The 72,089-nt window shown below is 35.0% G+C and overlaps 5 protein-coding genes and 1 non-coding gene across 7 annotated transcripts in view; 3 read left to right on the top strand and 3 right to left on the bottom strand.

The window, feature by feature from the left end:
* LOC145616651 (eukaryotic translation initiation factor 2 subunit gamma-like) overlaps positions 1–1,818 on the bottom strand; it is a 4,068-nt gene extending 2,250 nt beyond the window's left edge. The window contains exons 1-5 of one of the 2 annotated variants that reach the window (XM_081671412.1): positions 1,713–1,818; positions 1,542–1,603; positions 1,167–1,279; positions 741–843; positions 1–144 (exon numbers count right to left, since the gene is read on the bottom strand). The exon at positions 1–144 is cut by the window's left edge and continues 84 nt beyond it. In XM_081671412.1, the coding sequence (XP_081527538.1) occupies positions 1–144; positions 741–843; positions 1,167–1,279; positions 1,542–1,603; positions 1,713–1,818 (528 nt within the window). Of the gene's footprint in view, positions 145–740; positions 844–972; positions 1,138–1,166; positions 1,280–1,541; positions 1,604–1,712 lie in introns of those variants that run through there. The other variant, XM_081671411.1, reaches the window with a different exon arrangement.
* Positions 1,819–18,924: 17,106 nt separating this feature from the next.
* On the top strand, positions 18,925–19,031 carry LOC145618750 (small nucleolar RNA R71). Its single transcript, XR_014108005.1, has one exon. It is a non-coding gene; the product is annotated as a small nucleolar RNA R71 (small nucleolar RNA).
* A 5,485-nt stretch (positions 19,032–24,516) lies between these two features.
* On the bottom strand, positions 24,517–25,752 carry LOC145617058 (uncharacterized). The gene is made up of 2 exons (XM_081671758.1): positions 25,543–25,752; positions 24,517–25,446 (listed from the first exon to the last, which is right to left on the bottom strand). Exons 1-2 carry the CDS (start codon positions 25,750–25,752, stop codon positions 24,517–24,519), a joined length of 1,140 nt encoding a protein of 379 aa, XP_081527884.1.
* Positions 25,753–27,316: 1,564 nt separating this feature from the next.
* On the top strand, positions 27,317–46,277 carry LOC145617223 (uncharacterized). Its single transcript, XM_081671915.1, has 15 exons — positions 27,317–27,846; positions 28,511–28,649; positions 28,738–28,778; positions 29,693–29,786; positions 30,643–31,802; positions 33,971–34,111; positions 34,935–35,007; positions 35,293–35,332; positions 35,532–35,604; positions 35,952–36,017; positions 36,288–36,365; positions 40,118–40,290; positions 43,618–43,664; positions 45,301–45,556; positions 45,638–46,277. Exons 1-15 carry the CDS (start codon positions 27,482–27,484, stop codon positions 45,979–45,981), a joined length of 3,090 nt encoding a protein of 1,029 aa, XP_081528041.1. The 5' UTR covers positions 27,317–27,481; the 3' UTR covers positions 45,982–46,277.
* Positions 46,278–47,322: 1,045 nt separating this feature from the next.
* On the top strand, positions 47,323–52,341 carry LOC145617057 (subtilisin-like protease SBT4.15). The gene is made up of 11 exons (XM_081671757.1): positions 47,323–47,406; positions 48,522–48,616; positions 48,728–48,825; positions 48,945–49,091; positions 49,266–49,371; positions 49,509–50,013; positions 50,304–50,368; positions 50,527–50,778; positions 51,004–51,115; positions 51,414–51,627; positions 51,743–52,341. Exons 1-11 carry the CDS (start codon positions 47,323–47,325, stop codon positions 52,339–52,341), a joined length of 2,277 nt encoding a protein of 758 aa, XP_081527883.1.
* Positions 52,342–62,490: 10,149 nt separating this feature from the next.
* On the bottom strand, positions 62,491–69,078 carry LOC145616258 (IQ domain-containing protein IQM3-like). Its single transcript, XM_081670954.1, has 9 exons — positions 68,745–69,078; positions 68,541–68,649; positions 68,267–68,332; positions 68,083–68,171; positions 67,417–67,504; positions 67,168–67,317; positions 66,966–67,058; positions 63,516–63,617; positions 62,491–63,304 (listed from the first exon to the last, which is right to left on the bottom strand). Exons 1-9 carry the CDS (start codon positions 68,975–68,977, stop codon positions 62,852–62,854), a joined length of 1,383 nt encoding a protein of 460 aa, XP_081527080.1. The 5' UTR covers positions 68,978–69,078; the 3' UTR covers positions 62,491–62,851.
* Positions 69,079–72,089: the final 3,011 nt, after the last annotated feature.

Raw genomic sequence — 72,089 nt, 5'->3', positions numbered from 1 at the left:
ATGCTTAAGTCGCATGATCTCAATTGCAGCAAGATGCTCAGAAGTCTGGGGTTGGGGGCAGCTCTCATTAGCAGCAATAAGAAGTAAGGCCCCATCCATAATAGCAGCTCCATTTAGCATAGTAGCCATCAGAATGTCATGACCCTGTCATATAGAATATCACATACATAAATCACACAGAACTGGTGTAAAGGTGGAGATGCTCAAGGTCTAAAGCTAGAGATAATCCGCCTTATAACATGGGACACCTCTCTTAATAAATTAGTTGATGTAGCTCCATCTCCTTAAACAAAATTCAGACTAACAATTACCTAGTCTACATATACTAGCCTAAATGAGGCTAGAGGAGGGTAGGACCCATACTAGGATAGGATATGAGAATTGAATTCATAACTTCAAGGTTGGGAAGTTAGAGATTTACCATTGAGCTCCCACATGACTCAATAATATAGGATATTTTTATTTAAATTTTCTACCCAAACATGGCAACAAAATATAAAGTTTGATTACCCCAACAACTACACTATAAATGTAAACTAAAAATGCCCAAAATGTCCTACACTCCTACATAAACATGAATAATCAAATTATCCCAAGCTAAATTGTTGCTAGTCCCAAGCAACACCAGGCTCAAAACTAAGAAACAAAACCAATAGGAATTCATAAGATTGACACAACTCTCGAGCAAACAATCAACCAAAGTTATGATACACAAAATCCTAGTAGCAGCAATAAATTACCGGGCAATCGACAAAGGACACATGTCTCAGAAGCTTCATCCTAGCATTCTCAAATCCAGGTACATCACACATAGGGGAATCTTCCTTCCCACTTCCATATGCCCTGCAAAAACAGTTTGGCCAGTATGTCACCAGCAAATCCAAAATTGCAACACACGAAATAAACTTTTTTTTTTTTAAAGAGACACATGAAATAAACTTTAGGATAAATCATTCATCTTCAACAAACAACCGCAAGAGAATAGGTGATCTCCATAGGGTGCATCCGTCTCTACTAGTCATACAACAAGAATCCATCAATTTATGATTGTTGAGCTAATATGCTACAAATACGAGAGAGGATAATAGATGTCAAAGGAAAAGAAACGAAAGGCATCATCACAGTCATCACACCAGTGGATTATTAAGGTAAAACAGATAGCATACTTGTAGCACATGGGTCGAGGGCATCTTTCGTCAACACATTTATAAATTTTGGCATTAGCATAGCCAAGTTTGATAGTGATATTTCGCTCGAGCTCATTCTTGAATCGTACAGTCTGCATAATAGGAACACAAAACAAAACAAACAACATCCAGTTAACAACAAGAATAACCTTCACTGTTCAAATTACATTAATATCTAGAGTAAAGACAAATACAAATGATCAGCTCATACATGCTTCGTCTATTTTTGGCTAAAATGCAATGTGTTAGTGACTAGAATATATTTTACTTATGTTAAACCATCATCATCAGGCTATAAAATTCAGTATTAAGTCAACACCCATCAAAACCATGTATAAAGTAGCAGAGATGTACCTGAACACCAGATAGAGCCTTCACAACTGTCGACTTTCCATGAGCCACATGACCAATAGTTCCTACAAATATACAGAGTAACAATGAATATTATGACGAGAATATTTCAAATTTACAAGATAAACAATGCAATTCTCAAACAAAGTACATTTGTGATCAAATGTAAATTACCAATATTAATGGTGGCCTGACGAGATATGACCTCAGGTGAGAGAGGATGTAGTTTTGTTACATCCAACTTGCTCAAGTCTTGTTCCATCAGTCCTTTTCGTGCCATACTCGACAACCTGAACAATCTTCACCTCGTTACTAAGGGTACGGTTAAGTTAAAAAAACACGGCTACATCCATATGAAACCTCCCTTCAAAATGGGTTCCTCCGGCTTAAGCCCTTTTACCAATTTCCAGATTACACTCATTACACTATTACAGTATGAATAATATGTTAATAAGAATTAATGCAAACTTCAATAATACAACAGAATGCTAACTTAATCCCAATTTAAGATAGAGGGAGCCTCATTGATCTTTTTGATAACCGGTTTAAGTTTATCTAGCGGGTAAAATTGTAATATCATAGGCAAAATCGCTACGTAAAATCGTAAATATCATATTGTCACTAGATAAACTATTAATCAATTGTTGTTAATTAAGATTTAAGATGAACCTTTAAGATGTGATATTTATCAAGTATATAAACACCGAAAATCCAAGACTTAAGTAAAATATTTGAATCAACAAAAAAAAAATTATTTCGATGAACAAAGCCTTTAATTCTTCCACACTATCTCTCTGATTATTAGACAATTTCAATAAAAAAAAAAAAAAAAAAAAAAAAAAAAAAAAAAAAAAACTAAATCATAAATTAGCAAATCGTTTATGTACAACAATATTACAAAATTCGTATAAATTCAAGATTAAATAAATAATAGTATTCAGCACAAAAAAGTTCGATAATGTAAACAATCTATATGAACTGAAAGTCTGAAACATTAAACAATCATCAAAAAAAATTGAAACTTTAATGAAACAATTTAAAATTTGAACAAAAAAACGAAAATTAATCTATACAAACATGCCAGGAAAATAAAAAATAAAAAATAAAAAACATACTTCGTATTTTTGTTTCTCTGTATGAAATAAAAGTGACTAGGGGAATTAGAGAGAATCATATATATATATAGGGTACGGAGTATAAGAATAAGTAGACGTATTACGGTATTAGGTTTTGCTTGGAAAATAATAAACCCAAATTAGAATATTATTTATAAATAAAAAATTACTATTGTAGTAGATTACCCATTTACCCCCATAATGTTTCATAGAACCACGGTAAGATGCCCAGATAATGTCTTTTTTTTTTTTTGAGGCAATGTCTCGTTTACTTAATAACTTAATAAGTGCTACAAATTCTCAGTTGTTTTCTTGGAAGCCAAAGAGTTCAAAGGTATGAATATTCTAAATATTTAAATAAGCTGCAATAGACGATCAAAGGTTTATTTAGTTTGACTGAACGAATAGTAAGTGAATAGAACGGAAAATAATTGAGGTAGTAATTAGAATAAAAACAATTTTAAAAATCAATCCATTAATCGACAAAGAAAATAAAAGAAAGACTAATTAATTAACAATGTAAATATTTACCGTTTGTTTAAATTATAACTTTATCTTTATTATGTGTGATATTGTTTGAATTGTTTCAATGTTTAGTAATTAAGTATAATATTTTCATGAAATAAAGTTATAATTGATCAAACATGTGTGTTGGAGGCAGGTTTCAAAGAAAAACAAATTATGTTGGAAACAGCACAAATGCAAGTGAGTAGAGCGTAAAAAATGAAGGAAGCATAAAAGAAAGGGGTGTTGTGGCCTTTTTAGGTGGACACCACTGTAATACCCTGTATTTTTATACGTATTTTATTTAAAATATGTATTTTATAAAATATTTAAATAGTTATAATTATTTTAATTAAAGCATTTTAATTAATATTATTATAAAAGGAAAGTTTATTTAATTATTTTATTTAAAAGTTGGGGTTTTATTTTAAGAAAGTTTAATTTTTAACAAGTTTTATTTGGGAAGGGATTAGGAAAACTAAAAGAGGAAAGTTTAGGGTAAAAGGGTTGGTAGAGAAGGGGTATAAATATCCTACTTATGAGGCAAATCAACTTTGCCCAGAGTGGAGAAAACCCAAGGTAAGTTTCTCCCCTTTTCTCCTTACTTTTCTTTCTTTTTTTCTTCCTCTTCCCCTTCCCCTATTCACGGCCGGCCACCACCACCACCGCACACGTGGCCGGACAACCACCGCGCGCCACCAGCACACGGCCAGCAGCCGTGGCGGCAGGCGGCGGCAGCCCAGCCACGCCGTGGTGGCTGCTGCCGTGGGTGGTTCTCGAAAAAAAAAAACTTAATCTTTCTTCTTCTAATTTAATCCATGCTTAGATCTAATTATAAATTATGAGTTTTGGGATTAATTTTGATGTTTAAATGTTGTAATTATATTAATAAATTTTCAGATTTAGTTTTTAATTAAAAAGCCCCAATTTTTGAAACCCTAGGTTCTTGATTTATGAAATTATGAAAGTATATGATGTATTAATGTTTAGATCTTCAATTTAAGTGCTTTATGACCAAATTACAGCAAGTTTTAATTAGAAATAAAGTGCAGGAATTTATGTAGAACCCTAAATATTATGTTTTTGAAGGAAATTTAAATTACCCATTAAGGGGGACTTAATTATGGTGTTTTAAATATAATTTCAGCTTATTCTAATTAATTTATGAGGGGTTTTAAAATAGTATATATTGCTGGAAATTTGTTTAGAGTGGGTTTTAATACTCTATTATAATTTTAATGTGTAGGAGACTTTGAAGTGAGCAATTTTTACTAGTCGTGGCGATTTTAAGATCATATTCAAGGTACGTTCGCGTACTTAGCATATTTTGATGATGTAGAATCATGCTAGGTTTGGTTTCAATCAATTACAAGTAGTATCATGCTAAGGTTTATGTATTAAATTGTGAATTATTGGAGTTGGTGATTGAATTGTGAAGCATGAATTATTTGTGATGATTTATCGATTGAAAAATTATATTTTGGCATGAGTATATGGACTACATATTTATTTATGGCATGATAGAGAGCATGTTTAATTAAACTAATTGTTTAATTATGGTTGGAATATTGAAAAAGAATTTTATTATGGTCCATATAATTTTTATTGATGTTTTAAGCATGAGGAAGGAGCTATATAAGTGTCTATGTACACAAGGAATAAATAGTATGTTTGTGCCTTTGTGCACTTAAGGTGTTTTTAACACTGAGGGATAGGATTTTTGGCGCTTTATGCGTTTAAGGTGTCTTTGACACTGAGGTAGAATTAAAAAGGGTTCAACATCAAATATTATGTAGTCACTAAATATTCAAGAATTAAATTGGTATGTTTGAGTGATTGAATTATTATTGATGATTGAATTGTTATGCTTTGAGAGTCATCACCAACTCTAATAATATGTAAATAACGTAAAGTGAAAGAGATTACGCACCAAAACTCTTGGAACGTATATACCTTGAGTATGAACATATGGGGGGGAGTTATGTGACTTTATATTTGATCATAACTTCTAATGGAGTACAGGACGCTGTATATTCCTTTTTATTATAATTATGCGCTGGAATTCCGCCACCTATGTGTGGCACAGGTTTGTTGCTGGCACGGTTAGCTCCCGTGTCAGTTTACCTCAATTTATTGAGGGAGGTATAGGAGGAAACCCGTTCGATGCGTAATCAACGCTAAATGAATTATTTAGTGACTAGTTAAAGTGTCTCGTTGATTGTTGTGTGTGCTTGTAAACAGGTGCAATGAGGTAAGTATGTGTGATGATAGGAAATTGCATGTTAGTGTGTTTAATTACGCTTATGTACTCAGCTTTGCTGATTGTGTGTGTTGTTTGTGTCTGGCTATGTCTTTATCTTGGCCCTACGATGATCCATTTTAATGGAGAGTAGTGGGGGCAAGTAGAGATACTATTTTCAGGTATTGAGGCATGTTCATGATGGGGCATGAGTGAAGAGAGAATCATGCTAGTTTCCATTAGGATGTGTAGTATTTTATGCATTGGATGTTTTATTTTATTTCTTGTTGGACTAACACAATTGTTTGGTTGTTCGGTTTTGAATAAGGGCCCTAAGTGGTTCCAAGTTGTAGTGGATTTTATTTAACTTTGGTTTTGTTGATTTTCAACTTTACTTACGTTAGTTTGGTTTTTAAATTGTGTTATTTAAATAGTTTTGGCTTTCAAGTCTTCCGCTGTGTATCTTTGATTGTTGCCTTAGCCGTTTTCACGGTGGCGGTAATGTCTTAGATATTCCTAAAACGTATTTTTTTAAAAGGGAAAGTGTATTTTAAAGGAAAGGAATTTCTAGGGTGTTACAACCACAACCTCTCTCCATTCACTTATATAATAGAGATTTGCATAATTGCACTGTAAGAAACTTTCTACCAATTGGTTGTTGGTGCAGTGGTGATATGGGTTGCACTTGCACATGATTGGTAGGAAGTATCACATGTTCAATCTTTTGCAACAGCAATTGGGAGGGGAGTGGTGGAACCTAATCACCCATAATTGAGCCTGAATCTAGATTAATCCAAAAGGTGAACCCGGTGGAACACCCAATGATTGTAAGAATTATCCTAATGAAACGAAGTGTAAAGTAAATTTTTTTTATAAAGATAATTCAAATTTCTAAGATTAACTAGCCATTCCAAATTAAGTGAACTCAGGAATTTGGCCTTATTCTTTTCACCTTAAAATAATACGGAAAAATATTCATTGAAAATAATTTCAACTATTTGCTACGGTTTAGAACCGCAACCTTTTATTTTTTGTTTTTTTTTTGCAATAGTTAATTTAAAAAATCATAGCGTTTTCGTATTTTATGCTACGGTACCCTTTTGTTATGTTAGGTTACGGTTTTTCAATTGAACCGTAGCATTTTACATTTTCTTTTAAAGTAAAATTGAAACAAAGCCTGCCAACCCTATATATGTCCTTGTATATATCCTACATTTTTTTTCCTTACATTAAACCGTGGGTTGTTAAATTAATTATTAAAAAAGGGCTACAATTTGGGACATTACAAAATAAAAGATTATAGCTGGTAGTGGATAAGTTGCATTGGGTACTATAAATAAAGTGGGGACTGTTTTGTGAAGGAGTAAGTCTTGTATGTGGCTAAGCACACGATTTGACTACATTGATTTATAAAAATAATTCTTATTTACATATGTGAGTAACCCTATTTATTCATAAGAGTAATCTCATCTTGTCCATTAAAGTAACTCCAATTCATTATATAAGTAACATTAATTAATTATTTTAATATTAAGTAACCCCATTTGTTCATTTGAGTAACCCCTATATTTTTTTGATTTAAAAATTGAAAGAATAATTCCACTTATGTAAGAGAGTAACCCCTTTTTCATTGAAATAACCCCACATACGTCAAGGTAACCTTATTAGCTCATCAATGTACCCCTATTACTTAATTAATATTGATTGCCTTATATGTGAAATGATCATACCATGTGGCTAACCAAATATAAGAATTTGGCCACCTTCTAGGAAAGGTTCCAGAAGCAAGGACCAGACAAAATCCTAAAAAACAACGTTATCAGGTCATTTATAGTCACTAAGAGAATCTCAAAAGTCAAAATCCTTTTATCATTCCTCCTTCATCTTTTGAGTTCTTCGTATAACTGGTATTCACATAGTTTAATACTTTGTTTAATTCCAAGATAAAAAAAAAATAATAATAAAAAGTCATATAACCTTCTATGCCCATCATCTTCCAATTTTAAAGAGGTGTTAGCAAGCTATGAGAATTTATCATCTTCAGATTGTAAATTCTCATTACAATTGACGATTTTGTTGATTTGTTTATGAGGTGCATTGCTGGTAATTTAAAGAGTCGATTTTATGATGCTTTATTATTGTCTTATATTTGTTGTTAATGATGTATGTAGGTATATCGCTGAACTAAGGGAGTGTTGTTGTGAAAAAATTGGTTAACCCAATTCAAGTGCTTTCTCATGTGTTATCCTCAATAGATTGGACTATAATATACTGTGATAGGTCTTTTGTGAATGGTAAATCAGTTTAAGGTGGAGGATTAGCATTTTATATAAGTAGTTTCAAATTAAATAAAAATTAAATAAATTAACAAATTACATGAAACTAGGTATATAATTTATATAAATTGTGTATTGCATTTATTCAACCAATGTTCTATGTTGAATAGTGGTATGTAATTTAAAATAATTTTTTTAATGTAGTTGTCTAATTTAATCTTTAATAATAATTTTACATATGTATTAATTTAGTAAATTCATATGTAATATAATGTTTAACTTTTTTTTATGTAGTAAATTGTTGAATCTGTTGAGTTATTTTGAAGAATGGAGGAAGGTTGACCATATACCTCGTGGAGCTACTAATGTGGCAGATGCAATTACAAATAATGCATGACAAACCTCGATTGTATATGGTATTGTACAGAAGTCCAGTACTTATCTTCTACCATGATTGAAGAGAAGATGAAATTAAAAGAGGAAATTCCAACTTTTAGGTGGTTGTAAAAACCCAAATCATACTAAGAGGTAAACCTGAATTATTTATTACTATTATTAAATTTAATAATTAAATAATATTTGGTTTTTATCAATTTTGAAGGTATGCTCCAAAGATTATTCCAGCATCTACTATTTAGATGTTTCTTTTGGAAGTACATGTTGATGTGTAGTATCATTTGTCTACATATTGGAGCTTGAATTACTTATACGAAACAAAAGAAAATATTGTTTTTAGGTGTCAAACTATGTAAGTTTTGCAATCTTCAACTTTGAATTATGCTTTTTCTTCTCTAATTGATCAGTTTGTGATCATATGTATAATTATGAGTTATGTAAGTTGTGAAACATGGCAAAGTGTTTACAAAAGAGTATAATATGGATAGTTGTTTGGACAAGACACTGATGATATATCTCTTAAACATATGCTTGTGTTGGAATAGATATGACTCATACGAGGGTTAGTCCAAGAGTTAAATCTTGGTCCTCATTTTCCTTGTGCTCATGCCTCATATTTTATATTGTTCCACAAGGTCATATTTCTTCCTTTAGCGCTTAGCTATTTGACAGGGTAAAGTCGTATCCCCTAATCAAAAGTATTACCTAAATCCTCTAACTAAAGTAGATAGGGAAGTAGGGTCGAATCAACAGGGAAACTGGTCTTTTTACTCCTAATTAATTAATATAATCTAAATTATAAAGGTAACCAATTTTGTTGTTTTTAATATGAATCTATACTACGAAGATTAAGTTTAGGGAGAAAGTCGATAATAAGAAGGCCTAGGGTATAGGTTCACCAATAATTAATATTCCGGGATAAAACATAACAATCAATTAATCAACATTGCACAGATAACATGATTAACAGGCTCTCGCAATTTATTAACCAACATAGATCTAACAGGCTCTCGCAATTTACTAGATCTAAGTTCCTATTGAAAATAGCCTTTAATATCAAATTAACATCTGCTCGATTCATCAATTCAATATTGCTAAACATTCACAATCAAATTACATCTGCTCGATTCATAATCCAATTGTAAAGAATTAAAACAATTCAATAAGAAATTATCATGCAATATCAATAATCAATAATAACAAATTATCCCTTCATATTAATTATGGATCCCCATAAACCCTAGAATTAAACTACTCACACATAATTAAATCTAAAACATGCAAAATAATAAAGTAAGCCATAAGGAATTGAAAGGAAGAAATTACTGAAATTAAATGAAATAGAAATCGTACCAAGACGGCGAAATTACAAAGTAGTCAAGATCAAGAGTAAGGTAGAGAGAAAAGTCTAGAGAGAGAAAATATTAAGTAGAGAGAGAAAGTGAAAAGAAAAGTGTAAGTAATAAATTACAAGCCTAAACGTACTTAAAACGAAAATAATTAACGATCCTAATTAGAACTAAATGCCTCGCCAACTTCAGCTCCTCCAGAAACACGCGCCCGATCGGGCTAAGGGCCGCCCGATCGGGCGCGCCTTTACTCGCATTCCCTCTTGCTGCGCACCTCGCCCGATCGTGCTAGGCCTCGCACGATCGGGCGCGCCTAGCACTCGAGGCTTGGTGCTTCCTTGCCTTGCCCGATCGTGCTATGCTTGCCCGATCGGGCCCTTGTGGCTCCTCGAGGTCTTGGACTTGCGATTGGGCTCGACTCCTCGGCCCAATCCGGATCTCCTCTTCGGGTCTTGAATACTCGGTCCAAACCTCGGTATTCCAAATACCGAGCCCTTAATCACCGGCTCGATGGCTCTAGCCGGCCTTGGGCTTCAACGACGGTCATGCTCCTCCAATGCTCGTAGTAGCTTCATAAAATCCCGGGAAAGTGATCTAAAGGTGCAATTCCCTACAAAACTCAACCAAAACTACGAAAACACTAGAAAATGCATATTAGTAACAAAAGTGGCTCTAAAGAGCCAAAAACACTACTAATTATGACCAAGGGACGGGGGTAAAATACTATATAAAATGGACATATAGTCAACCAATCTTATTCATCTAATCACCCTTCCTCCCCAACAATTGTCAAGTAGAGCAAACCACAAGAGCATATAGAATTCAAGACTAGTGCTCACACACTCAACTCTCATATATGTGGCGAGTAAAAGATGTACTCGATCGCTCTCCGTCCCAACCCCTTTAATGTGAACAATGCCCTCCCAAACTCACACACTCGTGTGTTTAAAAAGACATACACTCAACCTAATAGTCGACTCGGAATATGTCAAGTCATAACTTGCATTGATAAACAACACTTTCACATTTACACAACTCTATGGACAAGGTCAAAAGGTCTTTTAAAGCTTGTAATGTAAGGCTAGGGTGAAAAAGGTAGGATAAATTTGGGAATATGTGAGAGAAAAGCTTTGCAAAAAGGGAGCCATATCCTAATAAACCCATGATCAAATATAATGATCATACACATCTCCAACAAAACTAACTCCAACACAAATCCACCAAATATACTTCAATCATAAAACCAAACCCAATACTTACAAAATTCACTCATAAAAATATGATAATACAAGCTAGAGTGAAAAACAAACCTTAAACTCATAACTTGAAATATTTACATTGAAACTCAATTTTTTTTCTTTCTTTTCTTTTGATCAACCTTCACTTAGATAATTTGAACATCAAACTTTTTTTTTTTCTTTTGCTCTTTTTTTTCATTTTTTTTTTCTAGAAGTTCACTTTCTTTTTTTTTTTATTTTATTTTCTCACTTTTTTCTTGAACTTCTCTTTTTTTTTTTCATCACACTTTTTTTTTTCAAATATATACACAATAAAACTCATCAAAACAAAAATATGATCAAGAACAAATAACTTCTCAAACCCACCCAAATTGTGCAAATAATGTGCACACTACAAACTCCCTCACCTCACTTACTAATAGCTCCCCCAAGCCAAGCTTGGGACTAGTAACCAATGGGGCAAAATAGGCTTGTAATGTGGCTAAAAACAACAAAAAGTCAAGGCAACAACATGGGTAGCAAGAAGGGAACAAATGTATCTAAATAAATCTGAAGGCTACCTAAAAGAACAAATGCCTTCGTCCTCCACATGTGCATAATATTGAGTCCTGAAACACTACTCATAGTTGCAAACCAATACTCAAATTCATTGACATACCAGGAACTAAACACACATTCCTAACCAAATCAACTAGTCAAGCACTATATTCACAAGTAGTTGGACAAAATTGACGCAAGTTTAGAAGTCCAAGTAATTAAACTTCAAATCATGATCAACAAATCCACAATGCTCAAAATCAAAAACCAAGAATCAAAACAATTTTTCTCAAGTATGGGGCACAGGGAAGCATGATTTACAATTCATTGGTTCGTATTTTTTGATTTTTTTGATTTTTTAATTTTTTTGTGTTTTTCATATGAGGAAAGCAATAAAACTAATCTAGAAAGCAAATAAAAACTACACTAGAAAGCAAGTAAATAGAGAGAAAGGAAAGAGAGTTACCAAGCGAAAGAACACCCCCCCAAGCCAAATCAAGCAATGCCCTCATTGACTTGGGAGTGTAACCTACTCCTCATCCTCGTCCATCCTCGAATAGCCTCTACCACCATGGCTAGGGCCGGCCCCTCCATGGCTCGAACCACCACCATAACCCGAACCACCTGCAAAATAGTTAGCGTCCACATTCCCCCCAAGCCCACCAAAAGGAGCATCGGTCCCATATCCATGGACCGATGAATAGTCCACATAGATACCGTAGGCACTTGGGTCCGTGTACCCCCCTTGGGGAGGTTGGAACCAATCAGGAACTAGTGATTCGGGGGGAATAGCCCCCCGACGGGCATAATCATCATACATGGGGTATAAACCCCGCCCTAGGTTCCTCTTCACCACCCCAACTCTAGCATCTAGGGATCTTACCCTAGTGTCCAAGTTCCTAACCATACCCTCCATCCTTCCTTGCCCACTCTTTATCCGGTCTAATTGGCTTCTAAAAGCCGAGAAGTCATATGGGGCGTTAGGGTCAATGTTGTAGTTGGTTGAGGAAGTGGGAATGTTATGTGTGTAGTGTTGGGGTGATGGTTGGTGGAAATGTTGTGGTGGTGAAGGAGGTGCTTGGTGGTGTGGTTGGGCCTCTCCTTGGTCTCCTAGTTCGAAGGTGTAGGAGGGAAGACCCTTCTGAAATTTGGTTATGGTCGGGTTAGGCAAAGTGAAAGCATTCTCCCTTCTACCCGACTCCCTATGAATAACCCACCAAGGCTCACCCCCTATCACATTTATCCAATTGAGCCCTCCTAAATAGGGTCCGTCCATAAGGGTTGGGCCGGCTACCTTACCATCGCCGCTAGGGGTCCAACCTAGGTGTTTGACCGCTATGTGGGTAACTAACCCACTAAAATAAATTGGGACCCTAGACCTACCCGACTCGGCCGCATTGGCCACCCGTTGGAAATGTTGGGCCATCCTATGAACTATGTTTAACTTGTCACTCCTAGGGATCATGTAAGACCCTAATAATTCTAGTTCATCCCTCCTCACATTCGCGGGTTCATGCCTCCCAAAGATGGTGAGGCCAACAAACCGTTGCCAAAGTTTTGGCACGGGATGTTGAATCCAAGTGCCCTTGGCATGTTGGAGGTTCAAATTAGGATTCCCCGTTAAAGCATGGTAGACAAAGGTGATGTTGTCTTGGGGTGGTTCAATCGGTCTATCCGATTTCAAATCAAACAATTTCCCAAATTCTTTCAAAGACAATCTAATATCATTATTAAACAAACGAAATTGAACATGAGAGATTAAAGCATTTGATTTTATGACATTAAAACTAGAAATAAATTTTAAGGTCAAATAATCATATGTATCATAATGTAATTTGAACAAACCACTCATGCCTATTCCCTTAAACAATTTTTCAACATGCTTATCAATTCCTAGTCTAGATAATGTGGGGTGATGAATGAAACGGGTAGGAATTACCTGCCGCGAGATGAGGTTGAGCATCCTTAGTTGTTGTTCTTGGGTGGTGATGACCACCCTTTCCCACCCCGGAATTTGAAGCTCCGGGTCAACACTTGGTGCTTGCTGCCTCGATCCTTCACCCCTTTGCATTCTAGACCTTTTTGATGCCATTTTTTTTTGTAGAAATAGTTGGAATTGGAGCTTTCTCTCTCTTAGGGTTTGAGTGGAAATTGAGAGAAAGTGTTGAAAACTTAGTGTAGATTGTAGAGGAAGATGAGAGGAGTTGGAAAATGCAAGAATTTTTGAGTTTGGATGGAAGAATTGGAGAAGATCTAAGGTTGAAGTAAGAGTTGAAGGTTTAAAAATGGAGGTTTTAGAGAGAGAAAGTAAGATGAAGAAGATGAAATAAGGAGAAAGTGAGGAAAGAAAGAAAAGAAAAGAAGTTAAGGGGGATCGTGGCTGATGGCGCGCCCGATCGGGCGAAAACTTCAATTTCCAGATATCCACTTGCGCGCCCGATCGGGCAAGCTTCGCCCGATCGGGCGCGAACACGAAGCTCAATTTCGCAAAATTGCTCGCTCGATATTTCTTTTCCTTCACTCGATTTTCCACAAAAATGCGCCCGATCGGGCGAAATTATCCCCGAAATCAGCTCTTCTTGCGCGTCCGATCGGGCGAATTTTTCCTCGATTTTTGCCTCACTTGCGCGCCCGATCGGGCGAGCCTCGCCCGATCGGGCCCGTACCTAGCCCTGGAGTTCTCCGAATTCTTTTCTTCTTCAAATTTTTCTAAGTCTTTTTACCTGTCAAATTCATACCTGTACAACAACACTTGTAAATGGTAAAATTATCACTCTTCTCACCTCTCTAAAATAAAAATAAAAAAAAAAGAGAAAAGGAAACTAGTCTAGAAAGCAAGAAATACGGGTTGCCTCCCGCAAAGCGCTGGTTTATCTAGGTCCCGCACGACCCTCTTACCACCTTTGAGCTCATTTTGGGAGTGGAGTTAGGAGAGTCTCCTCCACATCTCTAATAGTAGCACCTTCATGATACACTTTCAACCTTTGGTCGTTGACCTTGAACTCTTCGCCTTTATCATTCACCAGCTCTACCGAACCAAACTTGTTCACCTTTGTGACAGTGAAGGGACCGGACCATCTAGACTTCAACTTTCCTGGAAAAATCTTTAATCTAGAGTTGAAGAGAAGAACCTTATCACCCGGTGCAAACTCTTTTGGTAGGATCCTCTTGTCATGCCACTTCTTGGTCTTCTCCTTGTAGATGCGTGCACTGTCATATGCCGACTATCTAAACTCATCTAACTCATTGAGTTGGAGAAGTCTCTTCTTACCCGCGGCCTTAGAATCCATATTAAGCTCTTTGATTGCCCAAAAAGCTTTGTACTCCAACTCTACGGGAAGATGACATGCCTTACCATAAACTAGTCTATAAGGTGAAGTACCAATCGGTGTCTTAAATGCTGTTCGGTATGCCCAAAGTGTGTCATCAAGCTTCATACTCCAATCCTTCCTAGACTTGGCTACTACCTTCTCTAAGATCGCCTTGATTTCCCTATTAGAGACCTCAACTTGACCACTAGTTTGGGGATGGTAACTAAGCCCGGTTCTATGATACACACCATACTTCCTAAGTAAGTTGCCCAATTGTCTCTCGTGGAAGTGGGTACCCCCATCACTAATAATAGCTCGTGGAACACCAAACCTGGGAAATATGATCTTCTTAAATAACTTGATGACTACCTTAGAATCATTTGTTGGTGAGGCTATGACTTCTACCCACTTGGACACATAATCTACGGCTATAAGTATGTAGCAATTCCCATTGGAAAATGGGAACGGCCCCATATAATCAATACCCCAAACATCAAATATTTCAACTTCAAGAATCCCAGTTTGGGGCATCTCATGCCTCCGTGAAATGTTGCCAGTCCTCTGGCAAGAGTCACAAGCCTGCACAAAAGTGTTAGCATCTTTAAACATGGTAGGCCAAAAGAAGCCTGACTCGTTAATCTTAGCCACCGTTTTAGTAGGGCCATGATGTCCACCATAGGGTGAAGTGTGGCAACTTGTAAGAACGCCGTGAACCTCCCATTCGGGAACACACCTGCGAAATAATCCATCTGCACACTCACGAAACAAAAAAGGATCGTCCCAAAAATAATGTTTAACATCAGAAAGGAATTTCTTTTTCTGTTGGTAGGACAAGTCAGGAGGTAAAGTACCACCCACTAAATAATTAGCAAAATCCGCATACCAAGGGTGATGCTCTACTACTGCATACAAGTTGTCATCAGGGAACGAATCATCTATAGGAAGAGAATCCTTACCCTCATCATACCTGATACGTGACAAGTGGTCTGCCACTACGTTCTCTGCTCCCTTTTTATCCTTTATCTCGATGTTGAAATTTTGGAGCAAAAGAACCCACCGGAGTAGCCTTGGCTTGGATTCCGCCTTAGCTATTAGATATTTCAAAGCTGCATGGTCAGTAAAAACAATGATTTTAGAACCAACAAGATATGATCTAAATTTTTCTAAAGCATATAGAACAGCGAGAAACTCCTTTTCCGTGGTGGCATAGTTGACTTGGGCCTCATCTAAAGTTTTGCTTGCATAATAAATAGCATGCAAAACTTTATCCTTCCTTTGTCCAAGCACGGCTCCTAGAGCAAAGTCACTTGCATCACACATGATCTCGAATGGAAGGTTCCAATCGGGTGCACATATGATGGGTGCCGATATCAAAGCCTGCTTAATCCTGTCAAAAGCCTCAAGACACTCGTCAGTAAAAACAAAAGGAGCATCCTTAAGCAAAAGCTGAGTTAGTGGTTTAGCAATTTTAGAAAAATCTTTGATAAAACGGCGATAAAACCCCGCATGACCCAAGAAACTCCTAACTCCCTTAACATTAACTGGGGGAGGTAATTGCTCAATCACTGAAATCTTAGCTTTGTCTACCTGTATGCCCTTATCAGATACAATGTGACCAAGGACTACTCCCTATGTCACCATAAAGTGACACTTCTCACAATTTAAAACCAAATTGCATTTTTCACATCTTTTCAAGATTTTAGCAAGGTTAGTTAAGCATGCATCAAATGAAGAACCATAAACACTAAAATCATCCATAAAGACTTCCATGATAGACTCTATGAACTCAGAAAAAATACTCATCATGCAACGTTGAAAGGTAGCAGGTGCATTACATAAACCAAAAGGCATTCTACGATATGCAAAAGTGCCATAAGGGCATGTAAATGTAGTCTTTTCCTGATCGTCAGGGTGGATCGGGATTTGGAAAAATCCCGAATACCCATCCAAATAGCAAAAGAACTTATGATTTGCTAACCTCTCAAGCATTTGATCAATAAAGGGGAGAGGGAAGTGGTCCTTTTTAGTGGCGATATTTAATCTACGATAATCAATGCACATACGCTACCCTGTAACAGTTCTAGTGGGAATTAATTCGTTTTTATCATTTTTAACAACAGTCATCCCACCCTTCTTAGGAACCACATGTACAGGACTTACCCATTTAGAGTCAGAAATAGGATATATAATACCTGCATCAAGTAATTTCATAACCTCTTTCTTAACTACCTCTTGCATATTAGGATTCAACCTCCTCTGGGGTTGAATACAGGGTTTGTAGTTGTCCTCTAAGTGTATCCTGTGCATACAAAAATCAGGGCTTATACCCTTGAGATCATCAATACTGTACCCTATTGCCCTTTTGTGGGTTCTTAGAACCTCTAGAAGTTGGGAAGTTTGTGGGTCATCCAGTGCAGTACTAATGATCACAGGGTACAATTCCTGCTCATCAAGGAAAACATATTTTAAATGAGAAGGGAGAGGTTTTAGTTCAGGTTTCTTCACCTCTACAGGTTTTGATTCCTGAACCAAATTTACTACCTTCACACAATCATTAGCATCAAATTCCTTGGTGGCAAGAGCTCTTTCTATGTCATCCACCTCCTTGTTCCATATGCTCATGTCACGTGCAGACAAATTTCCACAAAGAATTTCCTCCAAGGGGTCCCTCGCAAGAACCTGTGGTAAGCTCTCCTCACAAATGTCATCCATTACATCAAGCACATCAATTAAATAACAATTTTCTTCAAGCATAGGACCTTTTAAAACTTTCCCTAAGTTAAAAGTGATATTATCGTCGCCAACAGAAAGGGTTAGTTTACCATTTTTGACATCAATAATGGCTCCTGCAGTATGGAGAAAAGGTCTACCTAATATAATGGGAATTTGCGTGTCCTCAGCCATGTCTAAAACAACAAAATCAACAGGGATAAAAAATTTACCAACTCTAACAGGTACATCCTCTAAAATACCTAAGGGGTATTTAACAGAACGATCTGCCATTTGTAAAGTTATATTAGTAACTTTTAAATCACCCATATTTAATTTAGCACATACAGACGATGGCATCACACTAACAGAAGCACCTAGATCACATAATGCTTTATCAATGAAAACATTTCCAATATGACAAGGGATAGAAAAACTACCGGGGTCCTTTAAATTTAGGAGAGGATTTATTTTGTAAAAGTGCACTACATTCCTCAGTGAATGCTACAGTTTCTACTTCATTAAAGGCCCTTTTCCTAGTCAAAATATCTTTCATGAATTTAGCATATGCAGGAACCTGAGTAATAAGTTCTGTGAAAGGAACTGTTACCTGCAAATTTTTTACTACCTCCAAAAACTTACCAAACTGCTTATCCAACTTAGTCTTCAAGTGACGGTTGGGGAAAGGTAGCTTGATAACTGGTGGTGCTTCCCTACTCTTCTCTTGGGGTGCATCCTTCCCTGAGGTTGTACCCTGCAATGAATCATCAGAAATATTAGTATTAACAATTTTACCCTGGAGCCCTGCAGGGGCATTTGGTACAACGGAATCAGGATTAGCAATATTAATTAAATCAGGTTCATCCTCTTTGGGCATTTGGGGCCCATCGTAGTGTAAACCACTCCTTAGGGTAATTGCATTCGCATGTTCCGTAGGTTGAATTCCCTGCGCTGGTAGGGCTCCCTGCTGACGAGATTGAAGGGTAGAGGACAGTTGGGCAATTTGGGTGTCCATGACTTTATTTTGGGCTATAATAGAGTCAATTTGTTGGTCTCTACTCTCCATATGCTTTTGCGTACTGGTCAGCATTGCTCTAATTTCTGACAAAGCAGGGTCAGAAGATGTAGTAGGGGTTTGTGCTGGGGCTTTCTGGTTAGCATGAGGGTGGTAATATTTCTGATGTGGAGGGGGTGCTTGTTGTGGTTGTTGTGGAGGTGGAGGATTTTGAACATTGGTGCTACGGTAAGATAGGTAGGGATGGTTCCGGTAGCCAGGATTGTAGGAATTGGAGTATGGGTTATTTTGCTTGTAAGTTTGGAAAGCATTAACTTGCTCCATTGAACTCCTGCAATCTTGTTCATAATGACCTACACTTCCACAATTTTCACAGAAAGCATCATTAGCATTATTAGAAACAGCAGAAACATTAGCAACAGAATTAGAATTGTTAGTAGTAAGGCTATCTAATTTCTGGCAAATAGAAGTAAGCTGAGCTTGCATAAGGGTTACTGAATCAACATGATGCTTGCCCTTATTAGCATAACCTCTAGTATTCCCATATTGGGAATTATGGATCGCCATATCTTCAATAACCAGACCTGCATCATCAACATTTAAATTCATAAATCTACCGCTAGCTGCGGAGTCTAAAATTGTCCTTGATGCATTCCCTAATCCATTGTAAAAAGCTTGATTTAGCTGCCACTTTGCCAAATTATGGTGGGGACACTCCCTTTGCAGATCCTTGAATCTTTCCCAAGCCTCATATAGTGCTTCATCTGGCTCCTGGGCAAAATTCTGAATGACACTTCTCAATAAAGCTGTTTTCTCTGCAGGGTAATATTTATTATAAAAATTTAAAGCAAGAGTCTCCCAGTTAGTAATACCAAGTGCAGCTCTATTCAAACCATTAAACCACAATTTAGCTTTTCCACATAAAGAAAAGGGAAAAAGAATCTCCCTGATTTGGTCCTGCGTTACCCCATTCTGCCTAATAGTATTGCAATATTGACAGAAATCTGCAATGTGAAGATTAGGATCTTCACCCTTAGCTCCACTAAACTGCTTTCTTTCTATCATCGTTATAAATTGGGGCTTGATCTCAAACTGGACTCCCTCGAGATCAGGTGTAGGAGATAGATGTGGAAAATCTGTCAGGGACGGCTGCGAATAATCATTGAGCTTGCGCGGTGGAGGTGGTGGTGGTGTACTCATCTCTAGTTCTGAATCAGAAGAGTGCTCCGAATCACTAGAATTAGGTAATGGATTTCTAGGAATATCGTTACTCCCAGAACCTGCCAGGATCTGCCTATAAAGATTCTGTTGTCTATGAAACGAGCGCTCGATCTCAGGATCAAATGGAGTGTAACCTGATCTGGAACACCTGGGCATAAACAAAGAACTAAAGAGACAGATATTAGAACTACCTCAAAGAACTAAAGTCCTTTGAGGCAAAAGAAAAATAATCTAGACTACAAAAACAATTAGAAATAAAAATAAAACCGTTTCCCCGGCAACGGCGCCAAATTTTGACAGGGTAAAGTCGTATCCCCTAATCAAAAGTATTACCTAAATCCTCTAACTAAAGTAGATAGGGAAGTAGGGTCGAATCCACAGGGAAACTGGTCTTTCTACTCCTAATTAATTAATATAATCTAAATTATAAAGGTAACCAATTTTGTTGTTTTTAATATGAATCTATACTACGAAGATTAAGTTTAGGGAGAAAGTCGATAATAAGAAGGCTTAGGGTATAGGTTCACCAATAATTAATATTCCGGGATAAAACATAACAATCAATTAATCAACATTGCACAGATAACATGATTAACAGGCTCTCGCAATTTATTAACCAACATAGATCTAACAGGCTCTCGCAATTTACTAGATCTAAGTTCCTATTGAAAATAGCCTTTAATATCAAATTAACATCTGCTCGATTCATCAATTCAATATTGCTAAACATTCACAATCAAATTACATCTGCTCGATTCATAATCCAATTGTAAAGAATTAAAACAATTCAATAAGAAATTATCATGCAATATCAATAATCAATAATAACAAATTATCCCTTCATATTAATTATGGATCCCCATAAACCCTAGAATTAAACTACTCACACATAATTAAATCTAAAACATGCAAAATAATAAAGTAAGCCATAAGGAATTGAAAGGAAGAAATTACTGAAATTAAATGAAATAGAAATCGTACCAAGACGGCGAAATTACAAAGTAGTCAAGATCAAGAGTAAGGTAGAGAGAAAAGTCTAGAGAGAGAAAATATTAAGTAGAGAGAGAAAGTGAAAAGAAAAGTGTAAGTAATAAATTACAAGCCTAAACGTACTTAAAACGAAAATAATTAACGATCCTAATTAGAACTAAATGCCTCGCCAACTTCAGCTCCTCCAGAAACACGCGCCCGATCGGGCTAAGGGCCGCCCGATCGGGCGCGCCTTTACTCGCATTCCCTCTTGCTGCGCACCTCGCCCGATCGTGCTAGGCCTCGCACGATCGGGCGCGCCTAGCACTCGAGGCTTGGTGCTTCCTTGCCTTGCCCGATCGTGCTATGCTTGCCCGATCGGGCCCTTGTGGCTCCTCGAGGTCTTGGACTTGCGATTGGGCTCGACTCCTCGGCCCAATCCGGATCTCCTCTTCGGGTCTTGAATACTCGGTCCAAACCTCGGTATTCCAAATACCGAGCCCTTAATCACCGGCTCGATGGCTCTAGCCGGCCTTGGGCTTCAACGACGGTCATGCTCCTCCAATGCTCGTAGTAGCTTCATAAAATCCCGGGAAAGTGATCTAAAGGTGCAATTCCCTACAAAACTCAACCAAAACTACGAAAACACTAGAAAATGCATATTAGTAACAAAAGTGGCTCTAAAGAGCCAAAAACACTACTAATTATGACCAAGGGACGGGGGTAAAATACTATATAAAATGGACATATTATAACTTTCTCTATTACTAGCAATTAGCTTATTGTCCCATGCTAATTGAAACTTTCAGCTTAGGGATGTGTAAGAAGTTCTTTTAGGTAGTTAAATTTGCATTGATAAAGTTCACCTCGTCATAAGTTGGTTAAATGGAAAGTCATGATTGAAAATTTGTTACCAATAGTTGCAAAATGTATGCTTTTTGCTAGTTTGAAGTGCACCGTTACTAATAGATCTTGGTGCATGTGATTTCAATTTTGTCCATCAATTAGAAAAGAAGAAACTTTTGTCAAAACTTAGTTGTTTTCATGAATCAAGGCCCATTATATTGTTGAATGGAATCGAGCTACTATAATATATTAAGTATCTTATCCAACATGGAGGTCTATATTCATCTGTTTAGGTGCTCCTTAACAGCCAGAAAATTTCCCAAGAGGCTGCATTATGTGCAGCAAATGGTTTGGCTGGTAGAGCGATTTTGTTCAAGCTATGATCAAAGACTAGCCAATTCAAGTTCTAACTGAAAAACAAGGAGAGATTCAAGCTAACTATAAAGTAATTACCCATAAAAAATATAGACTACTTGGTTACATAGCAGAATTTGCTACAACCCTTCTATATTATGTAATTCTGCATATACTACTACAATTCTAAAAAACACCAAATTCAATTTTAGACTACCAGTCTTAAAATTAACTAAGATAAGTATCAAGGAGACATGTTTTCCTCTGCAATAAGTTCCTGCATTGTGAATTTAGATGATGGATACAACTTCAGAATTAATTGTCAGTAAAAAGACACCTTTTCTTAGCCAATTATGTAGATATGTTCAAACCAATTGGTAAATTCCTACGTATAAGAAGTATCTCACTAAAAAACATGAATATCTTTGTATTTTGTCTTGAACTTTCAAAGAAATTTCACTTTTACATCTTTTCTAAGGTGATTTTGGTGCAGTTGTAAGTTTTAAGTTGCAGGTCCCAAGTTAAAGTCTAACAAAATACCTTCTCTAAAAAACAAGGTAAAGTTTACACCATGCTACTCGAACTCTTCATACCTCAAGTACCCACAATGGATCCTTGACAACCCAATATGGAATAAATAAATTATCCAAGTCAAAAGACTTAGACACTTACATTTTCTTGACACAAATCCCCCAGTCTGATTTACAAGGATTTAATATATAATTAAAGTGGAGGACTTAGATTTGACACCCTATAGCAGAGACCTCCACTACGACATTGGGTACATTGTCATGCATAATGTTATGTTGCGCTGCGACGAAAGATTCTTCGAGTTTTGACCTTGAGTAGTCTTTTTGTCTTATTCCTCCTCTTACCTTTCTTAAGTGAAACTGAAGTTGCCCAGCATCACAAACCATGAACCTGAAATTTCATTTGCTAAAGAAGAGATATGTAAGAATAGTCATATATTAGTGCTAAGTTTGAGGATCGAAGATTAGATAGAAGACAAATTATTAAAGGAAGATTCTTACAAAAAATACAAATTACCAAATATATTAATGCAGTTAGACTTATGAAACCTTGTTTTATAATGCGCCATTTAATTTGCAAATTTTATGCTGCTGAAGTACATACTCCTTGCATTAGAGTACCTCCACATGCAGACATGCTTGGAGTGATCTATCGAGATTTGAAGCCCGAAGATAAGCTTGTATCTTCTCTTATAAAATAAGTTTTGATTAGAAAAAAATAATTTTAGTCCATAAAAACATATATTCTTATATGTCTGGCCGTAATGTGTGAACAACCATCATGGAGGTTGCTCGGTCAGCGTTACAAAGTTACCCAATTAGTGTTACATGCGTTAGTTGGTCAGTATTACACAGGGTTACTATTACTCTTCTCCTTATTTATCTCCTAGTGGTTAGCCTAGGATTACTCTTGTACATTGTATATATACACGGTTTGTTAATGAGAAAGGCAAGGAATTAATTTTTCATGGTATCAAAGCGGCCACATGGTGTAGCCAACCACACATAAAACGCGCTGTTTGTCTTTCTTTGTCAAAAGGTCTATTCTTAAAAAGTGAGATATTAAATTGAAAAATTGAAGCAATTAATTAAAGGAAGATGGAATGTGGTATTTTATGGGAACAATTGAAATGGGTGATTGATGAGAGTAATTACTAAATAGCTGTATTGGTAGTGTTAATTTAGAAGGTTGAAATTGACTGTTTGACCCAGGAAAGAGAAAGACAAGCAAGTTTTTTTCAATTAAAAACTGGGCTAGTGATAAAATTGGGCCATAACTTTTTAGGGCCCTATGCTAAGAGTTTGGTTGCACCGGCCGTGCCACCACCCACCGAACAATCACCACCATTCCACAACTGAACAACCACCACCCACCATCTACCCTTCCACGTCATAATTTTTTTAAAAAAATTGCTTTACTCTTCATGAATTAGCACAAACGTGAATAGAGGTGGGATGGGTGGGCGGCACGACACGGTGACCGAGGAGTGGGCCATGGGCCGTGCCGTGAACACGATTTCGAAAATCCGGCACGAGCACGGCACGAACTCGCGGGTGGCACGGTAGTTTGGCTCGCCAGCACGGCACGCCTGTCACAACCATAAAAATAAAATAAATAATAAAAAAGAATTATAATACAGTAATAGAAATAGAATAATAAAAAGAACAATAATAATACAATAATAAAAAAACGGTTTTTTCACCAAATGCCTTTGACCTTTTGCAAAATTCACCAAATACCCTTAAGTTTTTCAAAGTTCACCAAATACCACTGACGTTTGTTATTATTCATACCGTAACCTCAAAATACCCCTGACGTTAAAGGTCCGTTAGCGATAAAATTTAATTCACCAAATGCCTTAACTTTGTTAAATAATTACACAAAATACCTCTATTTTTTAGGTACAACGACTAGTTTGAAATTTAGGAAACTAGTCGTTAGTTTTGATTATCACCCTTTTTGCATAAATACTCAAGATAATACACAAATATATTATTCCGCCCTTTGATTCTCACCCTTTTTTGCATAAATACTCAAGTACACCTCTATTTTTTTTTTTTTGACAACAGCAGAAATAAAGGAAAGCAACAAATAAATAAAACAGCCTAAAAAACATCAAAAATTGCCGAGGTTGCAAAGCTGCTTGCATTGGCCCCGCATTGATTAGCTATTTGGTGGGGTAGATTAACTTCTGTTCTGTGAACTTTAAGGACGATGCAATGCTGAAAAGTGCTACCAATCTTAATAATTTCTTTCATGGTCCAAAGATGATGAATCTCCGAAGGCTTCTTATTCCTTAAAGCTATGACTAAGAGAGCAGAATCAGTTAAAATTTTAATAGATCTATACCCATTTTCACTAGCCCACCTTAACGCAAAAAGGCAGGGCCACAGGCTGAAGAAGCAATTCCAGAATAGCCACCAGCCGCCCTTTCACCCAGCTGACGAAGCTCTATTGACCAACCAATCCCATAGTGCTTACTTTGTTTATGCCAAGAACCATCAACTCTAATAGTGGATAGAGCTATAGTGTCGTTGAAAACTAGGGCATGATGCAGCATTCCAAGAGAAGCTTGTAAAAAGCCTGGAGGAGGATGAGAGGGAATATCAGTAATGGAAGCAAGGTGTTGGCATCTAGTATCTTCCTTGGTGAAGTCATGTAATAACTTAGACGCCTCTGTAAGGTTTCTAAAGAGACATCTCAGATAGCCATTATCATTCTGAAAGACGCACTTGTTCCTTGTCAACCATATAGCCCATAAAGTAATCACAAAGGTTTGAATACGATGGCTACGTATTCCATCCTGACTATAGAAGAGCAGGATACGACTTCGGATCCAATTCTGTAGAGAAGTGGGTCCGGTAGGTTTTATGCAGTTCGGTATCTGGCAATTATCCCAAGCATACAGAGCAATAGAACACTCAAGGAAGAGGTGAAAACCATTCTCCTCCTTTTCACCACAATAGTCACATAAGGTTTCAGTGACAATTCCCCTAGATCGAAGATTGGCTTTGACTGGGAAACCGTTAACAGCAAGTTTCCATAAGAAAATACGCCACTTGGGGGGAATCTCCAGATGCCATATAATTCTGAAGAAATCAAGATCTTCCTTTCTATGGGAGGGCTCAGACCGACCGACCATGGTAGCAAGAAAGGCATAACCTGATTTAACCGTATAAGAGCCTGCTTTATGCCAAGGCCAATATAAGAAATCTTCTTCTTCTTCAGAAGGGAGATCGATGGTTAAGATTTCCTGCGCGCTATCCCACTCAAACCTTTCTCGGATAAGTCCCACATTCTAGGAGCGAAGAAGAGTAATAAAATCCTTGACTTTCCATAAAGTACTTTGTCTTAGGTTTTGGTTAGAATTAACAACGGGAACTTTATTGTTAACCCAGGGGAAGCTGGAGGCTAGAACATTGTCCCAAGATCCAATTTTCCACGCAAAACCTTTTCTTATCTTCACAGAAAGAGAATGCATAGTCTTCCTAACCCAGGAAAAAGAAGTAGGAGGAGGTTTACGCAAATCAGCAGACTGGCATAGGATGCAATCAGACTTTGCATTATAGATTCGAGCAGCCAGCAATTGGGGATTTGTATGCATTTTGAGGATATTCTTAAATAAGAGGGCATCATTATAAGTGCCCGTAGCACGGATTACAAGACCTCCCTTGCCTTTCAGAAGCTGAATTTGATGCCTGTGTTACCTAGTGAATGCCTTTCTCTCCACTTTTAGCCCACCGAAACCTAGTGAAAAGAGAGTCGAGCTTGTTGGAGATGGAAATTGGGAGCTTGCAAGATTTCATTGCATGAGCCACCATACCCAAAAGAACAGAGTTAATAAGGATGAGTTTGGCAATATCCGATAACTTGCAATGAGCCCAAGAAATTATTTTCTTTTTAACTCATTCAACGAGTTCCACAAAAAAAGGTCCTTTCCTTCCAGAAATGTCAATAGGAACTCCTAGATGCTTACCCATATTGTCAATAATAGGAACTCGAAGGGTGGATTTATACAAATTTGCCATTTCTTGGGAGACTGATAGGCTAAATTTAACGAAGGATTTAGCAAAATTAATCTGTTGACCAGAAGCTTTCCCAAATCTAACAAGGATGTCTGCTATTGTTTCGCATGATTCTTGAGAACATTTAAAGAAAAACATAGCATCATCCGCAAAAAATAAATGAGAGATAGAGAGGGCTCGTCTAGAAATTTTAATTCCACTAAGACATTTAATGTCTTCAGCCAGCAATAACATTCGGGATAGAACCTCTATTTTTTTAGGTACAACGAGTATGAATAATACACAAGTATAAATAATACACGAGTATGAATAATTACACAAAATTCCTCTATTCATATATACAAGTCGACATGACATTAAGGAAAAAAAGAGGATGATTTAGGCATATAACTCCTGATGTTAAAATCGTAATTAAGCAAATAAGAGGACTGCTATGTGTTGAGTATTTATGCAAAAAAAGGGTGAGAATCAAAACTAATGGCTAGTTTCCTAAATTTCAAAATAGTCGTTGTACCTAAAAATTAGTGGTATTTTGTGTAATTATTTAACAAAGTTAGGGCATTTGGTGAATTAAATTTTATTGCTATATAACGAACCTTTAACGTCAGGGTATTTTGAGGTCACAGTATGAATTATAACATACGTCAGTGGTATTTGGTGAAGTTTGAAAAACTTGAGCGTATTTGGTGAATTTTGCAAAAGGTCAAGGGCATTTGGTGAAAAAACCGTAAAAAAAACATAAACATAAATTAATAAAATTATTTAAATATTATATCATTTTAAAAGTTGTTACAAAAATACATTGATTTTTATTTTGTTAACAAAAATAAATTAAAAATATTATGGGCGGCCCGATGCTCGGTACGGCACGACACGCCAGACACGTGGACCGTGCAGTGGGCTAGGGTATATGCCAATTGGTGGCCCGCTACAGCACAACATGCCAAGATGTAGGCACGGCACGATATGAGCCATCACCAGGCACGGCCCGACACGGCACACTGCCCACCTCTAAGCGTGAATGAACGAGTATGGAGAAGCGACAACACCATAGAATGGCATGGGTTAATACCCTTAAAAGAGTCATACTAGTCTAAACGACTAAACTTGTAGTCTTGTACTTCCTTCGTTCTTTTTTTTTTTTTTTTGCCCTATTCGAGTTTTCACCATCTCTAACACGTACCAAAACGTATATTATATCTGTTCATAACTCATAAGCAGATTCCGTTCTTTTCTCCCGTTTCCATCTCTTCCCCTTCTCTTCAATCTCCTCATCCTTCGTCTTCAACCTCCGACGCTCTCTTAGCTATGGATTCCAATTCCGACTCCGACTCCGACTCCGACTTCGACATTGAATCCGACTTCAGTGACTCCATCTCAGCCAAAACCAAAAGCAGAGGGAAAAACAAAACCAACAAAGTAGAGAAAAACAAAACCAGCAAAAGAGAGAGAAAAACTAAAGCAACACCAGAACCTTCTTTCAATCACTCGACTACTACTCAAACTACTACTTCCGACGATAATTCGGAAATTAAAGTTTCGGTGTTTGATTATTCAATTGAGAATCATCTTAGGTTTATTGATTCAATCAACAAGCTTTGCGGTCGAGGCGAAAATTCTAGTTTCATTGATACTGAAATTGAACGCCTAGCATCAACAATCACTTTCCTCAGGTATTAATTTAATTATGTGTATGTATTATGATGTAATTGACTAATTTTGTGGTTAATTTGAGATTATTTTTGGATTTATTGGATAATTCTGTACTGTTAGTATATAGAATTTGACTGGAGGTTGAAAGATGGAGGATATTGTGTGCAATTATATAATGTGTGTAAGGTGTGTTAATTACTTGGCCGAGTGGCTAAGATTGGGGGTCTGTGTACGATAGGTGTTTATAAGAATGTGTGTTATATTGTATGCAATTATATAATGTGTGTGAATTACTGAATTACTTGGCCTAGTGGCTAAGACCGAGGGTCTGTGTATGATAGTTGTATGTGGATTTAACAAGTTTTTCGGCGACTAGGCTGTAAATTATAGAGCTTTGAGAATCGAAACAGATAGAATTTGACATCTTTGTGTACAGGATTATGTGTTTACGATGCGAAAACTCCAAAAGATGGGGTGTATATAATGAACTTTTATTGAACACAATGAGTCGCACCTTGAATTGTTCTTTGTAATCTTTATGCTTCGAGTTAGAGTCCGGTATATGGATATTGAGTAGGTGAGATGTGATTGAGTAATTGCCTTATTAGTCGATGCACATTTTCTAGTTATTTCCTCCTCTTTACCGCGTTCCTGTTTTACGAAACCTTATATGTGTGCGTGCAGTGAATGGAGGTATTTTAATTACAAACCAAAAACTATTCGGTTTGATTCTGAAGTAGGACATCACCATGGCGATAAAGCTTGTAATGAGATAACTTTATCTCAATTCTCAGCTGCTATGGTGCCAAAGTGTGATACGGAGGTAATCCTTGCTCGCATAATACTTTGATACTGCATTGTCACAATGACTTCCTGATGTTGTATTTAATTATTTATCTTTTGCGTTTCAGGCGGAGAAAGTCCCTGGTGCTGTGTTGTCTACTAATTCCAGGTTTGCTATATATAATAGTCATGTATTGTTGTAATTTGTCTGTCCCAAATCCCAATATAACTTCCTCATTGACCCTAAATGAAAGAGTGAGACCACATGCTTTTGTACCTTTGTGGACCCACTGAAGACAATTTCTATCTGGGTTGTTATAGAACTTTGCGTGAATGGCATAATACAGTTTCAAGTCTTCAACTTTCTATAGAATTATGAAGTATTTTTTTTCTTAATGGATAAACAATTGGGCCAGTATGTTTTTTAGTGCAGTTCTATGGATTAAAATTTTGTTATATGCTAACTAGTAGAAGTATATAGGAATTACACGAAGATCTTATGGACATCAACCACAGAAAAAAATTGTAATACTAGTGCTGTTTATTTGATCATATGTAAAATATATTTTTTAAAGATATCTCAAGTCTATATCATAGTCTTCTTACTTACAGGCTTACTGCTTAACAATTGCTAGTTGTTTGGTTTTAAAAGGCATGAACTGCACTATGGTGATAGGGTTCTTAGAGTTAGATATGAGGTGAAGGGTAAGACAAAGCAAGGTGTACATTTTCTTATGATGATTATACTGTCCTTTATGAAAAAAATTTACCCTGAATCATCATTATGTAACTCAGTTATAAAATTCGTTTTCCATAGTGACGTGTTATTTATATTTTATAACATTGAAGATTTGGACATTAAACTTATATTTATCAGACTTGAAGCTACTACAATTTAGGAGGCATGAGCTTTAGCACGCCTCAAACATGGATCACTATAGTTGCCTAGTCTAATCTAAAGCAATAAAAGCAATACTGTTGTGTCTTTGGTGCCTTTGCATGCCTTAGATCCTTCATGTACATATTCATACTTTGTTGCATTTTAATATGCAATAGTTGTCCCTAAATTTGACCTTGTTGCAGGAAAGACTTTGTATTATATGTTGGTGGACTAGTTTGGTCATTGGATTGGTGTCCTAGGACTGATCAAGGAATAGAATCTGGTGTAAAATGTGAGGTAATGGATGGTTCCTCCTATTTACGATTACTCTCTTGGTTTATATTGATGTGTAGGAAGCAAGCATGTTATGGTCTTAGTACTAATACTTATAGGTTTTTGCTTTGTTTATATTCTCCACGTCTTATTTCATCCTTTTTGCCTGACAATTATATATGCAATTCTAGTTTTATGATCATAGTATGTTGCCAATGAGGAATCGTTGTGGCTGTTATACTATATCAAGAATGATTTGGAGTTGGCTAACATGAATCGTCATAAGAAACTGACCTTGAAAATTGAAACAAGAAAAGTAAAGAGATAAGTCAAAGAAGATAAATTATAAAAGTGGGAAACCGAAAGTGGGGAAACAGACAAGAGAAACATATGAAGCAAGAAATGAGGGCAGTGTAGAGTGGAACTCAAGAAATGAGGATACTTAATAAAATTTGAGGAAATCTTATGAAAGAGGGCTAAGAGGAGGTGTAAAGAATAGGTTAAAAAAGGGAAAACAAATGTGAAGAAAACAAATGAAAAGGGTGGAGAAAACTATTACTATGCTTAATTCAGTCACGTCTTTTCACAAATGTGAAGAAAACAATTGAAAAGGTTTGAGAATACTAGTGCTCTGCTTATTCAGTCACGTCTTTTCTGCTCCAATGCTTGAAACTAAACTACTAATTTTATGGCATATTTCTTTCAATAAAACTCAAAAAAGTGAGGGTGGAGCACTACAAAGTTGAAAAGATTTTCAATCACCATGCCATGCTTTTTCATGACTTTAGGAGTCTCAAGTCCCATAAGTTGAGTAGAATGTTATTCTCAATATCTCATTCTTATACAGGGCTCATTTTCTGTTTGTTGTCTTGTCTCTCAGTTTATTGCTGTTGCTGCCCATCCTCCTGATTCAACATATCACAAGCTAGGAGATCCTCTTAATGGACGAGGGATGATTCAGATTTGGTGTCTGTTAAACTCTATAGAAAAGGAAGCTATGCAAGCTCCTGTAGGGAGCACAAAACGGAAATATCAAACGAATAAAGCTGCAAAGAAGGGAGAGAGTAATGTCAGTAAACCTGTAAGGCCTAGAGGAAGACCTAGAAAGAATCCAATAGAGAAACCTGCCACTGATCCTGAAATTCAGATAAGTAAAGATCTTGTTGTGCAGCTTCCAGAAAATACCATGCTGAGCACTCACTCCTCCCAGGACATATCAACTCCCATTAGTCAATCAAAAGAAAAACATCAAAATATTGTGGTTTCAAAGGAAGAAAATAAACAAAAGAAACCCAGAGGAAAAGCTAGAAAAAATCCAATAAGTAGTTCTTCAATTGAAGATTCTGAAGGCCAGTTCATTCCAGCTCTTGCTGTTCAGCTTCCGGATTCTTTAAATGTGCTTCCTGTGGATGAATATATAGTCAATGACCCTTCTGCAAAGAAAGTAAAGAAAAGAAAAAGGAAAGATGTTCATAATGAAAATATTGCAACAAATGAAAATGCTGGAATTTCCAATTCTGAAGGGCTGTCTTTTCAAGTTCTTGCCACTGAAATTCCAGAAAGTATGAAGAATATTTCCCCAACTGAAAATAGTTATTTGAATACTTCAGGGCCTCTTGAAGAAACTGGTAAAAGGCGTACCAGTAAAAGAGTACTTGGAACTGATCTGGATTGCACTCTTGCAGTGTTGAGGAGAAGGTCTAGAAACAAGTCAAAAACATCTAATAATCTAGATCATGACAACATTGGGTCGCCAACAAAAAATTTGGGCGAAGGACCTTCTCTAGCAAGTATAGAAGAAAATCTCTTACAAAAAGACAATATGGTATCGAAAGAACATGTCGTGGGTGACAGTTGTCTTGGTTCTGGTGACAGTCATGTCCTAAAGGATGATGTTCTTCCTAGAGTTGTCTTGTGTCTGGGTCATGATGGAAAAGTTGCATGGGATGTGAAATGGCGGCCCCCCAACGTTGATGAGTCTGTTAACGAGCATAGGATGGGCTATCTTGCTGTTGTTCTTGGGAATGGATCTGTGGAAGTGTAAGTATCTCATATCTCCTTCTCATCTGCTTACACAGTTTAGTGATGTCTTTGAGATTCTTCAATTTCTAACTAGCATTTGGAAATCAGGCTATTTTCTCAAATCTTTAATATTATCTCCCCTGCCCTTCTTTTGTTTGGTTTGCACAAATGTTAAGACATGCAGTATCACGGTGCAACTTTTTTGAGTTTTGGTGATCGTAATGGGTGATCCTGGTCCCTTCTTCCCTATCGGTGGCAAGGGTTTAAGCCATGTTCTAGATCCGCAACTTTGAACATGGCTAGTGAGCATAGGCAAGAAAAAAGTAGTTGCCCCTCAGCAGAATTTAATTTTACATGTGTCAATTTTGAATACATCAAGACAACGCATTGAAGATAGGGCTGTCAAACGTGTCGTGTTGTGTTCGTGTTCGTGTCAATATTAAACGGGTTGAAAAACCTAACCTATTTATTAAACAGGTTGAAAACCCTTGACCCAAACCTAACCCATTTATTAAACGGGTTGAAAACCCTTGACCCAAACCTAACCCGTTTATTAAACGGGTTATCCGGGTAACCTTTTAACCCACATAATATATAATAAACTGATTAATATTCAACATATAATTAAAAAGACATACATCATTAACGATACTACAAGAGCTTATAGTTATTGATTTTGACAGAAGATACTACAAGAATATAAGCTTGTGGTTTTAGCAATCCAACCAATACGTAAGAGTTATCCCAAATCCCAACATTCAAAATGACCAAGTGACAACTTCTATAATCTGCATTAGTACTTGATTTCATGGATTACATATATGATTAAGTTTGTTTAACTATTCTTGCTGCTCAACTGAGTACGGGTAAGCCTATCTAGAATCCTCAAAAGTGGAATAGGGAAATGTAAAAAAGTTAAATATTAAACCGCCAAACAATTATCAAAATTTAAAAATAGCGCCAATGCTTTGTACAAAACCAGTATAGTAGAAGTTAGAATAAAAAAATTCAGCTATCTTTTACTACTTAATAATCGGGTTAAGCATGTCGGGTTCGTGTTAACGAGTTGTTGTTGAACCCATTTACATAATCGGGTTATGTGTGTCGGTTTCGGGTTGAAAATTTCAACCCAAACCTAACCAGTTTAATTACATGTCGGGTTCATGTCGACCCAATTATTTAAACGGGTCGAGAATTCTTGACCCAAACCCACTTATTTCATGTCGGGTTGTCGTGTCGTGTTAGCTTTTGACAGCCCTAATTAAAGAGCTGTGTGTTCAATGAACAATAGGCCTAATGAGAAGTTTTGATCCTCACCGACTACACTCCTTACTAAAATTGAATGTGGTTTAAAGGCTTATAATTGATGTGGCACATGATTCTTTAACAAAGTAAAAAGCTTGATATGACTATGTCGGTATGTCCAGTGGTTGATGTGTTGAAAATGCCCAATAAGAATGGTTTGGTAGCTTGCAAAACTAAAAAAATAATGTTTTTTTCTTACCACGTCAATTCCTCTGGAGGTTTGATACAATTGAATCTTATCACTTCAGTCAGTGTGCCAGCTAAGAACTATTGTAATTGTTTGACAGCCAGCCAACTTGAATTATAGAAAAGATTTAGACTAAACTAAATGAATAGTGAAAATTGACCTCCTGTTGATTTGAGAAAGTAGTAGTTGTTCTATTGTTGTTCTCTTCCAAAAAAAATAAAAAAACGGTAGGGTGGATATGGATCCATAAGTAAAGCTTTACTTATGCTGGAGTACATAACTCTAGTCTGGAGTTGTTGAGCTGCAAAAGTTTCTTCAATTAGAATTTACTGCTTCATATATTATTTTGATCGGTGGATTTCAGTAATTAATGAGTTGAGTGAGGCCAAATCCCTGCTTGTGATATCTGTGTTAGATTCTGTTTAGTTCATGTCACATTCTCTTATCATGAACTGCATTCTATAAACCTTGTCTTAAGTGTCTACCTTACCAAACACATAGTAATGTCTTCTCTATGTTGTTGTGTTAATATGACACCGCAGTATTGAATAATCAACTCGGTTTTACACTAATTTTTACGTATTATGCTTCTTGAACCTGATGTCGTGTTGTAACATTCTCCTTTTTCATAACTTCTAAAGCTGCTTACTTCAGCACAGTCTTCTTTTAGTTACATCTCTTACATCATTTGCAGGTGGGAAATTCCTTCTCCTCAAGTAATTAATCGTATTTATGCATCTCGACATGCAAAAGGCACAGATCCTCGAGATCCTCGTTTTGCTAAACTGAAGCCAGTATTTCGATGCTCAGTATTGAAGTATGGTGATAGACAGAGGTAAACTACACGTGATGTTTGTGTGTGTGTGTGTGTGTGTGTGTAACCGCTAAGAAATTTTATATGGATGGTGAGATTTTTTACTTTATAAATTTTCTTATGTACATTTTAGCCTTTGATGATCTTCAAAGTGTATAATGTCGAATGTCTCTTGAGATCTATGCTTTGAGAGGCATGACAGCTTTTTATGTTAATGTTATGATCTACAACAGTATTGAATGAATAACGATTTTATTGTCTTGTGTTTGTTTTGCTACACAGCTGGAGAACGAAATGCTCTTTACTTTTATGAATGTTTAAGATCTTAGAAATGCTTTTGGACGCTAATGATCAAAGGTTCATGATTTGTGTTTCCATGTGTAGCTAACTGAACCTCCATTTTCCAAAAATGTATGAATTAAAAAAAGTGATGCAAACCAGTTTATGTGACCTATTCTGATTTTATTACATCATTTATATTGTATGAAGTATCAATTATACTTTTTGGGTAGGTGGATAGAGAAAGTCTGTGACTTAATCCGGCAGCATCATATCATTCATGCATAGACCCAACATGTACCGTAGCTATGAGGGGGCAAAGGTGATTGTGTCATGATCTGTATTAGATATAACTTTCTATATTCTGTAAATTAGGACATCTGTATTCTGTAGACTGTTAACAAGTTTGGTAGTTATTGTTGTAGATAGATGATGTTTTTGCTATACATATTGCTGGACATTTATTAGTCATCATTATTTAAGATATACAACTTTTTGAGTGTATTTGGTCTCATGTACATGGCTTTTTTTGGCAACTTGTGTTTAATTTTTGTCAAATTTGCAGTATGCCTCTGACTGTGGAATGGTCGGCTTCCCCTCCACACGATATTTTATTGGCTGGATGTCATGATGGAGTGGTAGGAATTCAGGCAATTTTGTGTTACATGTCATGACTAGGCATTTACCTCATTATAAACTCTCTATTTACTCTCTCAAGTGCCCCCTTAAATTTTGTAATTGGTGGCGCTGAATTGGTTGAGTATGATATTTAGCTATCCTGCAAGTATCTCCTAAAGGAATAAATGATTAATGCATCTCCCCTCCCCCCACCCCTTTTTCTTTATTTTTTTTAGGGTTAAAAAAAATAAAATAAAATTGGGTACTCTTATTATTGATGCTTCTAATTCTAATTCTTTTTGCAGGTTGCTTTGTGGAAGTTTACGGTAGATGTTCAATCTGAAGGTACAGTTACTATAAGTGATTGACCTAGGCTCCTCTCATCATTTCCTTTCCCTCGTTAATTTCACAAATGAAAATATAATTATTTTTCTAATTTGCAATTTAAGTTTGCCGCAATAGGGCCAAGTTAGCTAGGGGATTGAGCTAATGTTTAATCAGTTTCACCTTCCTGTTTTCATTGTAACACTGCTTTTCTCTACAGATGCCAGACCTCTGTTGTGCTTTAGTGCAGAGACAAGTCCTATTAGAGCCCTTAATTGGGCCCCGTTTGAAGGGTAAGTGTATTCGATTGATATATATATATATATTTTTTTCCTTCCTAGTTGAAGCAGGATAAATTTTGTAGTCTTGTAGAGATGGGCAGTGATTACTCTAATTGAGACAAAAGCTGAATCACTGATATTGATGAGCAATAACAGAAACGTTGTTTCCATGACACACTTGATCAGAATTTAACATATAACTTCGCAATATATAAGAAGCATTCTGGTTTAATGAAACAATTTTTTTAAAAATTTATTTTCTTTTTGTTATTGTGTGTCGTGAATTTTGTCTGTTGCTTATTTATAAATTTATTTATTTTTTATATTAACTTCATTTTTATCTTCACTTTCATTTTAAGTGACCCAGAGAGCTCAAATATTATTGTCACTGCTGGGCATGGAGGGCTGAAGTTCTGGGATTTGCGGTAATGTAGCAACTTCAAACTTATAAAGCTCTTCATTTTGCAATAACAGTAGAAAGAAATTTTGTGATAGCTTGTATGTTCCACCTTATTGTGGGTCTAAAGTGCACCTTCCTAATTCAGTACTCACATCCCTCCAAATAGGGGAAAAAAATAGAAGAGATATTGTGTCTAAAATTTTCCCTTGGGGTCATTGTTTAATTCTGGGCTTTGGCTTCTCAAGTTCTCATATCTGCAACTAATTAACCCGTGAGTACTTCTATCTACCTGCAGTGATCCGTTCCGGCCTTTGTGGGATGCAAATCCTTCACAACGTTTCATATATGGTCTTGATTGGGTGCCTGATCCAAGGTATGATAAAATTCTTCTACTAGATTTTGATGGAATATTTTTGTACATCAATTATAAACTTATTATTACTGCACTTGTTTTGTTAATATTTTCTTTATGAGAAAATATTTACCTACTTTGTCCTATTAAGTAATATATGTGGGTCTGTCGAAACTGATCTTTGTATTGTTTTGGACTAGCAAGGGGATTGAGTAAATCTGGTCACCCGAAACCCTTTCTTGTGGCATGTTCGACTCATGATTGTTGATATGTTACTTCTAGTACTTTCTTACCCTGATTTCTTGAAACATTGAAAAAGGGTGTACTACCACCCAGCATATCTCCACACTAGTGCACATAGGCTGGGGTTCGGTATACTTGTAAACATGCAGGAATATTTTTTCATAACAAATGGTATAGTACTCCATCCTTTACATATAATGTTTGCAACTTTACATAAACATTATTTACAGAATGTTGCCCCTTCCCTTCATCTTTTGATTAAAGTGTATTGTGTGAGATGGACTCACAAATGAATTGGGAAGAGGCTCACCTCACACATCTGCCAAACTTACTCTTGCGTCCGTCTGTTTCCCATATGAACCTATTCTTCCTTTGTTACTATGGAGAACGAACTAACCCAACAAAACTTTCCAAAATCAATTCTTACAACTTCCTGATTCTGGTAAAATAATATTCAAATCTTTTCTATAATTCTCAAAGATTCAGACCGTCCCCTACTCCTCTCTCCTCGACGCTCATGACTGCAGCCAAAGAAGTCATCAATTGACGAAAAAGGAGACCAACAGTTCGTTGCCAGTGATGTCCTCCAAACCCAACTATCTTTTGTCTAGAATCAATCAAACATATCGTGGTTTGGTTTGTATGGGGCTTTATCAATTACAAGTGAGGTTATAATGTTCGAAATCAAAAGGGTATTGGGTTTCTCTTCATCATAAAAATTTGGAAACATTAAAGCAACCTATTATACTTTGTTCATGTTTTCTGGTGAGACTACTAATGCTGCTGTTTATGAATTGGTAGAGTTTTGGGTTATTGTGAGTTTGTGACTTTCTGGGTTAGGCTTTTGTCTCTGATTATGTGTGCAGAGGGGGTGATGTATCAAATATGAACTTTTTGTCTCAGATTTTATGTAAATTTTGATTTTTGAATTTCTTTTGTTTCTATATTTAAGTCTGATCTTTTGGTTTTTTTTTTTTTTTTCTTTTTTCTTTTTTTTTCTTCTTCTTCCTTCTCTCCAGCTTTTAAAGCTATGTCTCAGGTATAAGATTTATTTATATATTTTTATTTATTTATTTATTTATTTATTTATTTATAATCTAAGACTTTTAAGGCTTGTGTCTCAAGTTTTAAGTTTCAAAATTTGGATGTTTTGTCTTAGATTTTGGGTTTTGAATCTTAGTTTTTAGGCTATTGGATATAGGATTATGAGTATCAGCTTTTTGGGTTTATGAGATTATGACTCAGATTTTGAGGTTTAAGTATGAGATCTTGGGGGTTTATGTCTCATATTATAGATGGTTTGCGTAAGATATAACATCTCAAAATTTGGAAGTTACATCTCAGATATTAGATGGGTTGTCTAAAATTTTAGAGGTTACGCCTCAGATTTTGAGGTTTATGTCTCAGATTTTAGTCCGACACCTATTTTTTGGCGTGATGCTTCTCAGTTCTCACACAATGCCATTTCTATTTTCTATGTTCCTAGTTTCCTTTACTTAGGATGTTTCAAAAATTTTGTTCCATTTAGAATCTTTCCTTTTAAGATCTGCATTTTCCCAATTCCGATTTTTTGCTCCTTCTTCCACTAACGTCATCCACCCACTTTCTTTATTCATTGTCTACCCTTAAGTTATATTAAGTTTTGGGAACCCTAGGTCTCAATTTTAGCTTTGACAACTGTATTGTTAACCTGTGCACCTGCACTAGTGACCTGCTAACTTTTACAATACAACTGTACAAAAATGAAGAGGTTAGGAGGATGTCGTTCATATGTTTTGATGGCGTTTATAATTCCTAATGGTGCCTAATCTGTTGGTGAGATGGAAAGATAGCTTGCCTGCAGTCCCTGATTTCTACGTAATTGCAAATCGTCATGGCTTCCTGTAGTTCATGGAGAATTGCAAGTACTTCAGTTTGAATTGCCAAAGTTGCCAACACCTTGTGCCTACTTTTGAACTCTGGCCCTTGTCTTGACATGATCACCCAGCCAATAACAGCTTGCCAGTCAGTGACCTGCTTTTCCTTGTTCCCGTACACCTGAATCATCACTGTGAGTTGTCTTCTTTGAATCGTCTCTGCCAACAATCTTGGATTACATTTTATGATTTCTATTCCATGTTGGGGCTAGAGCTATTTACTTGACCCTGGCCCAGCCAGAAACACCCTATTAGGCCTGATGTCACATGCTCTTATCTGCCTTAGACCAAAGCCCGGCCCTGCCTGTGATCTGCTAGTAAGCTCTATTTATTCTGTAGCATATGGGAAGCTCAGGGTTTTCCTTAAAATTGCTTCTTAATGTTTCGATTGAAGGGGATGCTTGCTCATCTTTAAGAATTATCTGACACAAGAACATTCCAACTCTAAACAGTGATCGAGTAGAACAAGGATGTTCCTTAACTTAAGAGTTGTTCTGTAACGATTTTGAGCTTGTTCAGCAGAATGTCTTTCTGTTACGTGTGATTAAAATGACTTGTTATGACGATATGGACCATATTTTTACTAGATCAGCCAAGGTAATTTGTATATTTGCTTAGTGTACACTGTGTACTACATAGTTGGATTTATATTTAAGGTACTTTTATACTCATACTTCTTCCAATCTTTTTTGCAACGTTGAGAGTTTCACGCTTGCCAATGCACATTTTACACCATTTATATAACTAATTATCTTTAACTTAAAATTCTAAAAAGTTGATATTTTGGAAGTTTATAATGAGACTTATCTAAAAAGATCTCACATGAGCTATATTTTTCTTAATATATAAATCACAAAACACGGTTAAAAGAGTATGTGTGAATAGTGTGTTATTACAAACGTAGCAATTAAAAAAGAACGGAGCAAGTATGTCTTTGTTGTCATTATCTTTGTTGTATACAAAAGAATGAGATGGTTTTTAAAAGTCTATAACTATTGAACAAAACTCGTGAATTACAATGATTCAATTTGTCAATTCACACCATCAATGGTTGCAAACTTGTAAGGCTCGTCATAACACTGGTGAAATGCTTGAAAGTTGAACGTCTGCATCTTTAGGATTTTTCTTCTGATCTATAATCCGGTCCTGATTATTGTGGCTTAAATTTAAGCGAATAATCATGCCAATATAATCCAGACACTTCTCAGTTGGTGGAGTTGCATTGCTCTATTTTTCTCTTAAGTGTGTTTGGATAGATCGGGAAGGAAAAGAAGGGGAGAGAGGGGAAGGGGTGGGAAGGGAAGGGGAGGGAAGAATTATGAGTTTTCCTTCCAATCTCTTCATTGTTGGAGAGATCAATTTCTTAGAATTTAATCCCTCCATTTCTCTCCCCTCCAATTTCTTTCGTCATTTTTTATCCAAATGAAAGATGATCTATCCCTACATTTCCCTCCCTTGCCTTTCTCTTCATTTCCTTCAATCCAAACAAAGTGTTGATATTTGATGTATTCTATATCTTGGTCGTATAGAGTATTGGTCAATCATTGATATTATTGTGTTTTTTTTTTTCCTGCTCTATTTACATGAATATTTAATTTTTTTTTCCCTGTCAAGATGTGTACTTGTATCCTATGATGATGGAACACTACGGATGCTTAGTATATCACGAGCTGCATATGATGTTCCTGTTACTGGACAGCCTTTTAGTGGAACACAGCAACAAGGATTGCACAGTTATTATTGCTCATCATTTGCCGTTTGGAACATTCATGTGTCACGACTAACAGGTGATTTGGTATTTTATATGGCATGTTTTTAATTTCATCATAACTAGATCTTTTGAACTCATCTTATTCACCTCAGACTTTTTAATCTATATAGCTTTGGGTTGATGGATATTTGCTTAATATTTGTCTTTAAAGATCTCCCGATGCTCCTAACATTCTGAGTTAAGCAATCTCTATATGTTTTCTTATTATATAAAATATTTTGTTAAAGTTATTGTTTTCTTAAATGGTGTATATAGATCCCCTGACCACTTCCAGGTAAAAAAAATGTCAATCAAAAAGATTTCTCCTACTAGTATATTTTCATCAGAGTTAACACATGCAGTACATGATTTTTACTTCCTGTTTTTTCCTAAATTTCCTTTTTCCCTTTATTTGAGTGTGTTACATTCTCTTCTTCTGTTTTGAGGCCCAAGGAGTGGGAGGAGAGAAAGGGACTTGGGCCTCTAAGGCTTGGCTGGAGGACTCATAACGGGTGAGGTCATTTATCCTGCCTATCTGAAAGACTGAAAGGAATAAGAGGGACATCTTCCATTATAACATTTATTTTGTATATTATATTAGAAAAAATATGTGGTTAAAATGAATAGTGTAAAAGTCAAACTATTGCATTATAAGGAACCAGAGGAGGTATTAAGTAAAGCCAATGCTTAGGATGGTGATATCCAAATTAATTTTACATGATCATTGAAAAAAGTCACCATAGAAGCCTAGATCCTTTCAAAGTTCATTTATGAAATCAGTATAACCGTATAAAAATTCAAACTAATTGATCTAAATGTCACAATATACTACAAATTGTAAACAGATACAGTTGGAATATTTGCTTCAAATTGTTAGCAGTTTGTTAACTTCTAATGTATAGGAATATGCTCTACTAAGTATTAGTTTGTGTTAGTGGAGTCAGAATAGTAGTTAGTTTAGTGGGTTAATGTTAGCATGATCAATGATCATGAGATTATGTTCCTTACTTAGCTTAGTTATTTTGCACTCTATATATATATATATATATATATATATATGTTGTTATGTAGTATATTTTTCAATGGATTGAAAACAACTTTTATTATTCTTTCCCTTCTCTCATCTCTATTTATTATTTCAACATGGTATCAGATTCACGATATGGGACCCTAAATGGCCAAAAGTTCACTGGGCCAAGAGTAGGTCCATGTGAGGGGGAGTGAAGAAGCACTCTAGCCCGAAAACTTTCATGAGACGAAGTTAAAAAAAGGACCTTACATGTGAGGTGGAGTGTTGAAGAATAGACCTCCCAAGTGTCACCACATGTAAGTGTCCCACATTGGTTGAAGAAAAGAGGGTTAATCATTTTATAAGGCTAAGGGGCTATTCCTCCTATTGTCATATGGTTTTGGGATGGAATCTCCTTGGACTTATGAAGTGGAATCTCTCTCTTGATTTGCGCCCATACCCGTATTTGACATGGTATCGGAGCCGAAAAGAAAAGGGAAAGAGAGAGAGAGAGAGAGGCAATGCAGCTTGATTTCATTGTTTATTAGAAATATCTATGTATTTCAAGTGAAATTATTTTGTGAGTTTTTTTTTTTTTTTTTTTTTTTTTTTTTTTTTTTTTTTTTTTTATTTATTTATTTGTGTGTGTGTGTGTGTGTTTGTTTAACCATGGAAGTAATGGTTAGTTTGGTTTGTTGATGGGTTCCCTTTTAGCCCATAAAATTGGATTTAATAATCTTGTGAAAAAGAGGACGAAAAATTGTTTAAGGTAGAGATAGCATAATCTTTACGAGTGTGGAAGTTATAATCAACGCAGAGACGATTTCCAAAATAATACCAAAGACTTTTGGTACGATACAAGGTAACATGGTCAATTGGAGGACAATGTCAAAGAGAGTTAATGGAGAGGTGTGCTCCATTGAATGTAAGTTGGTGAAAAATTCATCAAGAAGATCGAGTAATTGATGAGAAGTGCATTAATAAAAAAATGTCGATGTTTGGTTGTGCGGAGAGAAGTGCTTCGAGAATGTCATGTTGGTGATAATGTGCACCATCAAAATTGTGTGGGTGATGAGATGTGCATCACAAAATGCTATAAAAGCAAAAGTAAATGTCGTCGAGGTCAAGCGCGAAGATCAAATAGTCATTGTAATCCAATTTCAAGCAAGGGGGTGTGTTGGAATATTTGCTTCAAATTATTACCGGTTAGTTAACTCCTAATGTATAGGGATATGCTCTACTAAGTATTAGTTTGTGTTAGTGGAGTTGAAATAGTAGTGGGTTAGTTTAGTGGGTTGATTTTAGCATGATCAATGATCATGTGATCATGTTTCTTACTTAGCTTAGTTATTTTGCACTATATATATATTGTTATGTAGTATATTTTTCAATTTATTGAATACAACTTATATTTATTCTTCCCCTCTCTCATCTCTATTTATTTCAACAGATACAAGGACCAGGTGAACTTGTACACAATTATATTTACAACACTTACAATTCTTTTCTAGAGATCAACATATTACTTTCCACAAAAGCCTTATCCATCTAACCCGGTGACACCCGCACAAGTAACTTGCTTTACCATGTCCACCCTTCTCCCTTTTTCCTTCCCTAGGAGTCATGAAAAGCAAAAGAAAAGATATCAGTCAAATGAGAGATATTTATGGTCAAAGTTGTGCTTTGACAAGTGTACCAGTTAAATTGTTGCAATTTTAAGGAAATGAGGAACTATAAGAACCTTCAAAGGCTCTCTATGATAGTTGTTTAAGCATTTGAGGTTGGTGGGATGGAGGAGAGGTATATTATCTTAAAACATAATTTGGAAAAAAAATGACATACTTCCTCCGTTAGAAATTAGATGACATACTATGTTTTGTGATTTCGTGTTGAGTAAAAGTATAGTCATGTTGGGTCTTGTTAGGTTCGTTTTAACATCTATTTTTTTAAAATATTAAATGTTTATAATTTTTGCTAATATGTAATCAAGGATATTTGCATTAGATTATTAGAAAGTCTGCATTATCAAACGTACCTAAATGAAATGTGTCATCCAATATGAAGCTTAGGGAGTACAAGATTACAGGGAAGACATACTTGGCAAAAACTTGTATATAAATGTAGTAAAATTTGAAATTTTATTGAAAAAAATTGATAAATGAGAGAGGAGTTAACTAGCTAGTCATAACTCATAAGCACTTGGCTCATTTTTCCCAATTTAAATATTCTATATCCTGATATATTGATGTTTATGCAGCTATCCTTCTTTGATATTGACATTATTTTCTTTTCTTTTCTTTTTTTTTTTCTTTTTTTTTTTTTTGAAATAATATTGACATTATTTTTTTTATGTAGGGATGGTTGCATATTGCTGTGCAGATGGAACTGTACTCTATTTTCAGGTCAGATGCACCTTCAATTCCCATTAACTTCATTCTTGCTGTTTTCTGTTCTTTTGATGGTTACTTTAGATTATTATGTATTGTTTCTTGATTGGAAACATGATTTAGAATTTTGACTTCCCACCACAAGTTTTTCACTTTTATCTGCAGTTCTATGTTCCTCTGAGAAGAGTAAATACTTAGATAATCCAAACTTTCTGTTCAACTCACTGATTTGCTCCAATAATTTCTTCTAGTGTTATCTTGTTGTCTTTAGTCTTCACTACTATGTTTTGTGAAGTGTTTTCTACTGTGGATCTTTTGTAACCCTCCTCTCTACTAGTTTTGTCTTGTCGAATGCTGTTTACATCTATCTCCCCAGTACCCCTCTTCAAAAGTTCTTCTAAAGAAATGTTCTAGATGAATGGTACCTTCGCATCAATGTCAGAAGATGTAGTAAGTCTTCTTTTGTCCTAGACTCAATCATTAGAAGAGTATTTAATTGGGCATTAGTTGATGTAAGATAATTATGGTATTATTACTATTATATGTATGCCAAATTTTCTCTTAAATGTTTATACTTCTATTTCATTGTACTTGGATTCAATGAGTATCATCTAGCTCTGTATATCTTTAGGTTGTTATTCGATTCATGTATGAAGTCTTACTAATAGGATACATAATTGTTTGAATGGTTTAACCTGCTTGACTGAGACCTGCATCTTTGATGTTGGGATCTATGTAACAGATTTATGCATCGGACATCAATGCCATTTGACCTGCTATTTTTTATGTTTAAAGGAGCTTTATGAATTCATAGGCTATGGCTAATGTTGATTGCACATATATCAAATACTAAATTTTTGCTTGAGAGTTTAGAGGTACCCCCTCATTCATTGTTTGGTTTTGGTAACTTTGAATCACAAGACGCCATTTTTAGTAGTTCTTAGTCTTTTATTAATGCTAAAAAATGTAATAAAAATAAAATTCCATTTTGTTCTGTTGATAGGGGTGAAATTCCAGTTAATAGATTTTTGGGTCTGGGTGGAGTACCATTTCCAATTGCTCAGTGATTTACATTTTAGCCAGTCGTTAGAATTAGCTCTGATTTTAATTGTGTTTTATATGAATGATTACAGAATGGGGTTAATTGTTATATATGCATTGGATCTGCCTTTTCGCAAGAAAGAGAGGGGTTGTTTTTTTGTGAAAGGCATCATTACCTTTCAATAATGTCAAAGTTGACTCACCTGCTTAACAACATAGCCAGAACTTGTTAGATCTGGTTTGAGCTTGAGAAGAGTGATCTGATCAAGTGAATTGTTCTGTCTATCCATTATTTGAACTCAGAAGTTCCAGTTGGAGCTGCTCCTTTGAACTATAAGAATCTATGTAGGGTTGCTAAGGAACTCATCAGTTTTCTAGGCATTAGTGTTTGCTTAAGTTGTAGTGTCAGGGTCCTCCTAGCTCAACCAGTAGCTTGGCCTTGAAATGTTAGGCACTAGTGTAGAAGTGTTGAACAATTGAATTTTGTTTTCTTTCAAGGGCTCTTTTGTTTAGGGTAGGGAAGCTGCTTTTAAATTACTGTTTTTCTTTCGAAATTATATTAAAGAAGTTTTTCTGTTGTAACTAATCCTGATTGTTTTGGTGTTACCAGCTAACACATAAAGCAGTGGACAAAGATCCATTGAGAAATCGGGCCCCACATTTTATCTGCAGTTCATTTTCAAGTGAAGAATCAGTAGTCACTATGAACACTCAATTACCAAGTTCTCCACAGCCAATGAGAAAGTCAGCAACTGAATGGGCAAATACGCCTAGACCTGCTAGAACTGTTGCAACAGGTTTAAATCAGGCAAAAAGGACTAGAAAAGGGGCTGAAAAAGGCCAAAAACCAGATGATCAGGTTCTTGGTAAGCTTCATCTTGTTAATTTTCCTTGTATATGGGACTATTTTGTCATCTGCATTAATGCAACTTCCCACAATATTGCAGCATTGTGTTACGGTGATGATGCTGGAGGTGTAGACACAAATGAGGCTCAGACGAGTGTGAAAGGTGGAAAAGGAAAATCAATCAAATCAAAAAAAGCTAGTGATGATCAAGCACTGATATGTGTTGATAGAGATGGGGAGAATATTAATGGAAAACCAGAGCCCAAAGCAGAAGTTATTGCTAAAATCGAAGTTTTTCCTCCAAAGGCGGTCTCTATGAATAAAGTGAGATGGAACATGAATAAGGGAAGTGAGAAATGGTTGTGCTATGGAGGAGCAGCTGGAATAGTGCGGTGTCAGGAGATCGTTGCCCCTGAGTTTGATAAGAAACTTTTAAGGAGGTAAACTCCGAGGTTTAATTCCTGTTTGTAGAGTGGTAGGTTTGTATATAATTTGGGATACTAGTCTATGCAGATATTCTGCCATGCAGTATTGGGTCTCCACTTCTCTTATCTAACATAGAAAAAAAAATTTCCTCCCTAACTCATTTTAGGTAACTTTACACATGTTTGGTAAAACCGTTACATATAAGTTTAATTTAATCTACTCTTGACATTATATGGATTTGGTCATTTGCCTAATCAAACAATTTTGGTAAGAGTTTTTACTTTTTCTTTTTCTTTTAACTTTTGAACATTGTGTGTAGCTCACTTCTAAAGTTTTAACTTTTTTTTAAAAAAAACTTTTATTGCTGTTTTGTTTAACAAATCTACTGTCTTTCCTAAGATTGTTTCCAGTTTACCACAGTCTTTCTTAAAAAGTTGTTTTCGGTTATTTTGTTCGAAAAAGTGTTACTCCTTAGTTGATCAATATTGATTCACCTAAACCAATTAGTTGTTGGTGTAGTGGTGATTGAGACTGCACTTCGTAAGGAGGACCACATGTTTGATCCCTCACACTAACAATTGGGAGGAATTGGAACTTAAGCACCCAAAATCAAGCTCCAAATCTAGATTAGTCTAAAGGGTGAACCGGGTGGTGATTAAAAAAATTATAATAATAAAAATAAAAAAATAAAAAATAAGAAAAAAATCACCTAAAAAAATTATACAGTAATGAATATAGTAGTACTTCATACAAGTATGGTTTTTGTAAAGGGTAATTAGTATTATATTTTGGGTCAAAAAGATTTTTAAGTAAGGATTTTTAGACAAATGCGACGCGCAGGTCTTGGGTGTACATTTATTTTCTAATCTAACACTTAATTTTTATACTAATCCAGTATTCGATATATATATTTTATCTTAAATGAAAATTACTCCATATAAGATTCTATCATAATCATACTACTTTGTTCCAAATAAAACACAATGTCCTAAACCTCATATACATAGTTTATTTCAATTCTTTATGCCCAATTCATGTAAAATAAAGCACTGAAATACTTCGTTAGATTAGATTATGGGCCACATTCAACAAATTACTACTGATTTTTAGCAGATATTAATTTCTGAAACAGTCCTTCCGATGTGCATGGGTAGACTGATTTCTTCATTTTATTAAATTATTACTATTATTATTATTATTAATTTCTTTTTTCGATCCTGAATGAAAGCCAAGATTAACTCAACTTTCATTTTTAATATTTGTTGGAGGAAAGATAACTCACTCAGCTGCCTCGTCAACCCTTATAAATACCACTATTCCTTAATTTTGAGAAAAAGATCGAGTAAGAAATTGAGAAAAATGAACAGCTTTCTTCTTATTTTATTCTTCATAAATCTTGGAGTTACATTGATCAAGGGATCAAACTACAATAATGAAAGAAAGGTATGTACATGTGACTGATGTATGTGAGCACCAAAATTGTAACATTTGGTAGTGACATTCACCAATCACCATGTTTAAATTGTGTAATCACTTTGTTCAAATTTACTTCGTAATCTGAAAATTGAGTCCTTATAGAGCAATTATAGCTATAATTAATTAATTTCAATTTGTTTGATAATTTAAAGCGAATACTCTTCAATACTCCCTCTATTTCAAAAATAATGTTCCTGTTTCTCTAATCTCACACTAGCAAAAATTATAAAAGTTAGATATCAATAATCTGCTTAATAAAACGAATCAAACTAGGTCACACATAATTATATTTGTTCTTATAGATTGAGAGAAATTTAGAAGATTCTCTTTAATTTTTTCAAAGTCAAAACACACATGAACATCATCGTGAAACGGAGGGAGTAGTACTCTTCTGTAATTTTTATTTATTTGATAATGTTCTCCATCCTAACACTAAATGACATTAATTTAATTATTGTTGGGTTGATAATAAGGTGTAACTCTTATACAAGTAGAATTCGGTTACAATTTATTATTGGAGTAAACAATAAACACTATTTGTTTTACTAATGTCACGCATCCATTTCTAAAACTTTATTTTTCATATGGATTCAGCAAGGTTTATTGAAAATTCAGTGTTAAAACACAAAGAGAAAGACTAGGTACAAATATCTATGTTTTAGTAGGTTTGTTAAAAGCTACGAGTATTAAATTGTAAAAAGTTGAGAAATTTGTGGATGGTTAATTTACTTGTCCATTTAAAACGGAAAAAAATTGATTTGGTTGTGATAAAATACGTGAAAAAACAATTTTAGATCATATTTTGCATTTATTTTCCTCATTTTACACAGTGAACTATGAATATGTTGTGTAAATCATTTGCATTTGTTTCACTTTTTTTTTTTTTTTTTTTAATTTTATTTATTTATTTTTTTTAATAGTTAATAGGTTCTCACATTTATCAATCTATACATATGAAAATAATAATAATAATATCTTCAAGAAAGATTAAAATTGATTAAATTAAAAACTGAGATTCAAAAAAAAAGTTACTAACATGATTAATTTTTCTTTGTTTTGGACTAACTTTGATATAATAATAGCCATACATAGTATACATGGGGGAGTTGTCCAGTGGACTTGAACGACTAGCTGTGGAGTCGCATCATCACAATTTGCTTGCTGAAATCATTGGAGAGTATGTTATTTTTTTTCTCAAAAAATACAGTTAATATTAATTAATTAACAGCAATTATAAACAATTACTTAAATAATAACAAATAATTTTTTAACATTTGAAAAAACTCAGTGAAAGTGTAGCCAAGGCAGCTAAGATACATAGCTATGGTAGGAGTATTAATGGATTTGCGGCAAGATTATTGCCTAGTGAGGCACAAAAATTATCAGGTACTAAATAGTAGTAGACGGATTTCAATTTAATGTCCGACAAGTTATCTTAGGGTGGATCATATACTGTTCACATATATATTGATCAATGGAATACACTCTTAAATTGGGAAATACAGAGAAAAGCAATGTAGTATCGGTGTTTCCTAGCACGATACGAAAACTTCTCACAACAAGATCATGGGATTTCATGGGAATGCCTGAAAATTTGAAGCAACGTAACCTTCAAAGGGAAAGCGAGGTTATTGTGGGGCTGTTGGACACAGGTTACTTCTTGTTTCTAATTTTTATATTTGTTTGTTTGATCATTTTTGTTTAAATGACATTATTTTGTTATATACTTTGTATAACACAAGTTCATGTTATGCTACTTGTACATTATTATTTTTTCTTTGAAATGTAACTTTTATGGTACGTACGAACTTGCTATGTGTTCATAGGGATTTATGTTGACGCGCCAAGCTTCAATGACGAAGGATATGGTCCTCCCCCGGCCAAGTGGAAAGGAAAATGTGATACCGGCAAAAACTTCACCGGATGTAACAGGTCAATTTTACTTTCTAAATTTGCGCTTTTAATTGAATTTTTTTTATTAATATAAATGAAATGGAGAAAATATTTTTTTTAAGAAGTCAAATCTAAGAAAAAGTCAATTCATAACATGGTTAAGTTACATTTTGTAGGAAGGTGATAGGAGCAAGGTACTACAACCTAGGAGAAGACACAGGGTTAGAACCCACCCCGGTCGACAACGAAGGGCACGGAACACACACAGCATCAACAGCAGCAGGGAGGTCCGTAGAGGGAGCTAGCTTGTACGGTGTAGCTAAAGGAACAGTTCGAGGCGGGGTACCTAGTGGGCGCATTGCCATGTATAAAGTGTGTGGCAGTGCAGGGTGTTCGGACACGAGCATCCTAGCTGCATTCGATGATGCTATAGCTGATGGGGTCGATATCATATCGTTCTCTATTGGCGGTCCTGTGAGGAACTTCTCGAAAGATGTCTTAGCCATCGGTTCGTTTCACGCCACGAAGAAGGGGATTTTGACAGTTTGTGCTGCGGGTAATGACGGACCATATAGAGAGACTGTAGGTAATGTGGCTCCTTGGGTTTTGACTGTTGCTGCTACCAATTTGGATCGACAATTTAAGTCTTTGGTAGAGCTTGGAAATGGCTTGAAATTCGATGTAAGTCCTTTATTTCTTTGCGTTACACTAGCTTAGTTGTGTTGTGACATTACTATCTCATCTTCTCTTTATTTGCGTATGATACAAATCTATTAAACTATTACGAGTACTAAAACAAGTCATTGTACACGTTTTAACTTCTTATAAGAAATTTTCAGTCTAAACTATTTACAACATTAATTGAAGACGAATTAATGCTATTAATGTACATACATCAAAGAATAATAGGCAGAGTATTATTTGTTGCATAAGATGTTATTGTATTGATGTTGGATCGTTTTGTGGAACAGGGGATAGCAGTGAATACATATTCTCCGAAGAAAAGAATGTACCCTTTGACAAGCTCCATTTTCGCGTTAAATGACACCGTGTTGAACCGCACTTTGAGTCCTTTATCAAATCTAAGGTATTAGTTCATATTGTCAAATACTCGATTGATCATATTTAAGTAATGACTAGCAATACTTGTACCTATTATTTGAGCTAAATACCTATTAACTACAATAATTAAAGAAATTTAAACTTTAATTTAATGGATGGCAGCACATGTGACATAGATACATTATCGAAGAAAAAAGCTGAGGGGAAGATATTGTTATGCTTGGGTTATTCATATGCAGATTATACCGTGAGTGTAGCCCATGGAGCTGGTGCCATCATTGCTGCTGATGACCCCATCGAATCCGCTTACACCACTCTTATCCCTGCTTCTTTTGTTTCTGCTGAGGCCGGTAAACACATTGGCCGCTACATTAACAGCACCAAGTAAGTTTACACGACTCGACTCACTCATACAGAGTACTACTTTGACCATGTTTATTCAATTGTTCACATATTAGAATCTTTAGAAGGTTAAGTGGTTTACATTATTATCTTTGTTATAAAGAAAAGGTTACAAGTTTAAATGCTAAAGTTAGTCCAATTTGTGCATGACATGCTACATTTTGAGGTTTTTGCATAATTTTAAGTTGAATAACATTGAAAATTCAGGTCACCACAAGCTGTAATACACAAAACAAGAGTAGTTGATACAACAAATGCACCTATGGTTGCTTCATTTTCATCAAGAGGTCCACAAACTCAAGCTAAGAACATCCTCAAGGTAACAAATTTACCAATATTGCAACCATTATTCGATCTAAGTCGATGATTTTTTTATTCTATTACCCGGCCCACAAAATCTATATGTTTCAGGAGTTGTGAGAGGTGCATTACTTATGTGTTGCACGCGTATCATTAGTTACGTGGTGCACGTGTATAGAAAACATTGTACATAATTTAAGAATAATCATTTAACCAAGATGTGCTAGAAGTTTACAATTGATACAATTCTCTGTTATTAAAGTGGAATGATTTGTATGATGAAATGAAATTCTTACTGGTGTAAATGAATGATACAGCCTGATATAAGTGCACCTGGGATGGATATTCTTGCTGCATTCTCAAAACTGGCGCCCATAACAGATTATGATGAGGACAAACGACGAAATGTATTCAACATCATTACTGGTACTTCCATGGCTTGTCCTCATGTCGCAGGTGCTGCTGCTTATGTTAAGACGTTCCATCCTGACTGGTCGCCTGCTGCCATCAAGTCCGCTCTCATGACCACTGGTAGGTATTCGCTACTAGAAAGTGTTAGCTGTATAATTCAGCTAAATCGCAAACCAGTTTAAAATTTTATATGACAATTAAGTTTCTGATGTTTTTTTCTGTGATCGTACTGCAGCTAAACCTGTAAATGGTAATAGCTCAGAGGATCCATTGGACTCAGGAGCCGGGCTGCTTAACCCAGTTGAAGCAGTTCATCCAGGCCTAGTCTACGACATCTCACCAAAGGACTACATTCGGTATCTGTGCTTTGAAGGTTACAATGAAAGCGCCTTATCCCTTATACATGGAATAGAAAACAGTAAAAACCACTATAACTGCTCGAAGTTCAAACAAGGCATTGGGGCTGATGGCCTAAACTATCCCTCAATGCACCTTCAACTTGATGTTAATGCCACACGAATTTCAGGAGTCTTTCACCGGACTGTAACCTATGTAGGACACAGTGCTGCAGTTTACAAAGCCCAAGTGACATCGCTGAATAAGGGTGTTTCTATCAAAGTCATTCCTGATGTCTTGGTATTCACAAAGGCGCAACAGAAAAAGTCTTTCAATGTTGTGGTGAAAGGGACTGTAACTGATCCTAATTCTTCTTCAACCTTAGATGATTGGTCGGATCCTAAAATCTACACTCATAATTCATTCTTAGAGTGGGTTGAGTCTAGTTCTAAGCATAGAGTTAGAAGCCCTATTGTGATCTACCGGCCTTATAGTTGAGAAATCGGATTTTTGAAACTAGTTAGAATTGTTAATCTAGTGTTTGAGGGCTTGTAGGTTGCTAGTTAGTCGTTTAATACTTTAATGGTACATTTTTTTCGTCTGTAAATTTTAACTAGCATTGGAATAATATGTGAAAGTTAAGAATAAATCACTAATAACAAATGAATACAACAGGGTGTCAACTCTGTCAAGGTGGTAAGCTCCTCCGCGAACTCCACCTTCCACCCTCGTCGTATCTCTTGGGAGCATGGGGTGAGATTGTAGAGGTCGTAGGTGGGCTAAGAGGAAACCTAGGATAGGTGGTTCAACTAGTAATGAGCCGTTATATAGCTAAGAATCTCTAGAGGAGGTCACTCTAACCCCTGACTAGTAGATTTAGCAACCAACATAGCAAAATTTGCTAAACGTCTAATATACAAAAATCACAGAGCAGAGTTTACACAGAACAATTCCTAAAATATGCATAAAAAAAAACTTGGAACCAACTAGTTGCTTCAAGTCTAAAATTCGGTTACTTGGAACAACAACCACGTAAACTGAGCAACAACTACATAATAAACATGTTCTTTGCTATACAACACTCTCCATACAAAATGTTCATAATCCATACCAACTGTTGTAAGCCATTAAACGCTTACAGAAACATGGTATTACTAATACGAAGCTCTTCATACAAAATGTTCTTTTATTCGCCAATGGAAGCAACTCCATGCTAACCGCTGCAAGACACTTTAGCCTGGTTCAACCAGCAAGGTGCAGCATTAGTTCTACTGTCGAGCATTGTTCCGAGAGGAAAGAAGCCATATATCCTTTCAAGAGATAAAAAAAAATTCATCAGTTGGTTAGAAACACTAAAACACAAGCTCAATAGTTTATTTCTCATCCTATTAATTGGCAGTGAAGGCGGCTCTTTAGTTTCATCAGCTCCTTCCGTTTTTTTCTGGCCTCCGCTCCTGCAACATTTCTCTCCCTCTTTTTTAGAACGCGCTCTTTTCTTTCTTCCGTTAAAGCACTTGCAGACTCTACACATGCAGCTGAAGAGATACTCATATTAACTAGAGTATGCGGAGTGACACAATCCTCTCGTTCTAGAGCAAAATCACCTCTTGAGCAACACTGTACCATCTTTTGACCCCCTCCGTCTAGAGAAAATCCAAATGGGAATCGATGAAAACCATTTCTACAATCGTCTTGTGTTGATGGAAGACCACTACTTATTCTATCTGCAGGACTAACTAACTGACAGTTGTGTACGCAACGTATAACTGAAGATGGACTATAATCCGAAGATGGACTATGAACATGATTAGAATCAACTGAAGTGCCTTCATCTCTATCTTTCATATGTAATGAAGAAAAATTCTTGATATCATGTATTGGAAGGAACACAGGGCAGGGTAATATACACCAAGGCATATTTTGACCATTAATACTCCGAGAATATTCCTGCTCGGTGAATCTGCAGGGACTTAAATTTGATACGTTCAAGTCTGAAGGCGGTAAACATGCAGGGATTACAAAGGGGCTTGCAGATAACTTCTTGTACACAAACTGTGCCCAATTTGCTGAATGAGGGTTAACGTTATGAGTATCGGGACAAGATGGTTGAGCTTCCCCTTTATTCTCTCCAAGTTTGAAGCCTAATGTTTGAGATAACTGCATAACACTAAAGTACATCCTTATTTATATCAAAAGCATATAACAAATAAAATCCTGTGCTATTTGATGTTATGTTGTGAATATCTACCTGTCCTTTTAGCTTTTGGTTGGTAGTTTGTAGAGACTGAAACTCCTTGACAGCCAAATCCTTGTTCTTTTGAAAATTAAGATAAGATGCAAAAAACCGAGGAAACGATGTTAGTTTGAGATACACAGAAACTAGAGATACACTTATTGTACCAAGGTCATGAAGCAAACGGAAAAATAAAGCTACTTACTCTTTTCAATCTTTCATTTTCAGATGCTAATTCTGCGGCTTTTCTTGTTAGTTCCTCATGAAAAGCCTGAAACAAACATTAAGTGAATAACTGAGATTTAGAGATCAAAAGTACAAAAGCCTGCCTAAGCTTAAACATGCATGAATTCTGAACATATACATTTGATAGTTGATACTTATGAAAAGAGGCCATAAATACAATACTTATGGAAAAAGATATACCTGTCTCCTGCGAATAGTTTGTCGTGCAGACTCCCTATTAGCTAATATCCTACGTATTCTTCGTGCTTCCTTCTCTGCCTAAATCATTCAGAATATAAAGCGTATTACAAACGTGAATATAAAGGCAAACTAGATCATCATATACTGTCAAAAATAATCATTGGAAGTAAAAGTTAATTAGATCACCATTATGTCTTGACCTCTGTCATATACCTCAGTCAGATTATGCCTAGACCTCCCAGCATTATGTGCTGAATTACAAACACGGCCACGTTCAACGGATTCGTAGCTCTTTTCAGGTTTTACATCAAGACTTTGACACTCCTCTTGAAATACATTAGGCTGATCCTACACAAATGAAACATGTTAAATAGTTTGCACCGTATAATTCTACCATTCATAGTGTTGCAAAATAGTTTTGATTACCGCAAACTCTTACAACAAGATCTAATTAAAAACAGTGTACATAGTGATGTACTCAGAAAATCTATAACCCTTAATGAAAGTAGAGTAATCAATTACCACAAACTTTTACACTGTTGTTATCATATTAAAAGCAAAATCCGGGCTACATATGAATTCGGACTAGTAGTAGCTAGTTATGCATTACCACACACTAAACATACCTATTTTTTGTCAGATTCATTTAATGTTCTTTTTCAAAGTACTCGTAACAATTTTTTTTTTTTTTACTAGTAAATAATTATATATAAATAGTTTTAGTAATACATTAGCAAACGTAAAAGTCAAAACATTAAGATGATTAAAAACGAATTATCTCAATGGTGTGTTGTTCCACCTATAGTCGGTTGGTTTTATGATGAAGCATGTTATGCTTTTAATGCTCGTATGCAATTTTTTTTTTTCCTGTTTGTGTGTTTTGCTATTGAATGACCACGTAAAACCCAAAATAAATAAATACATATATAAATAATTGAATAAAGTGCATATTATAAGAAAACAACCTTACTTAGTTACTATGTTACCACTCACGCTATTAATAATAACTTAAAATTGATACTTTCATATTTTATCTTGATTCCATCAATCATGATGTAAATTTTTTATGAATATTGGCGGTTGTGGTATTACAATCTTATCTTGTCTCTCATTTCTTTTTGTTCTTCCTATTTGATTTTATGGCTGTGAGACGTACACCTTTGCCCATTTGTGCAAAATATGAATATTTGTCCATATTCTGGTTATCAATCAATCAATCAATCAAAGCCGAAATCTCATAAATAGAATCGGCTACGTGAACCAAATATTAAATTTTTTATCTTGGAAACAACCTTTTTCAAAGATAAGATTTTGGTAATGTTTACTCACTTTTCATCTTGGATTTATAGAGAAAGAACCCTCTCTAGTACTAGAAGTTCCAAATAATCTTATAGATAGTCACTATAATCTTTCAATTATAACTAACAATCAATTTTTACTAAATCTACAAGGTCACCCTAAAACTGTTCGATACAATAATGTTATTGTACACCGGTGTACACAAAAGTTTTTGCATACACTGTTAGTGTCTCACACTAAATTTTATAAAAAAAAAATTAGGCATCATACGATGAACAATCTTGATTACACAAACAAACTACTAGACTTCACTTGTTACGTTTGAAAGGTTATTCTTTTAAACAGTTCATATTGAATTGATTTAAATCTGAGATCTTCTCATCTAAAGCAATCTTACCTTTTCAGGTAAAGATAAGGATACATCTAAACTAGCGCTTTTTTTTTAAGATACGATTAGGGTGCCTCTTCTATCAAAGGAAGGGTAGGGTGAGGATCGAAACCCCATCAGAGGGAATAAGATGAAGGGACTAACTATCCCTCCACTCCTTAAACCTTCTTACAGTCAACCATCTCAACTATTTGACTCTTAACTCTTGAGAAAAGATAGTTATATAATCTTATTTTTTGAGGTCACAAATTCGAGCCCATTTTTCACTGATTATGTAGCAGGGTGAAAAAGTATTATGTCTATACTCTATAGTTTGTACTCTATGAACGAATCTAATAAAATTTCATATGACAGTATTTTATCACATCCATAAATCATAAATGGTGATCAAAGTCAAGTTTATTAATAATGTCATAAGTCAAAACGTGCTAACTAATTTAAAACTATCCTATGCTCAACCGATACACTTCGGACCCCACATACTTCATGCTCAAACAACCACTTGGCATCCTATAACTTTCTACTGTTACAATATGACTACTAGTCTACTACAAACAGTTTTTGCAACCGTCATATGAACAAAGTACGAGGAACTCTTACATCATATCTTATATGTTATATCCCTATCATATAACTATTGTACCTCGCATTAAATTTTCAACTTGTTAAATTTAGTGCAACATAGATTGCATGTAACAATAACATTAATAAAAGAATAAGAAAAGAGAAAGATTTTAGTACCACGTTAAGATCGAAAGGCAAAGGAGAAACAGAAGGAGAAGAAGAATGAATTGATGAAGACTCTTTCACACGTTTATTACTCATCCACCGCTTCCCTTTACTCCCCCAACAATTATTATTACCACCACTACCTTGTCCAACCGACTCGCCGCTGCGGCCGCCACTACTTCCTCCTCTCATCTCCTCCTCCACCTCCACCGCCACGGCCGCAGCGGCGCTATCGTGTTTCCTTAAACTAGCCAAAACCCTTGCTATTTCAAACTCTCCGGATCCTCCTCCTGAAGAGGAACCACTAGACTCACCATTATTATTATTATTATGTGAACTCATCATCATCGATTATTTTAATTTATTTTTAGATCTTTATTTATCAGTACAAAACCTATATAACTTGTACAAATAAGTATATATGATGTATATGTATATAAATATAATTTTTATAACATATGATAAGATATGATATGATGATAATATTGATATGAATAAATGGTGCAACAAAAAATGTATGGTTTTTATAGGAGTTAGAATGGAAAATAAAATAATTGTTTAGAGAAAAGGGTGATGACTGCTGGGCGGCAGAAGGTTGGGGGGTTAAAGGCGGGTGGAAAAGCCAGGTGTATAACTCCATTTCTATGTTGACACATGTGGACTGTTGGCACTTTCAGGCTATCTCTCGCCGCCACGTGTCCTTTTGTCCACGCTGGCACACTCCTTCGTTTGTTGTTCCATAACATGCTTTGCTACCCCCTCTCTCCATATCTTCGGATAATGTTATCCCTTTACTTCTTTAATTTTCTAATTACCTAAGATAGATATATTGTAACGTTTCGAATTTTACGTTATAAAAATTTGTGATTAAAAGAGCCAAACAAAGTTGAATGTCCAACATTATGTATGTGCATCTTTGTTTTAGTAAAAGCATACTTAGCTTAACTAGCTAGGATAGATGCACAAGAGTAGTTTTAAAATGGGCTATAATGTGGCAGTCTTTTGATGCTTTTATTTTTTCACATGTTCGGAGGATAGGTAACACGGTAGCCTATCTTATGACAAGATGGAATACTCGTGGTTATTTGGAGTTAATCTGTATGAGTTCGTTCCCGCAAAATCTTGTAATTTTAGCGGATTAGATGGACAATAATGTGCTACCTTCCTTAGGTGCACACAACTGCAAATAATTAGATGAGAGTAGACAAATGAGTTTTATTACCATGATTACACATATGTAGTTCCCTTAAACTATAGGAAATCTCTTGACATATATTCCAAAACTATAACATATTTTAGAAAAACCCTTACAGAGTTCCTTAAATTGTAGGAAACCTCTTGACATAAAAACAAAAATACAGTGAAAGAAAATTTTACTACATTTGATTACGGTACACAAAAAAGAACTTTTGCTTCAATTCGTTGCTTGTTTCATTACAATGGGTTGGCGGTGGCTTCGTATACTGTGCAAGAATAATAATTATTTTATTATTTGTGACATTGGTGACAATAATGTGTTGAATGATACAAGTAATAGATTTGCATTACAAATACAAACAGCTTTTAACACGTAGTTCGTTGTAGATAACTATAGTAAACTCATTCTTATTATCGGAATAAAAATATCTATATTAGTCAATTGAGATTTAATTTATCACCTTGTGGACTTGTGGTTAGTAGGTTAATTTCTCTCAATTATTTATATTTGGTGAAACTTTCCTAGGGCATGTTTGACAAAATATAGCAGAGGTAGCTATTAGTTGTGATACTAGTTGTATCATACAACTAATAACTAGTATCCCCTTGTATGTGTAACTGTCAACTAGATGTAAATTGTGAAAATAAATAATTAAGTATGAGTGTTTGGCAAACCAGCTATTAGCTGTGATATTCTAAAAATAAAGAAGAAAAATTCCAACAGCGTTACCTAGATTTTCACAAAAGCTAATAATATTAACTAAACTCTACTTCTACCACTATGTTGCCACATACTAATACGTAGTATTTTTTACTAAGAAATGGTTTGAATAAGTCAAACCACTAAAAGCTACTCAAAAGCTAGTGCCGAACACGTCCCTTTCGCCTGACTTTTAAAGTTTTTGACACACAAAAATTAAATCAAAGCAGATTCATTTAGGTTATTGTTTACCCTTAAATAAGTTTTGCAAGATAATTTCCTATTAAAAAAAATAAGTAAGTTTAGCAAGATAATGCTTTTGTTTGTAAACTTGTTGGCCCTGCACGGTTATTTTGGACGTAGCCTGCACGGTTTTGTTTTAGGACATCAATTTAATTTTCAAAAGTCATACTAATAGAGTGTGCTTTCTCTTATAAGAGTTTTATGTGATACTCCGTACTAATGATTTTCATACATTACTCAAAAGTTTTTTTTTCTCAAATTGTTACAACTAAAATTAAACAAAATAGTAGTTTATGTATATGTTAATATGAGATTTAAAGAAATATTTCAGTATTTCTATTCAATCAATTGAAAAGAAGACAAGTAGTTAAATTTGGGAACCAATTAAAGAAGAACAAGATATTGGCAAATTATATGGCTGTAGATCAAAGGCTTAAAGCGGTGAAACAGATATGACGACCTCCAGATGGTTGATTTGTGGCGGCATTCATAGAATTTTGTGCCCTCATTTCAGTTTACTTTCTTTGGACAACAATTTAGTACACTTTATTTTAGTCGAAAAATAAAAAGATAGACCCAACCTTTAGATTTGTTTACTCATTAGTCATTAACTCTTATGTTTGGTTACCCAAAGTAGATACCAATTACCAAACTAAAATTTCACAAGTATTAATCCACACAACGTACTCTATTACATTCCATGATATTTCCAACAATTTGATTGACACACTTGTTCATATAAAGGGACGTGATTAGGATTTAAAAGCTATAGGGGTCAATTGGTTAATAAAATTAAAAGGGAGCAAATATACTTCAAAAACCAATAATTTCACTTTACTTATTATCAACCAAAAAAAACATTATCCCACAATATTTACAAAAATAAACTCACATGCATCTTTCCGATTCACTAAATTATGAGTGAAATTATAAAAAATAAAGGGAGATTTAAAGAAAACAAATCAATTCAATTAACATAAATTGTAAGAGTTAAAAAATTAATCCATTTGAGAAGAATAGTGGAGTTGAAGAAAAGTTTATAGCAATATATGCAGTAAAAAATAAATTTGGAAAAGTGTGAATGAAAAATTAGATGAAGAAGATGAATTTTAATGACCACTAATCCCATAAAGTAATAGTGTTATATATTGTAGTTAAGTACTTTGTAGTATATATATCATTAAAGTTACAATGTCATAATAGAAAAAATGTTTCCGGATTGGGCCATATGAGTCGGGCTGCTGCCAGCCTAGCTACGTACAACTATACACGTTTAACTATAATCTAACAATAAACTTTAGAAAAGTTTGATTTTTACCACCTTCAAATAACGACTTTATTGAATTTACCACCTCCAAAAAAAAAAATTACTTTACCATCTCATAAAAAAATTAAACATCAGTTTTCCCACCATTATCCCCAAATTCTCTCGATTTTCCTTCTATTTAAACCAGCATTGAAGTTTTTTTTGCGATTTTCTTCACAAATCCTTAATTTGGGTAGTACGTGAGCCAAAGTTCGTTCATCTTATAATTTGCTTATAGCTTGGTTTTTGGTCTGATTTGTATCCTTAATGGCTTAAGGATTGCAAACAAAAACGTGCTTGATCTTATAAATACCGAATCCATGGAAGAGCAACAACAATTACTCGTACTTGAGCTTCTTCAATTTCTGTTTCCTGAACCTGATTGTTATATGACAGAGGTTTCAGAAAACAGACGGCGACGAAGATTAGATCCGAAATCTGGAAAAAATTTGTACTCGTAATTCAGAGGTAGCATTGTCATTTCTACTGCCAGTTTTTCATTGAAGTTAATTGTATTTGAACACAATTACCATAATCTAACCCTAATTTTACTGCCCAATTGAAATATCAAAAACCCCCCAAATTAATTTACACTTACATGAACCCTAATTATTTACAATATGAAATTGGGGTTGAATTAATAACAGAAAACATGCAATTTCAATTATACTTGGCAATTGCAACATAATCATGCAAACAATTGCAAAAAATTACAACAAAATTCATGAAAATTGCTTACCTTTTCGCTGTTTGTCGTCGAACAGTTCAATTGATTCAAAGCCGAGTACAATCTTTAATAATTTGATAATTTGAGGATGTGGGATTGTTAAGGATCACCCAGAATTAGAATTTGTGAAGAAAATGGCAAGAAAAAACTTCAATCTTCACGAAATAGAGGTAGAAATGAAGAAGTTAGGTTTAAATCAAAGGAAAATCGGGAGAATTTGGGGATAATTTCAAAAACTAGTTGTTATGGTAGGCTCCACTGTGGTTTCCGTCACCGGAGTTAGGCTTAAAGTAATTTTTTTTTTTTTTTTTTTTGAGGTGGTAAATTCAATAAAGTCGTTATTTGGAGGTGGTAAAAATCAAAATTTCCTAAACTTTATAAAAACGTTTTGATAGAGAGTGTTGTAAAATTAAAGTGTAAATAATACGAAAACGAAAGTTAAATTATTAAAATGTCTGAAGGTAAAAGAAAATAACCATGTCTTTTAAAAGTATGAGAGAGTTCTTAAGAGTATATGCAAATAGTTATATTAAAATAGTATGCAAATGTAGAACAATAACGCCAATTACAAAAACTTATTCCAAAATCTAAGCACATTCGGAATTTTTAAGTTATACTCGTATTCAACTTAAATTACAAAGTTGTTGATGCGCAAATTAAGTTAAATGACAACTCAATCATTTAAGAGGAACTAAAATGCGATACAAGTTAATTTTGTCAAAATTAATATGTATACCATATATTTTGTATGTCATGTATGATAAATATATTTATAAGAATATCCTCTCATAATCACTACTTATTGTATAAAATAATATTATATGTTCTTGTTTGGACAAGACACGGGGTAAGCTAAGGCAAGAGAATCCTTCCCTCACCTTCCTTTCTCTTCTCTTGGTCCCTCTCCTTCCTTTCCCTTCACAAATGCTAACTTAACAAAGTAATTGATAGTGGACTGAATTTCTGCTATGCAACAAGTGAAGCAACTGTTGTAACTCATTTCAATGCAAGATTAACCTTTGCTAAAAGGAGAAAAAGGAGGTTCTTGGTGCACTTCTACAAATTAAATTGCAACATATTTATAGTTGAACGTAGAAAGGAAGGTTACTGCTATCTTTTTTGTTGTTGGTTGGGAAGTTAAAGATATCAAGTATAGATGGAATACCACTAACTTGGCAATAGAGATGTACTATATTTGAGTAAGGATTGTGTGATCGCCAAAGACGAGAAACCAAAGCAGCAGCAACAACAGCAACAACAGCACCATATACATGCTCATATCTCGTCGTACAAAATAGATCACATTGTACTACACTACTACAACAATCAGTAACAAATCCAATTATATGATAGATGGATTACATAACACTAAAACACATATACACCAGAAAGCACAATATGGCTTAAGGGGAAATGACATTAGTATTCCAAAATTTAACAATCCCATACAAACTCTAATTTCATGAGAGCAAGTAAAAGTACAACTTAAAGGGATTAACAAGATCATTTCTCTTGCCGAAAACATGTAAAGCAATTGTTAGATAAAATAAATCACACAACATGAACATGATGTTCAGAACCCCCTGGACTGCAGACTGCTAAGTAGGACAAAATTTCCAAGCTTTTATCTTATTCTGTCAAAATAAGCTTTCCTTCTGAAAGACTTCTTCCTTTTCCTGTTGTTTTGGGTGGTTGTGCATGGATTAAGTACAAAACTTCTTACGATTCCAACGATCAGAGAAGTATTTCTAGAATGATGATCACGGCATAGGAGCAAAGCCAGCTCCACGCCTGTGTGGTGAAGGAGGAGGCAGCCCTCTGGGAGATAGTTCAGTAAATTCCAGTGCTTGGAATCTGAGTTCTAAGGGATAATCAGCAATACATCCAATCCTAGGGCCAGCCCCAGTTGACCAGGTCCTTGATAGTTGATGTCCCAGTTCATATGTATCTATCTTTTTGGAATTGATCCTTTCAAGTATTGCTTCTTTGGGAACCTCTGTTCTTGGACTTTGAAGACCGCCGGACAAAGTTCTCCTGTATTCATTTCGGGGTTCAGCCTGTTCTGGCATAGAAGGTTCTTGCTTCAAGTTTTCTTCATTGGCTATGGAAGATATATCACTGTCAGGTACTTCAGAATCTGATGTTTCAACTTTGGTCATACTAATGGATTGATTTTTCCCGTAACTGGAGTAGTCCTCATCTGGTCGCTCAATCTGAAAGTAGAATATGCAAAATTTAGGAATTGCTAACGTCAACAATTCTAAGAGTAACCTTTCCATCCATTTTTTTCATCAGAGCCAGAAGTTATTTCCAAGTTTGGCCAATATCATTTATCACACATATCACTTGTTCAAGCCAGGATGTAAGATGTTAACTAGTTCTCTACACATCCAAGAAAAGTGAGGAAAAGAACCACTGAATTACCTCAACTTCACTGAGGTCTATACCATTATCCTTTAAAACTGAAAGAAAGGCATCAAGGCGGTCATCAGATGGACGATAATGTCCACTATATGCTGAGATGGACTGCAAAATAAGGTTTATTTAAAATTAGATTTCAGAAAAGGATTAGAACAAACTAGTACAAAAGTGAATGTAGTGTTAAATAATGACTTTGAATGAAAATAACAAACATATTATAATTCAAGAAGTCAAATATCCACAGTAACAAGCTTCTCTGCTTCGCTAAGAAAGGAACCATTCTAAATGTTTGCTTCATGCCTGATGATAGCACAGGGAATTTCCTGGGCACAAACACAGAAATGAGCACACCTTGGAACCTATGGTGGTCATTGGTCAATAGTCTATCATTCAAAATCCGAGGGAAACGCATGGTTTAAAGGTTCATAAGATATACAAGTAATTCTCATATACTTCAGCAGCAAATAAACAGAGTTCAAATATGTCTGAATTTTTGAACTATACGTTCATGATCTTTTAACAATATGTGCATTCAGGATCAGGATGTGCACAATGGTCCCAAGTCCATGTATAACAATTGCATTGCAACACTTATCAAGAGAGACATAAGACTTTGAAACCAGCAAAGAAGCAAAAAAAGACCATCCCAGTGAATTGGAGGGGAGCAAAGATCTATAGCCAATACTCTAAAGAAAAGGGTGCAGAGTAGGGGAAGAGTTCTAGTGTTTCATCTTCAATCAATAACTATATACTAAAAGACACACCGGCAATGACACATGTCATGTTCTGATGTGTCCTTAGTTTTTTTTTATTTGAAAAATTATTATGGAAAAAAATCTTATACATTACATAAAAAAAAATAAAAAAAAAAAAAAAGATACGGAATAGAAATTGTTACATATATAACAGATTATAAAAGATTTGATGTATATTTCTATAATCTATTGTCAACTATATAAACATAAGTAGATACAGTAAGATTTTTTTTTTATAGAATTTGTGTCATATATTACAAGAATTCTTTTTTTTTTATTAATTTTATTTAATTACATATTAGAAGCTCAGTAGTTCGAATATCAAATATTAAAAATTATTTAAAATAAAATATTTGATGTATCCTTCCACAAAAAATTAAAAATATAACTTTAAGCATTAAAAAAAAGTGACATTCTTCACATAATTTGAGACATATATGGTGTAATGTCCAACGTTTTTTATCCAAATGATACCAATACAATTTGATAGTGAAATCGGGTATATAAAATAAATATGCACATTAACAAATGTGTAGTTTCAAATGCCCCAATCATCGTTCACCTTTTATAATTTATATATACCCGGGTTCACATAGAGGTAGGTGTACGGGTGTACCCAAGGTAGTTTTTTTTGCTTATTTAATATATTTTTTTCTTCTCATTTAAGAGTTAAAAATGAGCAAAAATAAAAAAAAAAAATATTGGCTAACGTATTCTTTCATAAATCATAATATTATAGACAAATTTATATCGTATAATTAAACGTACTGTTAATACGAAACAATTATTAAAAGTTACCGTGCATGGCACGGGACCTAACCTAGTATTCAGATAATACGATCCTTTCTACATCTTTCAACTAAGAGTACAAGAGATCCTGCAACATCAGCCTAGTTTCTGGGTTCATTACAGGCCATAGAATTAACCACCCTATGTAAAGTCTAGCTGGCATTAACACTGTATCATCCAACTTGGACTAATTATCTCTTTTATCAGGTGTTAGATTCGGAGTAAGCAAGTTTGATTTTTTTTTTTTTTTTTTTTTTCCGAAACCAGTAAGCAAGTACTCCCTCCGTCCTTTTATTACATGCATATTTCCCATTTTGCATGGGAATTAAGAAAGTTAAAGATTCCTTAAACCTAAAAATTGAGAGTACAAATATGCATGTAGGGTTAGAGAGAGATAGAGAGAAAGAAAAAGTGACTGAGAATTAGGAGAGAGGAAGTATTGGGAATTGATGTAAAAGTACAAAAAAGAAAAAGAAAAGGAAAAATGATGACAAATCATCAAAAAGAGAATAATATTGGCAAAAAGTACAACCTATAAATAGAAACAGACATTTAATTTTGATGACCCAAAAAAGGAATACAGGCATGTAATAAAAAGACGGAGGGAGTATATAAGAATAAGGGGTAGAGTGGCTTTGGTAACATGAAGTCCACTAATATCATAGTGAGGTAATGATGGTTGTGCTTTCCCTTTAGAGACCGATATCCCGCAGCATAGGGCCACATAAACTTAGAATGGACTTCTGCAAAACCATTAAAATTCCTATGCTGGCTCCAATACTATACTCATGATTTCACTCGCAAGCTAATTCAACGTGTGTGATGTGTCTCTCTTTTCCTACATGGAAGATAGGTTCTTCAATGAGGATGATACATGGAAAAGAGGGGGCCATTTTCCTGCAAGGTCTTCCCATTTGTTCCATGTTCTCCTTGATGATGCTTCTTGTGTGACTGAGGGTGTACCCCTCCCAAAATCTTCAATCCCACAAGATAAACAATTGCAGAATTTAAGGTGCTTGTTTGGCCATCGCATGGAGGTCCAAAGTGCCTACTAACCTAAAGTGTGGATCAGCTTTAAAAGTAAATAATATTCTACACAAAACATCCGACAGGGACACAAGGTTCCTTCTCAAAACATATCTACTTTGACAAAGGTGAAACAGCACGTGCTTTGATTTGTTTTTTCACTGTGAGGAAGCTTAAAGAGCTCATAGATTGTTTGGGTATGAGTGGAGAATTTCAGCAATGTCTTCATTGTTACATGCAACCCTTTGTTATAGCTTGGCTTTAAACTTATAAGCTACAAACCACAAAAAATATCACGTTTGCTTGTATAAAAATTGTGAGAATCCCAACACCCATTCTTCTATTCTTATTCACATTCTTAATTTTGGTGGAGAATGCAGCATGTAGTTTGGGAATACATAACAAATAAATTGATAACTCAGCAAGCTATCTAAATAGTTTTTTTGGAAAATCAAACAAGGCTTGAAAGACACAAGTAATTAATGTGAAAATCTTGCTCAATAAGAGGAGTTAAAAAAACCCAAAAGCCAAGAGAAGAACAAACATGCCAAAGAGTTGGACACTTATGCAACTTTGCTTCTGGCACCCAACACATATTTGCCTTGTAGTGGCAGTCACATGTGCCTCACATTGCAGAGAACCAAGCTTCAAACTATCCTACACGCCCATGCAAACAAACTACAAGCCTACAATTCTACCCATGATGGAAATAAAGTGAGTCGACAATAACACACAATTTAGTACTTCGTATTTGAAGATTAACTATTTCTAAAAAAAAAAAGACAGGACAAGAGACCGGAAAACCTCAGAAAACTGTTCTAACATGAGCTACAGACTGGAATAATAAAGTGATACAGAAATCCACCACGAAAGTAAAATGTACCTTGAGAGTACCATGTTCCACAACAAATCGCCCAGCAGCTACAGTAGCTCCTCCAGCTAAGAAGCTAGAATGATGAAATTTTCCTTTCTTTTTCTGCAATAAGCTTGGAAGGTGTCAGTGGTAGTGAATACCCAAAACAAAAACAAGAATAAAAATCAATAAAAGACAGCTCTTTGCTATTGAGTTCTCTAGGAGATCTTACCTCACCAGCATACAATTTCTTGCAGGTGCTCATAACAAATATCCATTTGGTAATTCCTGATGTTTTCTTCCTTGTTTCGAGCAACTCCCTAGTGACTTTGTGGATGATCTTCCCCTCAGAAAAAATATACTCGTAATGTTCTCTCTCTTGCTGCAAATACCAAATGAAGTCAATAACAGACGTAAGAGAAACACTATATAAAAGATAAAAGTGCTTTCACTAGTCAAATATATTAACAGAAGTGCATACAGGTCCAAGATACTGGATGCATTGCTCACGTAAATTCGATCTGGGACATGCCTTGAGATCTAAATCCTTTCCATCTCCGACATCCAGCCTACAAAAACACAATAACCGACATGATTCCTAACCCATTCTTTCATGTATAAAAGGCATAAAACTTAACAACACTGTTTGAGCAATACTAGCCTCCTGTAGTAACACATTATAGACATGATCAACTAATTTTGAAATCATACGAAATCTGTGATTAAGCTATGTCAAATTCATGGGATGTTTACTCATTGCCAAACAGAATAACTAACACAATATCACACTAAAAGCAAGCATCAGGTAATAGTTTTCCTCTTATTCAGCAGAAAAAAGTGTTCCAACTCAACAAATTAAGCATACACCAACAGATGGTATCCAGATTCCGATAATTGAGTAAGCATTCAGAGCACAGAGAACCCAACCCTTACACTTGCGAATCAGCCCCTCATTAAACCCTATAAGACGCGATGCCCATAAACACCATATATCAATTGTATCATAACATAGCATAGAAAAACAATGTACATCCAATAATCATTGTTAATATACATTTTCATCTAAAAAGAACACAATCCCAAATCTAATCCCCAAAAAAGGCGCTATATAACAGAACATTCCTGACTCAGATAATCAGATGCTTACCAATAGAAAAATGGTTGACCAGAATTTGCTTTAGACCATTCATCATAATAAAGATGCAAATTATGTCCATAACGATGCCTTGGATCAATCTACAATACAGTACATGATCAATAATTTGGCCAAATAATTTCCAAAAAAAAAAAAATAAGTAAAAAAATAAATAACAAAACGTATTGAAAATTACAGCTTCAATCCAATGCTGAAAAGCCAACTTCTGCGCTTTAGAGTCCTGAGACAAACCTTTACCCACCTATAAACATAAAACACCCAAATTCAAACAACACTCCAAAATTTCACCCAATTACAGTCGTAACTCCTCGACTAAAAAAAAGGAAAATGATATACACAGCCCTCAACAACGGCGAAAAAGTCATTTACTCGCTGACCGACACTTGTCGTAAATTAAACAAAATTACATATATTAGAGGAAAAAAAAAACAAAAAGAGTGGATGAAAACCTTGGAAGCAATCAAACTAACTCTATTCCAACGAGAAGCCGCCGATTCAGGAAAGTTAAAGAAGGAGATTGTACTATGGTTTAACCTAGCGTAGTCAATTGCTTGCCACCTACCCAAAAAAACCGCCATTAATATCCACTCATAACAAAAAATAAAACAACAAGACATTGCAAAATTGTACTCCGTAACAAATAATAATCATACCAGAGTTCTTCGGCGACAACGGCGGTATCAGCTAACCTACGACGAGTACGATAACTCCGGTAAACCTTCTGAACCTTCAACGCCGCACCAACGCTCGAACTCACCGGAGATTGTTCATCCAACGAGTCAACCCAGCTTTGACTCGGTGGTAACTCGGTCTCTAGGTTGCATTTTCGACGGTCTGTGAAGGTGAATTGCGTCGCATTTCTGGTACTTAGAGTGTCAACCTCCATTTTTGCTTTTTTTTCTTTTTTTTTTTATTCTTTTTTTTTTATTCTGTGAGAGTGGAAGAGAGAGAAAGGAGATGATCGGAATATATGGAGGAAGAAGGAGGAGAGAGAATATAAAAGAATTAAATAAGGGTGGGTTGGTTTGCCGGAAATGCTTACGTGGAAATTTCTTTTTTTAAAAAAAAATTAAATTGAATTAAATAAGCAGTTATTATTAACAGGTTGGCAGTTTCGTAGTGGTTAGTTGTAGACTTGTTTTTTTTTTTTTTTTTTTTTTTTTTTTGAGGTCAGTTGTAGACTTGTCAGTCGCGCGTGTTTATTTTATGAATAAAAATAATAATTAAATAATTAGTGTTAAAAATAAAATATCTAGTTTAATAAATGAAATAAAATTTTGATTGGTTGACTCGTCAGTGATATGGTCCAGCAAAGATTTATAGATTTGACTTGGCTTCTTCTTGTTTTTATTCTTTGGATTATGTTATAATAAAGTATAAATTTAATATGAAAATAGTTTGTTAATTTTTTGTAATTTTGTCTTAATTTATTGACTTGGATGACTTGGAATGGATGGGTGGGTGAGATTGAGATATGCGTGACTTGGAAAAGTTGGAAGGAAAAGAATAGGAATTAGGGAATATGTGAATTTAATTGTAAGTTAAAAGATGTCATCATCAACCTAATACCATTGTAAAGTAATGGAATTATACCTTTGGATAACATTTTGAATTAGTTTATGGGCGTGTTCGGCGCTAGCTTTTGAGTAGCTTTTAGTGGTTTGACTTGGTCGAACCACTACTTAACAAAAAATGTGAGTGTTTGGCAAGGTAGTAGTTAGGCTAGCTTTTAGTGGTGGAGGTAGCTTTTGTGAAAAGTTAGAAAGATTAGCTTTTCAAATCAGAGGTAGCTTTTGAGGTAACTGTTGAAAATTTAATCTATAGTTTTAAAAATAAAATATTGATTTTTATATGTAACTGCTAGTCAACCGCTATTTTACCGAACACTCATATCTAAATTATTTATCTTCACAACTAACAGCTTGTTGACAGCTAACGGCTACCTACACAGCTAACAGCTGCCTCCACAGCTACAGCTACCTTCACAGCTATATTTTGCCGAACACGCCCTATGTATTTTAACCATATGCTATAATTAATTAAACAATTGGAGTTTTGTATTAAAGTTTGAGCTTACAATATAACGGAAACTTGAGATGATAAGTATGAATATTAGTGTCATTGGATGTATTTTTTTAAAATTTATAAAAAAAAAAAAAAACAACACAAGCCTTATTCCTATTTGTTGGTTACGTTTGGAATTTTTTTCGTAACTGAAAAATGATTTAAGCTCATAATTATTAGATGAGTATATGGTGGAACTTTGACCTCTTAAACAAGACATTAGGATTTTGATTTCACCTTTTAAGACCCTCTCCAATGGTGAGACTCAAGTGAGTATTTTTAGGAGAGATGGAATATTTTTTGCAATGTTTACCAATAAATTGGTATTTTGACTTAGAAGAAAGTTGCTAAGTTTAGATACTCAATACTCAACTTTAAGTCTCATTTGATAAAAAATGTGGACCCTTGTCAATATTCTAATATATTTTGTAATTTATTTAAGTTTTACCTTTTTTTATTATTTTTTAATCTTATAATAATTGATGGGTCATAAATTGAAAGTGACATTTGTATATTTTAGAGAGTCTCACCTGTAATACCCCATATTTTTATGTATTTTTATAAAGTATTTAAGTATTAATAAAATGTATTGTTAAGGGCTCAAGTATTTTGATTAAATATTTTGAAGGGTTAAAATATTTTAAATATAAGGTTTTATAAAAGTAAAATATATTTTGGGTCAAACGTTTATTAATTATTGAACAATGTAAATTATTCTTACATACCCTTATTGGAATAACCCATTCCAAAACCCATAACTTAAGCCCTATCTCATAACTTAAGCCCACATTTTTATAAGCCCAATTTAACCCTACACTCTCTACCCTATAAATACCCCATGAATCCCCAAAAATTTCCCACACAAAAAGGTTAGTCTTATTTTCTTCTCTTTTGTTTTATTAATTTGTGTAATTATAATTATTGATTTATGGTTTTGATTTTATTGTTTGAAATTAATTTAATTAGTATCAAATTGTATTGTTGATGATTAAACTTTATAATTTCAGATTTAATAAATGTCATAATTTTCAGTTTTGTAAATTTTATAACCTAGGGTTTTTAATTATTGAAAATCATGATTTTAGGGTTTTAATGAACAATTGATTTAGGGCTTTTATAGTAATGATGTTTTGAAATTTTGGTGATTATAACTACTAATTAGTTTAACTTAATTCCAGATTATTTTGAACACGTAAATTCGTGTTTTAATTTTTAGATTTTCGTTCGTTAATATTAATCCCGTTTTAATCCCGACCTGGTTCTAAACTCATCCGATTTTGATTAAAAAAAAAAAAAAAAAAAAAAAGTAGTGTTTTCCATGTGAAAACAACGTTTTAAGAAAGACTCAGTACCTTTGGTAGAGTCCACCACCCTCTCGTGGCCAAATTCAGCCTCTAAATATGCTTTTCGGGCAGTTTTTGGTTTTTAACGAAGTTTTTTTAAAATTTTATCCTTGAGTTTAAAGGGTAAGAGATAATTTAATTTTTCTATGGATAACTTAAGTATAAAGATGTATTTTGATGAAGTTTTAAAGGGGTTTTTGATTAGTTTAAAATGCTGGAATTTTATTTAAAGTAGTATATTTGTGATTTTAATCAAAGGGTGTGATTACCTATTAAAAATGAGTTTAATTGGGGGTTTTTAAATAATTTTCAGATTATCTTAAATGGTTTAAAGTGAGTTTAAGTTGCTGGAAATTGTGTATACAAGGGTAATTAATTTAGTATTATTGTCCCTTTATGTAGGAGACTTGATTCGGGAATTGTTGTAGTGTTTTCGGCCACTTTAAGGGCTTTATTGAGGTACGTTCGCGTACTTAGCATATTTTGATGATGTAGAATCATGCTAGGCTTGATTTCAATCAATTACAAGTAGTATCATGCTAAGGTTTATGCATTGAATTGTGAATTATTGGTGTTGGTGATTGAATTGTG

Source organism: Chenopodium album, chromosome 26 (assembly GCF_948465745.1).
Source record: "Chenopodium album chromosome 26, dcCheAlbu1.1, whole genome shotgun sequence".
NCBI lineage: Eukaryota > Viridiplantae > Streptophyta > Magnoliopsida > Caryophyllales > Amaranthaceae > Chenopodium > Chenopodium album.
This window is presented reverse-complemented; position numbering and strand designations above follow the sequence as displayed.

Coding starts and splice junctions, on each gene's coding strand:
- LOC145617058 (XM_081671758.1), bottom strand. CDS start 25,752: ATGCATACAAATCCCCAATTGCTGGCTGCTCGAATCTATAATGCAAAG. Junction 25,447..25,542: donor TAGCCTCCAGCTTCCCCTGG/GTTAACAATAAA, acceptor CTTCGCTCCTAG/AATGTGGGACTTATCCGAGA.
- LOC145617223 (XM_081671915.1), top strand. CDS start 27,482: ATGGATTCCAATTCCGACTCCGACTCCGACTCCGACTTCGACATTGAA. Junction 29,787..30,642: donor AATCTGGTGTAAAATGTGAG/GTAATGGATGGT, acceptor CTTGTCTCTCAG/TTTATTGCTGTTGCTGCCCA. Junction 35,008..35,292: donor CTGGATGTCATGATGGAGTG/GTAGGAATTCAG, acceptor TTCTTTTTGCAG/GTTGCTTTGTGGAAGTTTAC.
- LOC145617057 (XM_081671757.1), top strand. CDS start 47,323: ATGAACAGCTTTCTTCTTATTTTATTCTTCATAAATCTTGGAGTTACA. Junction 50,369..50,526: donor TTGACAAGCTCCATTTTCGC/GTTAAATGACAC, acceptor CAATAATTAAAG/AAATTTAAACTTTAATTTAA. Junction 50,779..51,003: donor CGCTACATTAACAGCACCAA/GTAAGTTTACAC, acceptor TTGAAAATTCAG/GTCACCACAAGCTGTAATAC.
- LOC145616258 (XM_081670954.1), bottom strand. CDS start 68,977: ATGGAGGTTGACACTCTAAGTACCAGAAATGCGACGCAATTCACCTTC. Junction 68,333..68,540: donor TTAGTTTGATTGCTTCCAAG/GTTTTCATCCAC, acceptor TTATGTTTATAG/GTGGGTAAAGGTTTGTCTCA. Junction 63,618..66,965: donor TGGAACATGGTACTCTCAAG/GTACATTTTACT, acceptor CTTATTTTGCAG/TCCATCTCAGCATATAGTGG.